The following is a 72,089-nucleotide window of genomic DNA, read 5'->3' on the forward strand; positions in this document are numbered from 1 at the left end:
TCGAACCCATGAACCGCAAAATCATGACCTGAGCCAAAGTCAGGTGCTCAACTGACTGAGCCACCCAGTGCCCCGCCAGAATTTTAATAAAGCAAAATCCATGATATCATCAGTGTTATATTTTGCCTTTTGATATACACAAAAATGTGATTTTTTTTTTTTTACTTTTTATTCTGAAAAAATTATTGATTCACTGAAAGTTGACAAAAGTAGTACAGAGAAGTCCCAGGTACACTTTACTCATTTGACTACTGGTTACACTTTATATAAAATGTATAAATTACTAAACTGGGAGATTGATTAATAATATCAATAATAATGATGATACCAAATGTATTCTTCTAATATATTCTTTCCTCATTTCATATGTGTCCCGAATGGTTTTGTACCATTTTCCTGTTTGGATTAATATAGAAAAACTGGTTGTTCTTCTGGACTTAATTTTTCAATAGCCATCTTTTATTGTTATTCTATTTTCTTTTACATACCTCTACAGATATAAAAGAGGTCTTTTTCTCTGGAGTGTAGAGTTCTTACACACATGATTGATTTAATTTTAATTTATAACCCAACATTTCTGGGGAAATAAGTATGTCCTACTCTGCCTCCCTTCCCAGTTCTGTAACTGAAAGGCTTTTTTTAAAAATAGCAGACAATTATCCACCTAGTCTCGAATTGTGGAGATGGATAATATAGCAATGTGATTTAAAAATTGATCTTAGCTCTACTCAGCTGAGCATAAAAGAAAATATATGACCTGCTAAAGAGACATGGTAAGCCTGCGGCATATAGTACATCACTGCCAAAGCTAGAAAAGGCTTTCCAAGACCTTTCTGCTAAGGATGTAGTTTGCTGTCTGCTGTATGATCCTAGCCAGACTTTTCCTTGACCTTGAAAATACTAAAAGCATAATCAATGATCATCTCATAGCAGTTACCCAGGCACTGTGTATGGTGTGTGCTTCCTGCTGAACCACAGATGATGTTTACTTCATCTGCAGAAGCCATACCGTCAGTCAGTAAACAAAGATGTTTCTCCCCGGAAATGCCACAGACTGTAAATACCAAACTGGTCACCTGTGGCTATTTCAGACTCTATTCCCATTAAAAACATCATATTCTAGAAATGCAATGTATTTATAAATCTGCAACTGTTAGCAGGATTGTGGTTTTTGAAAAAAAAAAAATCATTGATGATACGATTTGCCAGTAGAGGCATTTATGATCAGACCCCAAACAGTGGATGGCTGCCAATAAGGTGATTCTGAAGTGAAAATGCCAACTTCTATGGTTCCGAAAGAACCATTTGAATCAGTGTACAATGACCTTGCATCAGACGGAGCAGAATATTTATATGCATATTAATGATTAAGTTATGCGCAGTATCATGTATCAGACAAGTAGAAAAATAAATCCAAAAACATTGTCTGATCTAGCTATCTTCTGCCAGTTGGGTGATTTTGAAGCCCACAACATGGACAGGATATTTGTTGGTGATAAACTCATTCATCTACTCAACAAACTTTTACTGAATACCTATTACTTTCTAGACACTGCGTTAGGAGCTAGGGATACAATGAGAAGACCACCCGTACCTTGCTCTCAAAGAGTTCATAATCCAGGAAAGAAAGCAGGACGCGGGGGTAATCCGAGCCAATTATTTTTTTCTCCCTGAAAGAAAATTTTTCAAGTAGCACTTATCTAAGTAGTTGTCATTTTACCATGAGAAAACTGGATGTGTTGCTAAAAATTCACCACTATTGCAGAGAAAAAGTAAAAGATGTTAGAGGACAGAAAAAAGAAAAATTTAAGTTGCAAGCAAGTGACACAGTACAAAACAGTGAGAGGGAAGACAGGCTTCCATAAGCACTGTGAAAATCTGTCCAATAGGAAAAGTGCAAGAAAAGTAGCTAAAGTTCCAGAGATGCATTCGATGAAAACTTTGTATGTACAGTGCAAAATTTGCTAAATTACTGCCAGAAAGCGAGAGTCACAAAGTAAGTGCAAACGATACCCAGAGATGGTTACTCTAGCACAGATTAAGTCAGACTGTGGCCATAGAAAATAAAGCAGCAACACAGAAATAGATAAATGACACGGGACAGAAGGTCTCAGTTGAGGTCAGAACAGGCTTTGCTTCTGGTTAGGCTTCACCAACATATTCAGCAATTGAGAGGTTTGTTTTATACAGATTTTCCTAATTCATACTTAATGTTTACAAAAATAATTTCCTATGTTGAGCAATTCTAAAGACCGGAAGACTGTCAAGGCTTTTCCTTCTTTCCAAAAGTCGTCTTCTGCACAGCAAATAAGGAAGGAAAAGGTGGTGACAGATGATTACAAGCACTGGAGCTTTTCACAGACTTCACCATGTATCTGGATACTTTAATAATAAAGTACTGGAAGATACATTTGTACTAAAAAGCTCTATGGTAAAAACAGAAATAACTGAATCTTCTGATAGATAATATATCATAGTGAATAAGGTACCCAATGATACTGGCTCCATTGCATTGGAAAAGTCAGAGAATCACAGTGAAATCCTTCTCAAAGAAAGAAAAATTCTTGCTTTATTGTTCATGTGAAAATAAATATATTGATACTTATTCTGTACCAAGTAGAAAGTCAAGAGCAGTGAGCACAAGGACATAATTCAGTGTTTTTACAAAGTTCCCGAAGGTTAAAGGAGGAGATAGCATGTCAACAGATGAATAAAGCATCTTGGGTATGCTGTATTATAAGTACATGGCTTGAATTCTGTGAAATACCAAGGAGATAAATAACAGTGCCTGGTGGAGAGGATTGTGTTTAATGTTTATACTTTCTTTCACCCACACCACTAGGAAAACTTAGAAGATGGCAAATAATACTTGCAGATTTGTGAATTATATTTATAGGTTTTATTTTGTAAACATATTATACAAAAAAAGAAAATCTTCAAATCTTTTCCTCTCAGTAGAATAACTATACCTATAGGAAGCCTAATTGTATGGGTTACACAGTGTTTTAAAACACTGCAAAACTCCTAGGATTTACTATGTCAAACATAAAGATGAACCAAATCAGACTTTGTAAAATGCATGGCATTTATTCAGATTCATTTTCATCTGGTCTCCTCTAGCTTTCTTCTCCTTGGCAGAGGAAGACATTTAAGATGCTAATAAAGATGGGCTTTATTTGCTGAATTTAAAGTTCTGGTTGAAACCTTGAAGCATTCATAGAACTCAAGAACTGAACCATTGTATATCTACCTACAACTCTTCTCCAAATAATATTGCATTAGCTGGTACCATATTTTGTATATACAGTGCCATTAATCTCTATGCATCATAATCAAGGCCTTCATTAAAAAATAGATTACAGCAATAAAGGTATTTGCAGTACATATATATATGTATACACACATACATATATATGTGTGTATATATATATATATATATACATATACATATATATGTGTGTATATATATATATATTTAATCTTCTATTTATTTATTTTGAGAGAGAGAGAGAGAACACGAGTGGGGGGAGGAGTAGAGAGAGAGAGGTAGAGAGAGAGAATCCCAAGCTGGCTTAGCGCTGTCAGTGGAGAGGCCAATGTGGGACTCGAACTCACGAACCACGAGATCATGATCTGAGTTGAAGTGTGATGCTTAACCAACTGAGCCACCCAGGCTCCCCTGCAGCATGTATTTTTTAATGTCTTAACATGTATTTTATGAAATTTGGATCCTTATAGTGGGTGTGCTGTCAGTTCAGGGAGTTGCAAGTTTTGTGGATTGCAATTTTGCAAAGTGGAGAGCTAAGAAACAAAGAAACGAAGTAACTTGCCCAAGGATTACAATTATTGGGTACACAGTTTAAAAGTATATAACCCATTCTGGAGTGTTTTTTTCAAGTTAGAAGTCCTCTGAACATGAGTCCAGATGTTCCATATGCTTATTTTTTATACTGGATATGACTAACCTGTATCCTAGAAACAAACCATTGTTTTTCTCCTTCTCTTCAGATAATTGATTTTCTTCTTATACCCTTAATCTGGTAATTTATCCTGGTTGACTTTTAAATAGTAAGCTAACCTTGCATTCCTGAAGAAAGTTCAATTGAACCATGATATACTTTTTATATATCACTAGATTCAATTAACTAATACAGTAAAACGTTGGTTTGTGAGCATTATTGGTTCCGGAAACATGCTTATAATCCAAAACACTTGTACATCAAAGCAATTTCCCCATAGGAAATAATGGAAACTCAGATGATTTGTTCCACAACCCAAAAATATTCACATAAAAATTATTACAGTACTGTATTATAATACAAAATAAAAAATACCAAATATAAACAAAAATAAACCAATTAATCTGCACTTACCTTTGAAAACCTTTGTGGATGGTGTGAGGGAAACAAGCAAGAGAAGGGCCATTGTGTGGGAAGACCTAAATCCTCACTAACAGAATCACTGCTACCTATTGGCTCAATGGAATCTTTTCCTTTTTGTGCAACTTTAACAAGGAACCTATCTAATGACACTTGCTTTTGCCTCCTTTTGAGGATTTTGCGAAAATGGGACATTGCATTGACGATCACCCACAATCCTGCAGCAAGAGAGAAAGGGAGAGAGGGAGAGAGAGAAGAACCATTGGCTCAGTTGTGATCATGTGACATTTGGCCTCACGTACTACTAATATTCGTTTATGAAGCTAAAATTTATTAGAAATGTTTGCTCACCTTGCGGAACATTCACAGAATAAGTTACTTACAATCCAAGCTTTTACTCTACATTTTTATAAAAGATATTGATTTATATTATTTATTATAATAAATAATATATATTTATGTATTATATATTTATATACATTTATATATCATAATAAATAATAATATATTATAAAATATATATAATATATTGGTGAAACAATACATACATCAAGTTTCCTTTGTGAAAAGGTTTTTATTTATGTAGTCAATCACTTTAACAGATAAAGACTACTCAGATTATCTGTTTGTTCTTATATTAATTTCCAACTCACTTTTCTAGGAAATTATCCATTTCATCCAAGTTGACAAATTTATCATCATAAAGTTTCTCATGTTATTGTATTATTATCTTTTAGTATCTATAATAGCTGTAGAATTAGCCTTTTTTAAAATCATGATGCTGATATTTATATTTCTCTGCTTTTTCATCCATCTTTTAAGTCATGCATCAGCTTTATTATCTTCTTATAGAGCCAATATTATGTTTAAATTTTCAGCGTTACATTTTCCTTAGTTTTAAAACACCCAGACCTTGACACAAAGTGTCAGGTGCTGGCAGTTTATTTGAAAGAACTACCAGCACAGGAGTAGAAAAATGAAAAGAACATAGGAAAGGATCTCTTATCAAGCTGCGAGTGACGCAGATTAATTCCACTGGAAACACTTTGGGGAACTAGTGCAGAAACATTCCTTAGAGGTATTCCTGTCCTCTTATCAAGGAGTGAGGGAGATCTGTGCAGTCCATGCACAGATTCCTATCAGTTATCAGTCAAGAGCTTGTGAAAATAGTTTTATGTTTTTTATCCACAGGTACGTTGGTTTCAAAAACTTTTCAAAAGGTTAATAGCAGGCATTGCTGAGTAATGGGTTATAAGATTATTGTTTTCAAATTTCCATATAAGCCCAAATTTTCTTTAATAAATATGTATTTTGGTAAAGAGTAAGAGCATAATGTCTATCTCTTAAACCTATGGACTCAAGGAGTGTGAGTCTGTATTTCTGTTCATTCATCTATGTCAATCCACAGAAACGCAGACCTCATACACATTCCAACTTCCGTTTATCCATTGGGTTTTTAGGTGTCCTTTGGAGATCGCACGGACTTTTTGTGTGTCCAGATGCATAAGACAACTGAACTGCGATGTGTGGTAAGTGACAACGAACAGTAAACCAGGGGCAGCTACCATCTTCTGAATTTCTCCATTATGCTGTCAACATCGCCTAAAGAAACATCAGTGTCCCGTACCAGCACAGCGGTGGAAGATGGAGTGCCAAATCCCAAACCACACAACTTCAATCAAGCAAGCCATCTAATAGCTGTCATTGTCATTGGTGTAAGGGTTATTTATTCTATACTTTCCCTCCCGTCAGAATTCTATATGAATTATTTTTTTAGTCCACATTTGTTATTCCAATGCACAGCTGGCTAGAATTTCCATTTCCTTCCTTAGAATATTTTGCTTCTATTTACTTTATTGTTCTCCTTTCTTCACCGAGGTCACTATTAGAATGTGCATTATTATAAGAACAGGGAGTTAGTTTTTCCTCAGTGGATTAGAATTCGGTCTGTAGATAAAGACGATGAGGTTAGGGGTAAGATCACGGTCTTCCTGTGCACTGAATTATTGAATACATGTTTAGCTGTACTTTGTCTGCTTTGCAGTAGTTTTAAATACTGTTATTCAACTTGAATATCTAACACAAAAGCACTCTTTTTGACCAGATCTCTTTTGAGAATGAGAATACTTGCATAATACTAAGTTGTTAGTAGGATTTTTCTAACATTTTTGTTTTCCGTGAAAGATTGGAGTAAAAACTCAGGTCAAACAGATCAACATTAAATTGAAATAACATTGTTACCAGGAAAATCAGCACAAAAATACCACTTCTGATGTCTATGATCAACTTAAATGACAAGGCAGTTCTACTTGATATGGAGGTGGTAGATACAAAAAAAAAATCCAAATCCCCCAAGTTACAGGAGTCATATTATAACATTTTTATGGTTTTTCCTTATAGACAAGAATGCTTTTAAACATGGTTTCATCTTATTTGTTAGAAAGCAGTATGGGGATGGTTCTTCCAGATCTTCCTCTCTTTCACTCATTCTTAAATTAAGGTACAATTATTTTTGTCTTCCACCCAAGGAATTTCCCATGAGATCTAACCACAAGTATAGCTTAATATATTTTTATTCAGGTTTTGTAGAAGCCGCACTATTGAATTTCAAATGAAGTTTACTTTGTACTTAGATGATCAAAGTCTATGTGAACAAAACACTAAAAACTATTAGCCAGTATTTATTGGTATTCCCTATCACTCAGGATGCCACAAAAGGTCTGTTAAGGATACAGAAAAGAGTTGGTAGGTACACTGGACTTAGGAAGCTGATCTGTATTTATAACCCAGAAAGTTGTATGTGAATTTATTCATAACTCTTTGGACTTATCTTATGTTCGGCCATAGTTGCAAGAGAGGTAAAAAGCACCTAGCATCTGGCCCCTGGTTATTTTGAAGCAAAGATTTTGCCATTAGGGGCCAGGGTGGTATAGATAAATTTATCAAGAGCACATTAGTGTAATTATTGCAAAATTAAGTTTTACTTCTTTCATATAGTTAAGATTCTTTGAAGGAGTTAATAAAATGCATAGAGTGTATTTACAACAGGGATTATAATTAACTTAGATTTTGAGTGGATTTTTTTTAAGTCTCTCCTCATAGGCTACCAAAGAAACCTGATAAGTCTGGACTAAAATTCCCTAATAAATTATGAAAGTAATTCAGGGCTGGAAAACACAGAATATTTATAAATGAACAAATATGAGCATCTGGGAAAGCCAACACCAAGTATCATAAAATATCATGTGTACCAGGATTAAAGTTGTCTAATTTATTAAGATTGAGCAGAAGTGAGAAGTGTTCATAGGAAAATGGCAGCCATGGTGAGTGTATTGTACTTATTTTGGAAATGAAGAGAAAATCAGTATGTTTCATGAAATATTAATTGACTGGTGATCATGGCTCAGGCACAATAGAAGATAATGACACAAAGTCTCCGGACAAGGGTTTTTGACATCAAGGGGCTCAGAGTCTAACTTCAATAATAAGTTCTATGAGAAAAAGATCCACAGAGAGCACAGCAATTCAAGCTCAGAGGAATAGGACTTGACCCTACCTGAAGAATGCTTCCGGTGAGAAATGACACGTGAATTCCTTCTTGAAACGTGTATAAGGTGGTCAAGTGAAGACGTAGGAGATAGGGAGAGGGTAATTTAAACAGAGTTTTCAGAGTGAGCTCAGATATAGAGGAATGAAAGAGGAAGAGATAAGGCAGGCAGTGTTTTCCACGGTTGAAGTATGAAGCAGGGAGTACCGTGAAGGCCGAACATGCAGGCAGGGGTCACTTTACAGAAGATGTTTTATTCTAAACAAAGAGAATTGGATTTTATTTTGTAGATAATAAGGGTACACTGAAGATTTTAGCAAATGAACTCCAAGGTCAAAGTTTCTTACTTGAATGATCGTTTTGCCAATAACGTTGGACAGGGGGAGAAAAAGTTGATTTAGGATGACTATTTCAGTGGTTTGGGTGATAAATAAGGGCCTGACATAATTAAAGAGAGTAGAGGTGGAAGATATATCGATTTAAGAAATAGTTCGAAATTAGCATCATTAGACATTGATTTGGGTGTGGGAAGCGAGAGAATAAAAATAAGAAGTTAAGGGTATTTGTCAGGAGGAGAAATGCACATGTGGAGGTAACAGAGAGAGTTTTATTGCTCTAGCTATGGACCTTGAAGAATGGTTACTGAGCAATGTTTGGTGAGCTACCTTGGAAAATTCAGCCCCGTTCTTGAAAAAGTAGAGCAAGAAATAATGCCTGCCTTTGAAGACTATACTATATTGCTGGAACAATTGTTCTTGATGCCAGGATGTTTTGGCCCTACTAAAATACTTTCTTGCATTGAAAATAAGTAACTGATTCTGTAAGTTGACATTCTATCTTATTTTTGACACTCAAACGTAGTTCAAGACAAGATAAACTTCCTGTAAGAAAGGACATTGACTGGTTTTGAAAAACAAAATGGTAGGACATTTTGTCCTGTTTTATTTTCTCTACCTTTGCTCTAGTATGATGCCCAGTGGTACATAAAGTTACTGTAACCCATGGGTCCATGATGAGAAAGGTCCATGTGACTAGAGAGTAGGCTACTAAAATGTGTGGTCTTTGAGGGAATGGGGTCTCTGTTGTGCATATTTTATCTACAGCACCTCACCTAATGTCTAGTACATAGTAGGAGCATAAATAATGAAAGCTAGATTTAATTTAATTACATTAAAATAAAGTTGTTATACTAATTACTTTCACAGATTAAGCTCTGCAAATTGTGTTCCAAAACATTTTGGTGCAGTATCTTGATGGTTGAAATCATTACTTGAATTGCTCATAAGTGGGTTAGCAGGAAATTTTTTTTCAAATAGCACTATATTATAAAAATAGGAGGATAAGCTCATAAAAACAATTTTTATGTGCCAGCTTAGAAGGGCCATTGGCCCTAAGTATCAAGGAGATAGCTTCTGTGCTCTTTTCTCTCACAATTGTCTTAAGACCTAATGTTGTTCTATTCTGCTAAACCACTATTGGCTTTACCCTTAATGCAGTCCCTGACTCTTTTCCAATATTTATATATTCCTGCCCATCATGTTGAATCTCACTTTACTATAGAGCCCCTTAAGTTCTGCAGAATGCGAACATACTGCAAGTAGGTTTTCTACAAGAAGGAAAATTAACATTTATAACACCCCCAAAATTGTGCCAGATGTTTTACATAAATTTATTTACTACTCAAAATATCCCACAGGATAATACTTGGAGATATCAATACCAATACTTGGAGAGGTTAAGTAACTTCCCAACATCCCACAGATATAGAAGCACAGCTGGAAAAATCAACACAGGTCTCCAAGCTTCAAAAGCCACGGCTTTCCACTGAACCCTGTAACCCAACAAATGCATATTTGAGGAGCTTTATTAATTTCCACATGTTAGGCTCTAAACAAATTGATCACCCTGGTATAGTCTCCAGGTTTTCAGCTTTAGTTTTCTAAAATGGCATACTTCACCTACTCAGTATTTTATCTTTGTTTCACTTTCTCATACTCCTGAAGATTGACATCACTGTCCACCATATCATTATATTTTTCAACCACCTCTTCAACTTGGTTCACCTTCAGATCTCTCCTGGATTTTGTGTCCACTATCCTCCTAGCAGCATATTCTTCTGACCTACTGCACTCTCAAACTGCCCTCATGGTCCTTGAGTCTCTCATTTCCATATGCTGCCTTTACCTTCTCCCTGCTCCTTAGCCTCATTTCCTAGTGGGTCACCTCTGCCCCCTTCCTGCAGATCAGCCATTTTGAAATACATGCAGTTCCACAAATATACCACGTTATTTCATCTCACTGTAGTTTTGTTCATGGCTGCCATCTTGGCTTAGAGCTTCCAATCTGATACTATGAGGAACTCTCATCCATCATTCGACATTCACCTCAAGTGAAAAGTCCTTCATTTCTTTATTTTTTTTAATGTTTACTTATTTTTGAGAGAGACAGAGACACAGTGTGAGCGGGGGAGGAGCAGAGAGAGAGTGAGACATAGAATCCAAAGCAGGCTCCAGGCTCTGAGCTGTCAGCACAGAGCCTGATGCAGGGCTCAAACCCACCAACCATGAGATCATGACCCGAACCAAAGTCGGACGCTTAACCGGCTGAGCCACTCAGATGCCCCACGTGAAAAGTCCCTTAAAACATATCATGACACTTACAGAGGATAAAATACTATATTCAAGCCACTGATTATAAGACATATAAAGGCTTTGTTAAATATAAGGTACATGGTAGGCAAAGCTTGAAACCAGAGATAAAATAAAAAGATAGGGAAAGGACCTCTGCTTTTTCAAAAACATTGGTTCTGCTTTCATGCCACAGCTGATCAGGTAAGGGAGCTCTGTGGTGGTTCGTGTTTTCTTTACTCCATTAGGTTATTTGATGGTTAGTGTTTATCTCTCTCAGTACTACCTCTGCTGACCTGATCCCAAATAAATTAGAGAAGATTAATTTTAGGATCTTCTGTGCTTGTGTGTCTTCTGGTACACATTTCTATTTGCTTTAGTTTAATGAAAGTAGCATCGTGTAAAGACAAATATGTAAAATTGGTCTAAGTTATTCCTTTTTTAAAGAAAAATAAAATAAAAATACTGAAAATTCCCTGAGTATCCAGGAACCTGTGTGTCTGAAGGCTCAAGATGCTATGCTAGCAGTGACGAGCATGCTTTATCCAGGGCTATAGCTCCCTTTGAAAATCAAGCGCCCAGCTGATCCACTTGGTATCATTTTAGATGTAGCTGGGGTTCCTCTCGGTTTTAAATTCTGTTAAAAATCCTAGGCAGGGTGATAAACTGATTCCAATTTAGCTTCTTCTTTAAACAGAATCTAAGCCCAGAAATGAAGCCAGCCACACCTTTGAAGTGTTGTTGAACATGGCAACTGAGTGGGGGGTGGGAAGAAGCAGAGAGAGAGAGTTGAGAATTGAGCTGAGTTTAAAAAGAACCACAGGATCTGGGTTGCATTTGCTCAGCCTCTGGGTTGTTCAGGTAAAGGAGAAAATATCATTAAAAATAGTGGGGGACCAACAAAACAGTTTAAACAACATATACCCTGGGATTTTCCATTGCCGGGTGAAGCACTTTACATTCAGCTCAGCTTCTACATTGAAAATAGAAAGGTTCAGAAAGTATCTGTGCCTATGACTAATAAGGCTTTCAAACAGATGTTATTGCCATGGACCCAGTTTACTTCTGGTTTATTCTTTGAGATAACTTACTAGCAACTAGATCTATCTAAATGGCTAAGTGATTGTATGGTGTTGTCCAAAAGTTTCTAATACATCTTCCAGAAACACTTTCCCAACAGTGTAAAAGTTCAATATTGTCAATTATTTTAGAAAACTGAGACGTGGCATGTTCACGATTGTTTTTTAAATGGATGTATTTCGGGACGCCTGGGTGGCTCAGCCAGTTGAATCACCGACTTCAGCTGAGGTCATGATCTTGCGGTCCCAGAGTTCAAGCCCCACGTTAGGATCTGTGCTGACAGCTCAGAGCCTGGAGCCTGCTTCAGATTCTGTGCCTCACCCTGTCTCTGCCCCTCCCCTGCTTACACTCTGTCTCTCTCTCAGAAATAAATAAACATTAAAAGAAAATTAAAAAAATAAATAAAATGGATGGATTTCTGGAAGGAAGGCTAGTAACCCATTAGCACATTAGAATGACTTCATCAGAGATTGGAAAGCAATGATTTGACAAGAGGTTCAGAAGGACGAGGAAAGGGGGCAGGGAAGTTTTGATTCCTGAGGTGAGGGAAAGAAGATTGATGAGCTGAAGGACGTTGTAGCACTTCAGGAGTTTCATTAGGTAGAACAGGAGAAATCAGGAATACTACAGAGAAGGAGTCTGCATGCATGTGACTTCCTGTGACTAATTGCCCGGTCATAAAGACTAAAAAGAGATACAATGGGAAAATGGAAACAACAGCCCAAACAAATTACTTCTGACTCATGCAAAATTATTTGTGTGATGTGTCTGGGGACAAGGACTTTGCCATTGAACCCCTCAGGCTCTCGATTTCCCAATCTGTATAACCAGAGCATCAGACTATTGGACTAGATGATGTTTAAAGTACCTTTTGGAGTTAAGCTAAGTAATGCTGGTGTTAATTTTAAAGACAAGGAAATTCGTGCTTACCTGAGTTTAGTCGTTTGCCCAGGGTCATAGTGAGTCAAGACATGGATAGAATCTGGATTCAAGTTCAGGACTCTAGCTAGCACCTACATTAATCATTATTACACTGTAGTGGTGTGAGGCATGTGTTATCTTCTCTATTCATGAAGAAGGAAATCAAGCTACTTGTCCAAGGTTGAAGTGTCTTTCCCACTTGCTCATGGACTGCTTCGAGGCAAGGGCTCTGTCTTGGTCACTTTTGCATCCTTATCCTGACACATAATAATATCTTGTATGTACAGAGTGACTGGAGTTGACTGAGGTCAAGACTTTAGTCCACCTCAACTGCTTCTGAGATCTCTGTATTTCTCCTTCCAGTCAGAGTCTTCCCAGATCTAGCCCTTAATGTAATAAAATGTCACCTTGAACAATCGTAATTCGTCCAGTGGATCAGAATCCAACATTTTTAATATACTTGCTTTGCAAGCATGTTAAAGGAATTAATGAGTTTTGGGAAGAGGTTTTTCTGGGCAAATAAACTATGTTTTGAACACTTTAGTAACCACATTAACTCCTTGAGCCTGTGTGAATAGTACTTCAACTGAGCAAATGGTGCCCTAGTGGCCTTTATTTTAATGACTTTCCCAAAGATGGTTGACTCACCTCATCTGGTAAGATCATTTGGTGAAATGACTTGAGCCACTCAGTGGGAGAATTGATAAAAATGCCAAGTGATTGAAATGTAAGAAAAACATTCTGAACTAAAGGAAGTGATCTGCCATGAAGTTCAAGTTCTTCTCTAAGAAAACTCAGTTATTAATCTAAAATTGTTCTACACACGACTAAGAACAAAGCATTGGACTGTTGCATAGGGCATGCTACGCGGTTACCTTGAACATGAACTGAAGACTGGCCATTTTAGTTAGTAAGTTTTTTTTTTTTTAAGTATTCTCTGTTATCTCAGCTGGGATAGCTTATTCCTATTCAAGCAGAGAATTAAGGGACTCAATTTACTAGTAGTCAAAAGCAACATCCTAACATCGGATTTACAATGATAGACTTTTTTTTTTTAGCTTTCACACTCTGGCAGGCAGAACTAGCGAGATGTTTTTTTTTTCAAACTTTCAGCAAATCAAAAACATCCTCTTTCTTTTCAAGGTCCTGAAAACAGGGCATACCTGTCTTGTTAGAATTCCAGCACACATCCCAAACGCCGCCACAACTGCCTCAAGCCCTAACTCCGGCCCTCGCTCCAATTTACAGTAAGATTGAAACTATTTTGAGCTACTTTGTGCATCTTCCCTGGAAATTACTTTTTTGTGTGAAATCTAACCTAAATTAGCCAATGTTTTTTTGGTCTTGTCATACACGTGAAGCCCTCCAGCATGTAAGCTTCCTTCAAATTATAAGACACCGTTGTGACCACTTTTACCTGCTCTTTATAGTATTTTTCATTGGTGACTTAAACAAAATAGTGCATTATTAGTGCTAGTGAATAACATTCAGTGGAAATGAGGTGAGTCAGCATAATCATGTGCTATTTTACTGATGAGTAAGCCAAGGTAAAGAGAAGCAGTGACTTTCCCAATGTCAAACACATCAGCAAAAGGACAACTTGAAAACCCTGAGCCCATGAATCTCCATCCAGTTGCTTAATGTGCTGAGCCAGACTGCTTCTCTTTAATGTCTGAGATGAATTATTTCTACACGCCTCTAAATACAACAGTAGTTGAATTAGAACCTGCTGTGTTTTCATGACACACATTTTAATATAATTGTGATGCCAGGTAACTTTCTCATTAGGAGAAACACTTCATATTAACTGTCAAAGCTTACATTCTACAGCTGTTTTCTAACTCTAGGAACCATAAATTTTGGAGGAACCACACCAAATGGTGCAAGGGGAGGAAAAGCAAGAAAAAAAGAGGAGATGGGAATAAGAGATGAAAAGTCACGTGTCTTCTCAAATCCTTTCAATGAGAGAAAGCTTTAGACAGGAGAGTTTCCCATGGAATTCTGTCTGGTAGATCACTCCTATGCTCAGAAAATATTTGAAAACTCCACATTCATACTGAGGTATAATATCTTTTACATTTTATGCCCACATCCTAAAACTTGTATATCATATGTGTTGATCTGGAGACCTTAGGGATCAAAGGAGAATTCAATCTGTAGCTCATAATGCAAATGGGAAATGTCATAAGGGTGGGTTTCTTATGAAAATATACAGTCTTCCTTTTTAATTTGCCCTAACAGATATGCAGACGGTCTTTGCAAATTTTAAATTTGAGCAGCCAGTAGAAAATAACCCCCAAAGCCTTCTGCATGTTAGGGTCCAGCTAACTGTGGTTAGGGAAATCAATGTTATCAAAAGCAAACAGAGGTGATATCTATAAATTAAAGGCATCATGCTGAAATCTGAGCCTCAGGGAGAAGATTGTAGTCATTCATTCAATCAATTCATCAATACCTAAAGGAATATTTATTAAGTCTCAGTCTGGAACAAGGTGTCTTTCTATGCTCTAGGGACCAAGCATGAAAAAGTACGCAACTCCTGAATTCGTAGAGTTTTGACTGTGTGGGGAAAGAGGGCAGAGCCTTAGAAAGTGGGGAAGGCAGCATTTAACAGGCAGCCCTTTAATCAACTAGATATATCATCAATATTAGCTTCCTAATCAAGAACCATATATCAAGCACCCTTCATGGAGCTTACAACGTAACACAAATCTTACAAACATACAGAGGCAATACTTCAGAAACCAAATTAATGAGGATTGTAGGCCTGGGTTTTTCTCCCTCATCTGCTATGACTGTATCTTCACTTGCAATTACATTTTTTTTTCTTGCCCAAGCCATTAGTTTAATTCCTTACATGCAGTATATGGTCAATGAAGTTTTGTTAAATACATGAATAAATAAGTTAATGTAAAAAAATTTCAAAGCATATACCCGGTCCCTCTTGATAAGCTAAAACTTTTCCTATACTTGACTAATTAGAATAATGTGGTGCCTTTTTCATACAAGCTATCAGGGAGCTTACACTGGCATTTTGGTTCAATTGCTACAATTTGCCTAATAAGATTTTCTTTTAAGCTTTTTATTTTTCTCGCCCCATTTGCTTTTTGGCTTTTTTCTTTTTGTCTTATGTTAGATGATTTTGGCCTTATGCTTCCTGCATTTTTTTAAAGTTAGCAGAATTAAACAATTTTCAAAAGCAGACCCATTCCAATCAATAATATTATTTAGGAAACACAGAGAGTGGAGTGTAAAAATATTGAATTCGTTCATAGTGTTTAATCCCCAAGCATACTTTCTTTCTCCTTGCCAGGAAATAAGTGTGAATTTTAGTTTTGCCATCAGGGGAGGGTAGTAAAAGATACAAGTAAGTTGGGGCACCTTGGTGACACAGTTTAGTGTTTGCCTCTTGGTTTCAGCTCGGGTCATGATCTCACAGTTGTTGAGTTCGAGCCCCGCATCAGGCTCTGTGCTGACAGCATAGAGCCTGCTCGTGAACCTCTCTCTCCCTCTCTCTCTACCCCTCCCCCACTTGCACGTGCTCTCTCTCTCTCAAAAATAAAATAAAATAAACTTCAAAAAATACAAATAACTTTTACTTATACATAAGTTTTCTTTCCCTGATTAAAAAAAAAAGAGAAACCATTACTATGGAAAGCATAATAAAAAGGGAAGAAAATTAACACCACCTCTAATACTTTTGGTGTATTTTCTTTCAGTTATGAAAAGAAAGAGATGCATATCTTGAACTTACATCGTTAATAATAGTTTGAGTCCAGATTACTTTTCATTGAGATACATCACAAGCCTTCTTAAAAGTCTAGGAGACTTTTTTAATCACTACTTTTTTAATCACCTTATCCTAGCTTACTGAGACCTCTCCTACCACTATCCACTTACATTGTTTCATTTTAATTGTTTATTCCTAGGAATAAAAGGTATATACAGTGATCCTCTGAATTTTGGGCGAATCTTCTATTTCTTTTGGACTTTTCCTATAATTGTAGGGCCAACAAGAGGAGGAGATTTTCGAAGATGATATTCTAGATGAAATATCTTTTTACATATCATTTACTCTGCTGTTGACTCTTCTGTTCCAGAAACTGATTCCCATTTGTCAAAGCCAAAGCACATTGACCTCAGATATGATTGAGCTAATGAAAAGAAATATTGTGCTACCATTATCTTTTTCTGGAAGTCTGTGCTTTCTTTAAGGAAACCCCCAGACTATGCCAGCGTTAGTTCTTATAATAGCACATTGATAAATCCTATTTAGCATTAGGTTAACATCTCCCAATATGTAGCTCTTTCACATATAATTTGGACTGTTTCACATATAATACTCTGTGCAAGCTCCACTTACTGTGTTCTCTGTTTAGAAAGCTAAAGGATTTGAGCCTTTTTAAATGTTCAGTTTTGTACCATAGCACCATTTCTAAACTTGTTTCATACCCTTATTTAAGAATATTCCAATGTGTCACCAACCCATTTATTCACCCATTCAAGTTTTTAAAATCATTGAACTAATATTTCTTTACCTCCTAACTTGTCCTTGGAACGTTTCTATGTTTTGGGCATATAGCCATGAAAGAAAACCTTTGATTACATTAAAATGTTTGGAGGTTTTATATAAAAAGCTGCTCAAACAAGCAATTTAAAAAATTACTTAGAGAACATAGCAAATAATGCCCTTTGGAGGAGGATAATAAAAATAACATAATAGAATAATACAAATAATAATAAAATCGACGATCAAATATTACATCTCTTTGTGACTAGCAAAGCCAGCAACTGTTCTATTTTGAAACAAAAAAGATCGTCTGAAGTCTGTAAAGTCTAGCAGAAACCACCCAGGACCAATGTCTGGCAGAAACTACCCAGGATCATGAGACTCACGACATAGCGATAAAATACAACATTCACAGATGCCTCACTCAGACTCGTGGTAAATAGACACTATAATGTGGGAAAGACCCATAATTAGAATGAGGAAATACAATGTGAGACCTTTTTCAGAGTACTTTACAGAGTATGATTGCTGCTCTAATTTTCATGATGATTTGAACATCATGAACACCTCACATCACTCTACAAATAGAATTTTGTTTCTTCCAAATTTAGTTATTCTGATTGTTTAATCCTGGAAGTTAGACCAAGAGGTATTATGACGAGAATCTGTGGTAGACATGGAGATGTGCCATCAGATTTCATTTTCAAAAAGAACTTGCTGCCCAACGATGCGGAGGGCAGTCAGGAGATAGTGTCCATCTTTTCACTCCTCCAGATTCTGGCTCAACTGTAAGACCATTCAGCTCAAGGCCAAGCCCTTCCCAAGACAACTTGCCTCCAGTGGCTGAGTGAGAAAGGGTATTTCAGCCAGACATGAGATACTCTCCAGGGCTCTCTCTAGGGCTGGTTGAGGCAGTATTTAGTCTGCATTACACTTTGGCTTCTTCCTCTCACCATCCTGCTTTGAAGGGCCTTGATGGACTAGAATTGCATCACAAAGAAAATACCTATTGTAGGGGTGCCTGGGTGGTTCAGTCGGTTGAGCGTCAGACTTCGGCTCAGGTCATGATCTCACCATTTGTGAGTTTGAGCCCCACGTCGGGCTCTGTGCTGACAGCTCAGAGCCTGGAGCCTGCTTCAGATTCTGTGTCTCTCTCTTTCTGCCCCTACCCCACTCACACAGTCTCTCTCTCCCTCCCTCTCTCTCTCAAGAATAAATAAACATTAAAAACAATTTAAAAAAAAGAAAATACCCATTGCAAAGACATAAAAGAGTATTATAAGGGATCAAATACAGCTTTCTGAAATTTTATAAAAGTTTATAGGTTGGAATACAGTAATTTCTATTGAATTTCATAAAATAGCACATGTAGAGCCCTTAGCTGTGTCCTGAACATGGAAAGGACTTCAAATCACTCACTAAATAATTTTGGGCTTATAGGCCCTGCCCACAGTAGGTATTGAGAATGTAAAAAGGATAAAGTTCAGGCCCAGCAAAGAAGTACTACATAGACAGGTGACAAGAGTAAAGGGCCCCCAGGACGTTTTAATTAAAACTGAATAGCAATAAATAAATAAGTAAACAATCGAACAAACAACTAAATAAATAATGGAGGAGCAGAAAAACATGGGGGAGAATTTCATGTTCCCTAAGGTTTCAAGTCTGTGTTCAAAGACAGAGCCAGAGAGCACTACCCAGCCAAAGTCAAAAAAGATAATGAGAGCAGTACCTGGTGCCATCTCTGCAGATTGCTACGAACAGACTTCACGATTTCTTCAATTTTTACAATTCTCTTTCCCACGAGAGTTGTTCTCTTCAAACAGAAGCACATTACAAAATAATCATTTAAATAAGTCATTTTGGAGTCTTGCTGACACAGAAGAGGATTTGTGTACGTTTTCAAACTGTTCTTTTTTATTTTTGAGAGGGACAAGATAATGGGCCAGCATTGTGTCTTAACAAAGAAGTCTAAATCCATTCACAGGCATAAAAAAAAAAAAAAAAGTGAATGCCGGATCCAGATGAGACTTGTAGGGGAATCTGTAGACAGGCAAAGATTTAGAATGTACATCCCACAATCCAGGGCCAGCTATGTAACTTCCAGGGAAAATTAAGACTCCCCCAGTTCAAAAACAGTTTGATTTCAAGACGGTAAAGGAGAACATTAAGTCAAGTACAAGGTCTTTCTGAGCCTGGACCCTGTTCAAGGACACAGGTCACAAGCGCGTGAAGCTGGCATTGCCACTCTCCATCCCAGTCATGGGTGTAAAGGTCTATAATTGCTGTGATTGGTACAGAATGAGCACTCACAAATATTTGCTAAATAAATAAATACATACATGCTGACTACAGTTTATGGTTTACTTGTCATACTCCTTACTAGTGAAAGGGGGTCTCTTCGGATGGTATCATCAGCCTCATGATGCCTGAGTTTTCCATGAAGCTTCAGACAATGCTGGCGGCAGTTAAATTTCCCTAGTTTCAGTCTGCTCTGATCTTGCTTTTCTCCTTTCCCCATAATCAGAATGTATATATTTTATATCCCAAGGTATTTTGGCCAGCTTATGAAAATATGAACACTGCAATAAAAAAGAGACATTAATGATCTTAGAATATAGAGCAATATGCATGGAAACATGAGCTAAGACCAGACAAAAACTTAATATGTAGCCATATAGTCCTGAAAAGCCTGTATAGTAAAGAAACTAACCCACAACACTTGGTTGTGAGATTCCCAAAAAGCAAAACAAAAGTATGATTCGCTAAAAAATTCTCATTGTTTATAGGAACCAAGTTGTAATAAATCTGCTGAATAAGCAGGGCTTGCATATTCACTGTTAAGCAAAGGGTTCTTTTTTCCTGAGGGACAATTTCTTTCTCTTCCCCTGAATGGAATTGGGGGCAAATTTCCTTTATTTTGAATCACTACCAAATGATAAAAATCACTACCAAATTACTGACCTCCAGTCAGTAATTTAAATGTCTAATCTAGGAATTTGAATGCCTAAAAGAATACTTTGTAAAAGGTATAGCTACTACCCTCACCAGTTTGCACAATCCAAAGACCAGCCCCATGCAGGATGAGAAAGAGGGTATGGTTGGCCTCCACTCTCTTTCTCCACCTTGTGTTTCTTTTTATCTTCTTCATTATGCTAATAACGGTCATTGATTGTTCCAGACAGAATTACTCTTGGACCCAGGAACTGGAACTCTTACATTGGGTCTTATATCTTTAGAGAGTCCCATGTTGGCTGTCTTCTAGTTTTGCCCTGTCCCATGAGACAGAGAGACTCTCTAGATCAAGGAGAAAAACCTTTTCAGAACCAGCATCCTCTAGCCTCACTCTGCTTGGAGTATTTAGGACCCTGTCATTCTTCATCCAAATGATGCCAAGTCTGATTCTGTGGTCTGTGCTGGGCTCTTCCTTAGGGTTTGACTTCCTGAGGGAGGAAAGCTTTGCCAGGGTGAGCTTTCCTTAGACTGTAGGGTGGCCAGGGGCTAGCTGTCTGTGGCCATGTGGATGAAACTTGGACATTTGGTCTGGGTATTTGTTAGTATCTCTGTGAGATTGTCCATGATTCTGAAAGAAGGCGGGCTATAAACAGGAGGGAGAGAGGTAGAAGGTTCTCCCAAGATGTCAGAAGGCCAACAGCGGGCTCTCTTTATGCTGCTAATTTCCAGCAATAGACTAAAAGAATGTCAAGAATTCTAAATTCAACTTTGGTAACTCAGATATTTACAAAGGCATATTTTTTAGGTATATGAGTAGATCATATTTTATTTAAGAGTTTGTTGCTTTGATTTGTAGCTAACTTTTTAGACATATGATGTTACTTGGGTCCCTCAAATATTAGAGGTGAGTCTTGAAGCCAGATTGGCTTCAAGATCAGTTGAGATAGGGATGCTGGAGAAAAGGGGAGAAGGACAAAGAATTTTATATTTGACTAAAACTGTAATTCTCTGTCAGGCTCCCTGAATTTTTTTTTTCAACATCACAGACAATTATGATAACAAGCAAAGGGTGAACAGTTTATATGTCAGTGGAAAATGATGTGGTTGCTTTTGTATTTATATGTAGAAAAGGAGAGGAGATACTCAGGTGTTTCAAAAGGAAACACATTCTGTGGGTTCTCAGAACGCTTGCATCACTGGGGAAAGAACAGATATGTTATGGTCAATATATTTATTCTTCCTTTAAAGAAGTATCTGGGTTACCTGGTCCCTTGCCCTTTTCTGTGATCTTCTTAGTAAGTCTCTAGGACTCTAAGACAGCCCCATTCCATCTGTCTATTGGATGTGATTTGCATATAGCTCACAGAAGACTGGGGCCTAACATGGCCATCTCTCTGTTGTTCTACTGTGAGAATAATTAGCCTTCTAGTCTCATCTTTGAGATCTCCTAGGCTTGGTAGGACATCAGGTGACTTTTGCTTCCACATTTCATGGGAAACATAATTTCTCCAAGAGATCTCCTTAAAGTTTTCCTCTTTTGAGCTGAGATGAAGAGAGAAACCCACTTATGGGATGCCGTCTCACAAGCAACTCTCTTCAAAGAATCATCCTTTAACATCCCATTTCCTAGCCCCTTTCCATCCTTGTTACAATGGGGTTAAGAGTTACAGAACAGGTTTTCTATAAAGTTATTTTGCAGTTGTTCATGGTGGTCTCGGACTTCAATTTAGTATATGACATATATTGCTTTGGGGTTTCACTTCGAACTGAGAATAAAATAGTGCATTTAACACTTTTACAAGGGCATATTATTTGTTTTTCAAAAGAAACAAAGATTTTTTTTGGCCTGATCCTTAAATCTAAAGATATTTATAACTAAGCTCTTTATATAAGGGATCTTATGATAAATAAAAGTAACAATGATAATAATAGCAGCTCACATTTAACCAAGTATATATTGTAAAAGTACATATCAGAAGCAATTCTGAGAAGGCGAAATATGTAATCTAGAGTATAAAGAGGAGGGCTTATTTATCAGGGATGGTTCTGAGAAGTCAGTAAAATCCTGGGAATTTTTTTCGCAAGTGTTGTATGTAAATGTGTACATGTAATTTTCCGAGGAAAAGGTCATTTGCTTATTATGTTTCTCATAAAGTAAATCACACAAAAATGGTCGAAAACATTGACTAAGAGGGTGATTGTATCAGCATTGCTTATATAAATTATGGAACCTCATCATAACTCTCTTCAAATGAAGTGGTCATCAATAAAAATGGTCGAAAGATCAATTGATGTCAGAATTGTTTGAGGCTAAATTTCTGCCTTTTTTCCTGAAGTGATTTTGTACTTTCAAATTCACTTGTGGAAGTGATTAAACTCTGAAAGCTCAGGTACTATGCAGAACTACTGGATCAGGATTTGAAGTGTGCTGGGGATCTGTTATCTCTCTCTTTCTGTCTCTCCTCTGTCTCTCTCTCTCTCTCTTTAGGGTTTACTCATTGATTTTAGTACATAAATAAGTTTGAGAATAATTTCCAGTTCTCAACTGGCTAGGGTGGGTAAAAGGAAAAGCAAGCCAATTCTCAAGATACTTGGAGAACTTTATCAAACTACATGTAACAACCCCCTTCTCCCCACCAAAACATGAAAATGGCAATCCACAGAAATTGGTTAGGAAACAACAATAAAAATCTAAATCAGAGAGTATAGGGACATACATCAGGGCTATCAAAATGGGAAAGAAAAGATATGGATTCAAGACTTTTATCCATAGTGTTATTAACCATAAGGATTAATATCCCATGATCCATGATCCCATTTTTTGACCCTAATCCCACAGATAATAGCTTCTAACTGCATAGAGTATTTGAAGGTATACATTGACCTTGAAACCTTCTATATCTGTGAATTTAAAGGGGTATTTTTTTGCCTTTGAGTTTGTCTTTATTTCTTTTCTTTAACTTATATGTCTGTAAAAAGTCTCCAAAATTTCTTAAAAGTCTCTGAGAATTTTTGAGGATTTATTTATTTTTATTTTTTTCAATATATGAAATGTATTGTCAAATTGGTTTCCATACAGCACCCAGTGCTCATCCCAAAAGGTGCCCTCCTCAATACCCATCACCCACCCTCCGTTCCCTCCCACCCCCCATCAACCCTCAGTTTGTTCTCAGTTTTTAAGAGTCTCTTATGCTTTGGCTCTCTTAAAGGGATATTTTGAGTGGCATCAAAAATTTTGTGAGATCCTGGAGATTTTCCATTTTGAAATGTCTACTTAAAGATATATTTACTATATAAATTTCTAGCCTTACACATTAACTATTTAAGTTTTCACTATTTTGTACACTCATGATACCATATATCCATATTTCTGAACACTTTACATACTTTCAGAAAAATCTTCCCTTGCATTCAGAGACTCCCATAAAGACAGAAGATAGTTTCCCTACTAACAATTATTGGTGTTTTTACTCAATTCTACGCAATTTCAACCAATTTCTATTGGTCATAGATGTGGTATAATTTACTTGACTCTATTTAAAGTCTAATATGGCACAGTTAGAATAATATTGGAAACTCTCCCCCCCTTGATTTCAATAACTCCCACTCTATGTGAACTTGAGGTCTTTCAATGTTACAATAGCATCGAATCTACCAGTCATTGGATGCCTATTCAGGGGCTGCAAAGTGTACAAAAACCCCCTTGAAGAAGCTACTTCAGAATTTTGCTCCATAGGTCATGGACATCTATGCACTACTTTCTTTATATATATAATTATATATTTATATTTATAATGTAATTTATATAATATATATATTAAATATAACTTATTGTCAAATTGGTTTCCATACAACACCCAGTGCTCCTTCCAGCAGGTACCCTCCTCAATGCCCATCACCCACTTTCCCCTCTCCCCCCAACCCCCCATCAACCCTCAGTTTGTTCTCAGTAGTTAAGAGTCCCTTATGGTTTTGAACTGCATAGAAGAATCTGATTTATACAGGCATATCCTCATAAACACATATATGGAAGCATGGTCTTTCCTTGTTGTTTTATCACACAGGAAAAATTGCTTAAAATGGGTGATTGGAGGAATTGTGTCAATTCTCCTTAGGTGAGTAATTCAGTTGCCGTCAGAAACAGAGGACAAGTCAGATGAAAGTACATCTTGACAAAAGGGAAATTCTAGCCGTTCACTAGACGGACATTAAGTGGATATGGATGTTTCATAACAATATACACCCTGAAGTTCTACCAGCATTTTTTGCTCTTCCGTAGTCAGCCATGCTCACTCCCTAAGGACCTGATTTTTTCCTGGCTGGGGGAGAAGGCTACATTGTGTGATCTAAGATGTTATTCCTTCCTTGGATTTCTATAAACTCACATATATTTGGCAACTGCAGAGATACGTAGTGTGGTCCCTTGGTTGTTCTGCTTGTCTGGTGGGAATGATTGGCTTCACCCAGAGAACAGGTTGCTCAGACTAACTTTTCCAAATGATAACCCTGAAATCCTAGAATGGGGGGTGACTGAACCAAGAAATCATGGTTGTCTCTAGTTAAATATTTCATGCCTGATCTGCTGTGGCTCATTCTATGGAAAAAAAGAAAATAAACTTTATTTCTATGTCGAGCTTCTCTTATTTCTTGGAAAAGCATTGCAGGTACTTGCTCCTCGGCTTGCAATATTTGAAATATGAATTCTGAATTTGTGGCTTATCAATAAAAACACATTGACTTTCGCAGAGGTTGTCTGGTGAATTCCAGTACAGGAGTAGAAACATTTACTTACATTGTGTTCACAGCTGATAAACTGCAGTTGCTAACAGTTTGTTAATTAAATCTTAGTTAAGCTTTGTCCTTCCTGCTTAGAAACGGGGAACTCTTAACATTTGAGGCTGCAATTTGCATGCATCAGTCAACACAAATGCTGAACAAAGTGCTTGTTTAGGTAATAAGATAAGGAGGTGCCCTCTCCACATTTCAGCTCTAACCGCCTCAGAGGCAACATTTCCCAAGATTCCCAGCTGCTGCTTGTTCAGGCAGCTCTGTGGTTTGCGCTGCATATTAATTTCTGTTCGACACGGGAATTCAATTTGTACTGTACATTTCATTTCTTCACAGATTTAGATTTATTTCATGTTCTCTGCTTTTAATTAACTCTCTGGCACAGCTGCTGGACAGGATAGAAAAACTCATTGCTCTCCCTGTGTTATGAGTACACCACCAATCATTTGCCACTTAGATGGTGGTGCAAGAGCTATCAGTTTCTATGGCAACCAGAGCCGTGGTGATTGATTCCTTGCCAGTATGGCATCACCACAGGGAGTGCAGCTTGTGATTTTTTCTACGCTCACAACATCCATCTAATTAAAACAGGATTATGGAATCATCCCAGTATATGTTCAACAACTACACTGCAATCCATTTATGTAAATGTCAACACTATTAAATACAGTGGTCAGAGTGTTTATAAAGAAATACTTGTCTTAGTCTTTGGTTTGTGCTTTGGGAAGCGAGTGCCCAACCACCTGGTTTGGGCTCTAACATTCTCTTAAATGGTAGCCTTCAATCCAGCGCAGTCATTTTGTACTGAAAATCTTAGGAAGCAACACCAAATGACTCCATTTCGATTGGTGCAATGCTAGCTAACTCTAGAATGCAGTACTAAGACTGACTTGGAAATCGGTTCATTAATTTAGCGTGTATGAATTATTTATTCATCAAAAGCTCTTAATTCACGTGATTGATTTTCTCTCAGTGGCCTCCCTTGAGGGCAGAATATCCTTCTGCTCTCATGATTTTCTTCTCACGGAGCATTCCTCAAGTCCTCTAACACTTACCTGGGGTTTGGGGAAGGCTTGCCTATCAGGTGAGATGAAAGATGTCGTATTCACAGTTCTGCATCGAAGCTTCCGAAGAAAAAGGCAGCTCAGGGACTTCCTGAAGGGCTACTCCTGAAGGGAGGCAAGCCCTTTAGAGAATTGCGAGATGTATATGCAAAGTAAAAAGGAAGGACAGCGGGTGACAGATCTATTAGCTATGTTGTTTTATACAGCAGAGTTGTTACTGGATAAGACTGACAAAATACTCTGTTAACACGAAAAATGACAGTCTGTACTACCTAATAGCTGCATGTTCCTGTGTTTCATTTTCCAATGCGTTTGTATGTTATAGAAGCTTCTACTATGACATGTATCACTATGTCCTATATACTATGTATATTTGCTGTCAAAACTACTCATTTTACAGATTTTTCCCCGTTGCCTTCCTATATGTTGTATGAAGAAATCGCATAACCAAATGATACTGCCAAAAGTACTTCGGGTTAAATAGCAATTGTTAGTACTATACTTTCCAAAAGTTCCGTGACATTTCAAAGTTCTCATGAATTGACAGTAAAATTATTCCCAAAGCAGGAAATTCACAAAATGACAAAAATATATAAAACATTTTGACTAGAGAAAGAAAAAGGATTATAATATCAGCACAGCTATCCACAGAATGTGATGATAGGTTGAGATAAAAATTGGTGGAAATAGGAGTGCTTCGCTGAAGGTAACTTTTAAAATACATACCGTTCTGTTGTGTAACTAGAGAGTGTGTAACTAGAGAGTGGGTGTGATTTGATGTCTTTCCTTTGTCTTGGCCGCACAGTTCATTCATATGTATAAATCTATACTAGGCAATAGTATGGATATAGTAATCACAATATGTATTATTCATTCCTAATTCATTAGTGTGAAGCGGGTGAACATCCATGTTAATCATGACCAGTAATGGCATCACTCTCCCTATTGTAAAGTCTATTGTACTTTGAAGATGTTTGTGGCATTACCAATGTTTCCCTTGTATCCCAAGGAAACTTCTATTAATGCATAAATCAAAAATATATTTTGAGGGTTTCTTTTTGAAAGGGAAAATGTACATGTTGCAAATGCAAACCATTTCAGAATAATTTTGAGGTTTATTTGCTTCAAGTAACGTGACCAATAAATTAACCTCATTTTTAGCTAATTAGTTTTTCTCAAAGAATGTAAACCTATGCTTTTTTAAAGTTTCCTCTGTTACATTTTCCTCTGTAGTAGTATGCTCTGTCCTATAAAAACAGCAAGAGTAAATCATAAATTTGTATGGCTTAATTCGTATATAAATGCTGGGTATCCTCAATGAATGCTCGACTAATGAAATTATAATTACACAAGCTAGAAATAGCAAAGGTTTAAGAACATTATCTCTGCTCCCTGTCCTCAAAAAATATATTTTATGATGGTTTTTAAATAATAAATATCTGTTCTGTTCATCCATAGAAACTTGACATTTTCTTGAGAAGTCAAAAAGTTTATCTAAAGTACAACTGGACATGTTTCATGAAATTAAAGAAAAATTATGCAAAGAGATAAGAAAATATATTTCAGAACCTAGAAAACCCTTGACAAATACATTTACTCTCTGAAAACAGTCACACGTATTATTTAGATAGCTATTATTTCGTACATTTTTAAAAGTTTATTTATTTATTTTGAGAGAGACAGAGACAGCAAGAGAAGGAGAGGGGCAGAGAGAGAGAGAGGGAGAGAGGGAAGCCCAAGCAAGCTCTGCATTGTCACAAAGAGCCTGATGTGGGGCTCGAACTCACCAACTGCGAGATCATGACCTGAGCCGAAACCGAGTCGGGAGCTTAACTAAGTGAGTTACTCAGGCTCCCCTTTTGCAAATTTTTAAATGCGTAATGACATCTTTGATGGCATCCCATAATTTCTAAAAATGAAAATATGTACTGCTTTTAGAGTCTCTTTTGAGAGTTTATTTTTTAATTCCCTTACGGCCAACCGGGGTAAGGGAAATATTGAGTCAAGGACTTGGTTATGGTGCATTCCAGATGTCTGGAGACATATTTGATAGAGCAGGTGCCAGGTTAATCTGACAGCATTTTTTTTAGGTGTGTTCTAGGTTGATGGAACCCAGAGTGTCGTTGCTCCATAATCCACATGCAGGGAACGGCTGACCAAAACCAGGATCTATACCAGTGAGTTGCACAAACTTTATTCAAGTTTTGGTGGTCTTGAAAAAGTAAGAGATACATTCTTTCCCTTTTTCTTTCCAACGATTGAGTCAAAAAGAACAAAACATTTTTGCTGCTAAAGTGATTGTTGTCAATGCACACTTCACTTGGAATACAGTTCGTTTGTATTGGACCAAAGGAAATGTTTCCAAACTAAACGTTTTCATTAGTTCTCTGGCCTCCTTTCCTCTCCTGTCCTTATTCTACGTATATGGGCATTAAGCTGGATGGGCTTGGAAATATGAGTTGAGAATAGTCAGTGTTATCTCTTAGGAGTCTGATAAGGGCAGGATGAGACATGTATAGATATCAACTTGAGTTGAATAAGCAAATGGCAAATAAATGAATGGACAAACAATAGAAAATTAAAAACACATAGAGACGAAGATGATAGATGATAGACAGATAGATAGATAAACATAGGTGTATAATGTAAAATGTAGTTTTAGCAGAATACTCCAAAAATGTTAGACTCCTTCCCATACAGAAAAATAGGAAAGGATGGACTCATAGGCTGAGTATACCAGCCATAACTTGACCAAACACGTAATAGCTACTGCTTCTTGGCTACTTATTATGTTAGACACTGTGTCAACCAGTTTTATAAAATTCTCACATTTAACTGTTAACAACATCCATGTGAGATAGATAATCTTTCTCCATTTTGCAGATGAGGAAACTGAGACTCAGGAAAGTAATATGTGCATGGTCACCTAGGTAGCCCAGGGCAGAGCAGGAATTTAAACTCAGAAGCACTAAGTGCAAACTTTGCTTGCTTGTTGCACTGTAGAACACATGAATGCCTAGTCTGTGGCGTGAAATACGATGGGAAGCATTATAAAAGGCTCTGGAAGAAGCTAAGAGCAGTCAGCATGGTTGCAGGAAACTCTGTGACCTGAGAAAACCTAAATGTTTCTAGCATATCCCTTAAGTTTGCTAACTTGTGCTGAGCCCCGAAGATAACTCATCCTTTGCAGCACTGTCCCAGACTTCAGGGTCACAGAAGGATGGTGCTGGCCCTTTGGATAGAATTCTGTCATCTAGATCAAACAGTCAAGGTCTAGAGATGAAGGTAGTATCTCCTCAGGAAACAATAAATAGTGTCACAGACATCCACTAATCCTCTTTCTGATCAGCTTAATTTGATCTGGGTGCACCTCCTACCATGCGGTTTGGTAGACCTCGGCTAAGAGTTACCTAAATTTATGGACTGTAATATTGGGGGATGTTCAGGAAACATGTAGTTATTTTAATTAGATATGGACATAGCACTTTGGAGTTTTCTGATGCCGGGAAGAGAGAAAATTACATATGTGCGTAGTATTTAAACATTTTTAATAGCACAGTAACTCAAGTACTGTCTGGGAATCCCCTGGCCTTTAGAGATCTGGTTAAACTTGATGTGAATCGACATCCCACAATCTTGTAAATTCTGTGAATTTCAGGATCATTTCTAACTTTTTCTCTCTTGGTGCTCTTGTTATCAGTATGCATTCGGTGCCTCCATTCTACCCCGAATCAATCTGGATGTAAATTCTGGCCCTATCATCAATTCCCTCAAGGAAATTAATTTGATAATTTTGCTGAACGTTTCTTTGCCCCTTGGCAACGTGACTTCGAATGTGATTGTGTCATATAACTTCTAGTCTTTCACGTCTCACTAATTCAATCTCCGTCTCCCCTCCTTCTATTTTCCTCCCTGAATTTCTGTAGAAACAGGGAAATTCTTCATCTCAGATATCGAAATAACTGGTGTCCAAGCTTCTACCACACATTTAGACTGGTATCCCCCTTTCTACACCTGGAGAAACTCTATTCCTTTCCTAAAAGAAATTTGAGTGAATAGAATGATTTCCAACTTATTCTCATGTTATTCTCCCTTATATCTTTATATATATAAATATTTCTCTATCTTATCTAAAGTGTTTCAATGAAAAATCTAGAATTTCCATCGGAATATAAATTTATGTGATTGTTTATAGTATTGTTATTATTACTAGCCCAAATGAATAATTAAATTATGAATTTATAGATCTAAAGCAAACTGTATTATGAAAAGACTTTAAATCATTGGGATTTTTCCTTCCTCAGATTTAAGCCTCTTTCCTTTACCAAAATAATTTAGGGAAAAATGATAATATGTCAAAAGCTTTATTTTTTTAATAAGAAAATTGGGGACCTCTTTTGCTTGTTTAATCTAATTATCCATATACGTGTACAAATACTGGTGGAGAGTGAAGGCACCCACCTCCTGGGCCTGATACAGACCTCTGACAAAGTTGTTAAATACGTCCCAACACTCAAGAAAAATGTTGGTTCACTTTTTCAAAGTTTCCACTAAGCAAAACTGTCTTGAATTTTTTTGCTAAGGAACCAAACCTAGTAAATGAGGTGAATTTGGTAAATGATATGGTTTTCGTGAAATGTCATTCGATCTCAAGTGGTCAGAAAAGAAAAATACTGTTTCTAATTCAGTATTCCTAGTTGCCATCGGTTTTTGCAATTTCTTTTCCTTATAATGCTAATTTATGGGTATTCTTTTGAATCGGCAAGTAATATATACCCCTTGTAAAAAGTTCTAATGAGATTTAAGTCATTGAGAAGAATGGGAATGTCCCTCTTTTCCCCACTTTGTCAATCTTTTCCTCATAGATAACAGCTGTTAAAAGTTTGATGTGGGGAGTGCCTGGGAGGTTCAGTCGGTTGAGTATCTGACTCTTCATTGCAGCTCAGATCATAATCTTACAGTTCATGAGATCAAGACGCCCGTCAGGCTCTGTGTTGACAGTGTGGAGCCTTTGGGATGTTCTCTCTACCTCTCTCTGTCTGCCTGCCCCCCCCCACTCTCTCTTAAAAACATATTTGATGTAGGGGCACCTGGGTGGCTCAGTCAGTTATGCGGCCGACTTAGCTCAGGTCACGATCTCATGGTCTGTGGGTTTGAGCCCCGTGTCAGGCTCTGTGCTGACAACTCAGAGCCTGGAGCCTGCTTCCAATTCTGTGTCTCCCTCTCTATCTGCCCCTCCCCTGCTTGCTCTCTGTCTCTCTGTCTCTCCAAAATTATGAACATTAAAAAATTTAAAAAAACCATTTGATGCAGATTTTTCTAGTTAATTTTTCTGTATATGCCTAAATAAAAAAGCATAGGACAACATAATTCACATTTTGGACTTTGTTATTTAATAATACACTTTGGATACTGTTTTATATACTAATAATTTCTTGATTTTATGTATCACTAATTTTCATCTTGAAGGATGTATGATTCGATGATTATCATATATCTATTACAAATAATGTCATTGTATTATACTTTTCTGTACATATGCAAATATTTTTTATAATAGACTCCTAGGAACAAGTGTGCTGTATCGAGTGATGTACCCTTTATTTTATTTTTTAAAAAATTTTTCACAGTTTATTCACTTTTGAAAGAGAGAAAGAGAGAGACAGAGTGTGAGTGGGGAAGGGGCAGAGAGAGAAGGAGACACAGAATCCAAAGCAGGCTCCAGGCTCTGAGCTGTCAGCACAGAGCCTGACGTAGGGCTCGAACTCACGAACTGTGAGATCATGACATGGGCCAAAGTTGGACGTTCAACCAACTGAGCCACCCAGGCACCCCTGAAAGTAATACACATTTTTAAATTTAATTGACACTACTGAATTGTGTTTAAAATGGGAGGGGCGAGATTTACCAATTTAGGATCTAATTTACCAATTTAAAGATTCTGCTTTGCCTCAGGCTTCAATATGGCCAGTCATGCCACTGCATAATCTGCTTATGTCTCTATTAAAATTTTTGATATTTTGTTTATCAAGTTTTTTACACTGATATTTATGTATGTATGTATGTATGTATTTATTTATTTATATTTTTAATTCAAGACAGAGAGAGAGAGAGCACGTGAGCTGGGAAGAGGGCAGAGGGAGAAAGAGAGAGACTCTTAAGCAGGCACCATGTCAGCTTGAGTCTTGATCCCATGACCCGGGGATCATGACCTGAGCTGAAGTCAAGAGTGAGATGCTCAAACAACTGAACCACCCAGGTGCCCCTGATTCTTGTTTTTTTTTTTTTAATTTTGCATTAAAATATTATTTATCTTGGTTATTAAGGTTTTTAACAATATGTTCCTTCATTTTGCTTGTATTTTAACTTTATAAAATTAATAGCATACTATGTAGTCTTCTGGGCCTAACTTCATTTTTCTCAATTTTATATTCATCCTACCATAATACTAATATTCCTCCATTTACTACTATAGTAATTTCGTTGTGGGAAAGAATATATCACAAATCATTCATCCATTTTTAATTAGCATTCAGTTTTTCCCAAGGTCCTTGCTATTATGGACAAGGCCCTATTAACATTCTTGAACATATCTTCTAATTATTAATGTACAAGTGTCTTTGAAGGTGTATACCTTAGTAAAGAATTTCTGCATTATAGGATATGTATGTGGGAAGGTTCACATTTTCAAGAAAGTAACAAATTATTTTCTCATTTGAAGATAATAAATTATTTTCTAACATGATTGTACCATAATGAACATAAAGCTTTCATTTTAATATAATTACATATATTCTTTTATGGTGAGTACTTTTGTTTTATCTAAGTGAAGGACTCCTCTCTATCAGTGGCATATTGCATTTTCCAAAGATGAGCACAAGTCTTATCCCACATACTCTTCTGTAATGTGATGTCATTCTTCTCCAGTCAAGAAATGGAATATATTGGTGCCTGGGTGGCTCAGTCAGTTGGGCATCTGACTCTTGGTTTCAGCTCAGGTCATGATATCATGATTTGTGGGATTGAGCCGTGTGTCAGGCTATGTGCTGGCAGCAAGGAGCCTGCTTGGGATTCTCTCTCTCTCTCTCTCTCTCTCTCTCTGTCTCTCTCTGCCACTCCCCTGCTCATCCTTTCTCTCTCAAAATAAAAACATAAAATTTAAAAAAAATGGAATATAATTCCCCAGACCTTTAATCTCTGCTGGCTTTAGGGCTTTCTGAGTAGAAGTGACCTTCCAGAATTTCTGTGGCTAGGACACAGAATGAGTCTCTTGGAATGTTACCTCTTGGGATACTTAACTTCCAGATATCGGCCACTAGGCTCTGAGAAGCCCAAGCCACAAGGAGCAGCCATCTATAGGCACTCTGGGGGATAGCATATACAGAGCTCCTTTCCAAACTCAAAATTGGTTGCTGTCCAGATCAGTGAGTCACCTTAGACGTCTTACCAAGTGAAGGATTCAGAAAACTCCAGCCCATCCACTATCTATCCATCCACTATAACCACAATAAGAGATCTCAAGAACTACGTAGCTATAGACATAATAATAAATTGCTGTTTTAAACCACTAAGTTTTAGAATAGTTTGTTATATAGCAATAACTGCACTATTACAAAAAATGTTTTATATTCTTCTAAAAGTTGACACTTAAAATTTTTTGAATACCCAAATCCTTCATCTACCTGCAGTTGATTTTGTGTGTATAATGAAATTACAGACCCAATTTTATATCCTTCATAAGATTAACAATATAAAACCAACTTCCTTGGGGCGCCTGGGTGGCTCAGTTGGTAAAGCATCTGACTTTGGCTCAGGTCATGATCTCACGGTTTGTGAGTTCGAGTCCCATGTCGGGCCCTGTGCTGACAGCTTGGAGCCTGGAGTCTGCTTCAGATTCTGTGTCTCCCTCTCTCTTTCTCTCTGCCCCTTCCGTGCCCATGCTCTGTCTCTCTCCCTGTCTCTCAATAATAAATAAATTTAAAAAAATTCTTTAAAAACCAACTTTCTTATAGAACTTATTTTTATTTTTAAATGGTGAGTATGTCTAGAATCTCTTAACATTGTAGTAGGATTCTCGTGCACAGAGTGGTGACCCCGAGGCTTTTCCTTCCAGGAAGCAACTTTATTCCTGCTGGCACAGTTCAGTTGGGTTTGTACCCAAAGAACTGAGCCCCGAACGCCGTGTGGCATAGTTTTGTTTTTTTTTTTAATTTTTGTCTGCATATATGGTAACAAACACAAACATGCAGTCTGATTAAGTGGTCTCATGTTACAAGGTCCTGAGAGATGTTGTCACATATACGTATAGCCAGGTTGCCTTGAGGTTTTTTTTTCCCTCTCCTTAGGGAGGGGACCCTACCACAATGTGATGTGGGTATGCAGCTTTATCGACTTTCAGATTTGTGCAAACATAAGTTTAACTCATGACAGGTTCCAAATAATGTAGTTTGTTGAACATGAAACAGATTAGCCATTATTAATTGAATAAGCAAATTACTAAAGAGTCAGGGAATAATGGTTACATATACCCTTTTTCTTTTCATATACTTTTTAAAGGTCAAATAAATTAGATTTAAATCTCATGCTCACATGTTCACTGAGCTTTTTCATCTTCTTTTAAAATTTTTTTTAACGTTTTATTTATTTTTGAGACAGAGAGAGACAGAGCGTGAACAGGGGAGGGGCAGAGAGAGAGGGAGACACAGAATCTGAAACAGGCTCCAGGCTCAGAGCTGTCAGCACGGAGCCTGACGCGGGGCTCGAACTCACAGACCGTGAGATCATGACTTGAGCCGAAGTCGGACGCTTAACCGACTGAGCCACCCAGGCGCCCCTCATCTTCTTAAAAGAAACAACTTAACTCATATTTCAGCATTTTTGTGATAGTGAAATAAAATAATCATATTAAATTGTATAGCATTAGGGACTGGCATAAATTATATTCTCTGTAAATATCATCTCTCTTAGTCCACAAAAGGTAGAAAAGAAACTAACTTGTGAGAACATGTGCTGAATTTGAATCTATAGCCTGTTACCTGATTCTTCTTTAGAATAGACTCCTACATTGTCATGAAAGATTTGGGGGTGGAAATGTTTGTCTTACTTTATGAGACTAAATGTGCTTCTTAATACTTTTCTATACACCACATGTGATATTTTAATTACATTTTTTCATTTAAAAAATTATCACACCAAACATGTTCCGAAAAAATATTTTACCCTAAGGAATAGCAATAATGTAAAAATATTGTGATGCATATTTTTAAAAGCTGTGACCTTTTCTTCTGTATCCACAATATCAAGCTTTTACTTCATTAGCAGTAATTGATTTACAGTTATGCTTAATCTGTTTATGTATGTAATGATATTATATGAAAAGATAGTATCTTCCTCAGGATCTCATAAACAATGAACTCTGGTATGAATAATCAAGCGCTTGCTGGGGTATAATCCTTAACTTCATATATAATGTGAAATTTAAGCTACTACACTTTTTTATAGACTTGACTTTTTAGAGCCATTTTAAGTTTGTAGAAAAATTGACCACAAAGTAGAGTGAATTTACAAACATTTCCTCACCCCTTCCCCAATACACGATTTCTTCTGTTATTAACATCTTGCATTAGTGTGATACATATGCTAAAATTGATGAGGCAATATTGGTCCATTATTATTGAAGAAAGTCCACAGTTTATATTAGGATTCCCTTTGTATCATGAAAAATAGTTCCACTGCCCTAAAACTCCCCTGTGCTGTCCTTTCTCATCTCCCCTTCTACCCAAACCACAAGCAACCACTGATCTTTTTACTGTCTCCATTGTTTTTCCTTTTCCAAAATGTCATATAGTTGGAATCATACAGCATGTGTCCTTTCAAAAGCACTTTCTTTCACTTAGCAATATACATTTAAGGTTCCTGCACATTTTTCATAGCTTGATAGCTCATTTCTTTTTATCACTAGATAATATTCCATTGTATGGATGTACCAGTTTGTTTATCCATTCCTATCGAAGCATATCGTGGTTGCTTCCAAGTTTGGCAATCCTGAACAAAGCCACTATAAATACTCCTGTGCAGCTTTTTGTGGGATCTTACGTTTTCAACTCATTTGGGTAAATACCAAGAAGTTTAATTCTTGATCATATGGTAAGAGTACCTTTAGTTGTATAAAAAACTGCCAAACTGCCATCCAAAGGGGTTCATGCCACTAGCAGTGAATGCAAGTTCCTGCTGCCTCAAACCCTTACCAGCATTTTCTGTTGTCAGAGTTTTGGATTTTAGCTGTTCTAATAGGTGTATAGAAGTCTATCGTTGGTATTTTATTTTGTAATTCCCTAATGACATATGATTTTGAGTATCTTTTTACATGCTTATTTGCTATCTGTCCATTTTTTGATGAGGTATCTCTTTAGGTCTTTTGCTCATTTATTAATTGGGTTGTTTGTTCTTATTGCTAAGATAAAGAGTTCTTTGTGTATTTTCGATACCGGTCCTTTATCAGATATGTGTTTGGCAAAGATTTTTTTTTCCCAGTCTGTGAGTTGCACTTTCATTGTCCTAGCAGTGTCTCCTAGAGCAAAAATTTTTAATTTTTATGAAGTCCAAATTATCCATTTTTTCTTTCATAAATTATGCTTTTAGTATTTCATCTAAAACCTCGTGAACTTAAAGTCAACTAGATTTTCTTCCACATTATCTTCTAAGAGTTTCATAGTTTCATGCTGCATATTTAGATCTCTGATCCATTTTGAATTAACTTTTATGAAATGTGTAAAATCTATGTCTAAATTATTTTTTTTTTCTGTGTGGAAGTCCAGTTGTTTCAGTCATTTGTTGAAAAGACTGTTCTTTCTTCATCAAATTTCCTTTGATCCTTTGTTATCATCAGTTGACTACGTTTGGCTGGGTCAATTTCTAGGCTTTCTATTCTGTTCCATTCCACTCTTTGTTCTTTCACCAGTGTCATGCTCTCTTGATTACTGTTGTTGTAAGTAGGTATTCAAGTTTAGTAATGTCAGTCTTTTAACTTTTTTCTTGCCCTTCAATATTTTGTTGGCTGTTCTGAAATGTTTGTCTTTCCATATGAACTTCAGAAACAGTTTGTCAATATCCATACATTAACTTACTGGGATTCAAATTGACAGTACATTGAAATTATAGATCAAGTTGGGGTAAACTAATATCTTAATGTTGAGTCTGATGATTCTTGGATATTTTGCTGAAATCTTTTCATCCTGGTTTTTTTGTTTTGTTTTGTTTTGTTTGCATTTCTGTTATAGATGCTTCTCTTGATATTTCTTCAAGTTCACTGATTCTTTTCTCAATCATGCCCAGTTTATTGATGAGCTAATCAAATTTCTGTTACAGTGTTTTTGATTTCTACCATTTCATTTTGATTTTCTTAGAGTTTTCGTCTCTCTGCTTACATTGTGCATGCTCTTTTATGTTCTTTACTTTTTCTGTTAGAACCCTTTCCTTATTAATCACAGTTGTTTTAAATTACCAGTCTGAGAATTCCAAAATCTCTGTCTTACCTGGATCGGGTACTGATTAGTTTGCCTTTTCAATTTGTACATTTTGTCTTTTCATTGTGCCTTGTAATTTTCTGTTGAAAGCCAGATGTAATGTATCAGGTAAAAGGAACTGAGGTAAATAGGTCTTTAGTGTGAAGTTTTACGCTTATCTGACTAGGAATTAAGTTTTGTTCACTGTTTGTTTTAGCTGTGGTGTCAGAGGCACCTCAGGGATCCTTGTTTTTGTATCCTCTGTTGTATTTGGATTTCCCTAGAGATTTCTTCCTTTTTTAAATGTTTTATTTATTTTTGAGAGAGAGAGAGAGAACGTGAGCAGGGGGCGGTGGGGAGAGAGGATCTGAAGAGGGCGATATGGGGCTTGAACTCATGAACCATGAGATCATGACCTGAACTGAAGTCGGATGTTCAACCGACTGAGCCACGTAAGCACCCCTTTCCCTAGAGATTTCTTAACTGATGCCCAAGATGTTCAGTTTCTTTAGTTGTCTTACCTTTTTATTATCCAAGAGCATCATCAACATGATGGTAAGGTATGGGAGAGGAGAAAGGTTTTATAGACTTATTATTATGTCTCATTCCTTTAGTGAGTCTGTGTTCTTGGGTTGTGACCTTCTTAAGTGTGTCTGAACTTAGTTTTATTTTATTTGCCCCTGTAGGTGAGACAAGAGGGCCTAAGACAGCTGGCATTGGATATTTCCTTTCCCCACCTGGAAGACTAGAAGCTGCTAGAATTGCATATTTTCCTTTACATAGGTCAGTTAGGCTCTGGTTAGACACTAGTCGGTTAGGGTTTGGCAAAATAGTGTGTAGGACTTGTTAAGGAGTACATAATGTTCTGGACATAGTTCAAAATGGCGACTTTTGTCCTTTCCCTACTGGAAGTATAAGAACATTTTCCACTGATCTTCACTGTGAAAACCTAGTAGGGTTCCTAAAAGTGAACTTCAATAACGCGTGGGGTCCCTATGACTGTCCCTCCTCAGAATTTTAATTTTCAAGCTTTTCCACATGGAACCTCCAGCAATTCATCAATTTCAGGTTAAATTTCTTAACCCTGTACTGGCCCCAGCAATGGTTTCTGTCCCTGGACTCCAATTCTTTCCCTGGCTCTGTTTCTTTGTATCTGCCTGTCTATCTCAACAATGTGGGAGCAGAAGTTGGCCGTGTGATCTCTATTTACTAAAGGATCTCAAGAGAGATGTTGATTTTGTTTACTCAGCTTTTCTCATTGTGCAATGGAAGGGAGGCCAAGCTCCTCACCTCCTGGACCAAAAGCAAGAACACTTCTATATTCTTAAAACTTTTCATTTTAGGATTTTGCAGATTCACATGTAGTTGTAATATATAATGCAGAGATTTCTGAATACTTTTCTGCTGGTGTCCTTCAATAATCATATCTTGCCGATCTGTAGTACAGTATCACTACCAGGATATCGATATTAATACAATCCACTGATCTTGTTCAGATTTCCTCACTTTTACTTGTAGTGATTTGTATTTGTGTGTATTTATGTGGGGGTATGTATGTATGTATTTAGCTCTATACAGTTTTATCTCATGTGTAGGTTAGTGTATGCACCACCCCAGCCAAGATAAAGAACAGTACTTCCAATACCCTAAGAATCTCTCTTATTGCACATTTTAGTACCTACATCCACTTTCTTCCTGAGACATGATCATCTCCTGAGACATGATTCCGGAGTTGAAAGTCACTTATGCCATTTGTTGTCATGGAATTCCTTCTCCCGTCGGTGAATATAGAATTCTAATGGTCAGAGAAGATAGTGGCTAATGTCAAGATGCCCTCTCCCTATGTGGTTAACAGCAGAATGCCCCTATTATCGGTCTGCCTCAAACAGGAGGCTACTTTCTCACTTTAACAATGAATCAAGGCGAGAGTGCTTTCAGATGAGTAGCCCTGCGAAGGATTCAGAGAACACCAGGTTAGAAGTAGAATATGGTGGGAGCTTATATATGGGACTGGTATTTTCTTTATTGGAATTCCAATTTATTAGTATACATATAATTGAATATTACTACATAAAATTATTGCTTTTTAATTTCGCATAAGAGTGTGTTATTCTTCCTCTGATTTCTCTTCTATTATATATTTATACTTCCTTATATATTATTAAAAGCTATTTTAATAAATTACCTTAATTGGAGACACTAAACTAGTTTTCTGCAGCGTTTTTCCAAGAAAACTTTAGTGATCTCATGCATGGATTAGTGCTGAATTGATCTTTGTATTGATTACCCATCTCACTTTTAAATTATGCAAAGCTTCAATTAAAATATAAAAATAAAATGTGAAAGCAGGGAAGAATCGGGTCTTTCAAAATATGCACATCAGATGAATACACTTTATTTAGGACATCTCTCCTTTTTGCATCTGTATTTTGAACATATCCGGTTATATGTTCCAAGAATAGGCCTAGATATTACAGGGAAAAATCTGCTTTTAAAATGTACTCAGTAACTATTCACTAATCCTTTCCTCAGAGAGCTTAGTCTGCTAAATATGATACAACATATTCTTTTGCATGCATTGATTGAATGCCAGAACAAGACTGCAAAGATAGCGTAATCTAAATACCCAAGGGTCCTCAAAGAGAAGATGGTTTAATCGATACCTTTTACACAAAGGTTTAGCAAAAGGAAAAGTATTTGAATGTTGTAATGTCAGTGTGGAGGGTTTAAGTTTATACAGTTATATTGATTCCAAAATAGTATATCCAAATCAATTTATCTCTCTACCTATTATCTTTCTATTAATGCATACATTAGAGAAAGAGAGAGGGAAAGAATTTACTTACACCCAAATTAGATCAAATCCAATAATAAGGATAGAACGGTGTCATGAGGAGCTCCTTGTTCATGGGACATATTATCCTGTGGGGAAAAAATGTATTTTCAAAACTTAGGAATATGACATTCATTACGGCCTGAATAATCCACTTAGGGAAAAAATGTCAATATCAAAGTTATATGTGTATATTTGCTTTGTGGAAAAGATTGAGTTACTGGTGAGGCTACTTTTCTTATCTGATACCCATCATTCCCACTGCAATTTTTTTTTTCTTTTTCTTTCTTCTTCTTTTTTTTTTTTTTTTGGAAATTTCCCTTTTGAGGACTCAGGTGAATCTACATGGGCTAGCTCAGGCAGGCATTTAAAATGAATAATGAAGTCTGTGTAAAAGGTAAACATGTGATGAGTCTCATATCCCCTGCCCTTATGTGGGTGATAGAAATAATTACTTCCAGACGTATCACTGCACTGGGCACAGTTGGCATACGGGAGTCAGCCAGGTGTTAGACGTGATAGGAAATGTGCCGCCTGATTACACGGACTGCAGTCCAAGTGCAACAACATTCTCTCTTAAATGAGATGAGGGGCGGGAATTTAAAAATGCCATTTAATTTTTCATCTGTGGCCAACGCATGCCAGTGTTTCAGGATGATTTTGTTAATCACATGGGACTATTCACTGCATGTGGTAATAAAAGGATAGGAAAATGTTTTTCTCAAACAAGGCAAACACGGTCCAACTCAGTTCCATTGCAATCAGTGCAGTTGAGAATTTTTTTCCCATTCTCTTGGTTTAGTTCCTCATATAACTACATAAACATATTTTGCTTTGTTTTGTTTCTATTTAAGGCAAAACCTTCTTTGCAGGCATTCTAAGATTTTTATTTCACTGAGCCTTTTTTATTGTGACAATTCAGTCCTACTCTGGGCCATACAGATGCTCTGGAAACTTTATTACTCCCAACGATGCCCTGGAGTTTTTAGCCAAGATGGAAACCTTTTTCCAAAATACAGATCACAGGGGTGTCTGGGTGGCTCAGTCAGTTAAGAGGCGGACTTCGGCTCACATCACTATCTCGCAGTTTGTGGGTTCGACCCCCATGTCAGGCTCTGTGCTGACAGCTCAGAGCCTGGAGCCTGCTTCAGAATCTGTGTCTCCTTCTCTCCCTGCCCCTCCCGTTTGTGCGCGCTCTCTCTCTCTCTCTCAAAAATAAATAAACATTAAAAAAATTAAAACCAAAATATAGGTCATATACATATGATCATTCAGCTTACATTCTTATTCAATTTTCGATCATTTACTGATTTTTGATCCCCATTACATATTAAGAATTCACTAGTAATAGTCATGGTTAACATTTACTCTGACTTTATAATATAGCAAGCACAGTAGCAAAACATTTTGTATGCATTATCTCATCGTTAAAGAACATGATAACCTTTCAAAATTAACATCATTATTATCCTTACTATTTGAGAAGGAGGAGGTCTTGCCTTGACAGGTTGCATAAAATGCTCCGGGCCATGCAGTGTATAAGTGACGAACAGGGCTTTTCCTGAAATTGAAGTCTGCGGTCTCAATCATTCCTATGGATGCGTCAGTTTATTTTCTATTTCCTATATGGTGGTTCTCAAGGCCCTTTGAGGCAGTTCCTCAGGGAAAAAATATTTTCATAATAATATTGACCTTCTTCATCTATTACACTATCACTTTTGCACACAAAGTTCATTTATATGATTTCAGTTTCTAACCTTTAAGAAACTATTAAGTTTTGATGGAGTATTAAGGAGAAATGTTAGGTAAGGCTGTTAGAATACGTCTTCCTTTTCCAACTATATATCTGTGTGAGGCCAGATTTTCTTAATATACTTCAACCAAGACAATATATCTCAACAGACTGAATGCAGAAGCAGACACGACTGTGGCCTATTAAGCCAGACATTTTACAGATCTGGAAAAAAGTCACTCTTCTCTTTATTTGTTTTAATTTGGGGGGAAAATACAGTTAAATTTCATAGAAATGTTATTTACATTAACATGGAATGGATTTATTATTGTTATTTTTAAATGAATTAATATCTAAATAGTTTAAGTATCTTTTGGTATTAATTTTGAATAATTTAAATATTGGTAGATATAGCCAACATAAACAAAATATCTCAATAACTTGTAAGAGTCCAAAAGGATTCTGACCACAAAATTTTAGAATCATGTCCCTAGCACATTCCCCAGAGGAAATACCACTCCTGATAATGTAATGTGATGTAAGAATGTAATCAGATAATAATGTGATAATGTAATAATGCCGATAGCACAGTGACTTCCAGGTAGGGTGAATTTTCTTCACCCACCTAAGGATTTTGAGCTGTATCTTGAAGGAAATTAAGAAACACTGATGCTTTCTAAATTAGGGAACAACATAATTAAGGGTAAGTATTAAGAATGTTCTTCAGGTTATGGCGTGCAGGATCAACTGTCGAGGAGACCAGTTGGAATGTTATTAGATTAGTATAGGATAGAAACAGCAAGAATGGGAAAGAAGAGTTGAGACCATGAACAGTGACTGGCACAAGACTGAAGCACTATAACTAGTTTCAGGAGGAAGAAATATTTCAGTGTTATGATGATATGACTTAAAAGCAGGTATCAGACTGAGATGTAGGGCAGCGAGAAGGAGAAGACACAGGCAGACCGCCCTGAGGTTGGGAGACATATTGCTGTGTGTATCAAATGTTATTATCATAGTTGCCATGAAAACTACTATGATAAAAATTGGAAGTATGGTGCAAACAAAAATGGAAAATAATTTTGTACATATGGAACTTAATACAATATTTTCAAAAACGAAAATCATTACTAACTACAAGAAAATAAGTAGGGTATTTTTCACAACTGCAACTTATGCACCATTGGAAGAGAAGTATCTTCTGTATGTTCAGTTTTATCCCTAGACCCTAGAAGAATACTTGACATATAGTACATGCTCAGTTAATATTTAATGAATTGGTGGTTCTCTTGGCGCAAATAAACAGACTGTGTTCAATCAAGAAAGAAACTTAGAAATCAGGTCATTCAAATTGACTATTTTTTGAGAGATTAGATTCAGAAGTCCTACGTGGAATGTTCTATATCCATCACTTGTGATGAACAGAACCCAGAACCCAACACCTGAATCCCTGAGAAGGGTAAGAAGTTCCTCATTCTCAATGATTACAGTTTTAGTGGAGATGTAAACAGGATCCCTTCCAAAATAAAACAATATAATTTAGATTTCAGCCACAGCACATACAGTCAATTTGCTTCACTTTATTTTTTTTAGAATCAGCAAATAAAACCCAGTTATGCCTCAGGATTTTGAGGAGGTTACAGGAGGAGGAGTCATAGTTATCCACTTAAGAACTGGGGCTGCAAATAGGTTGAAGAAGAAGAAGGAGAAGAAGAAGAAGCAGGAGGAGAGTGAGGAGGAGGAGGAGGAGGAGGAGAAGGGGAAGGGGAAGGGGTAGGGGAAGGGGAAGGGGAAGAGGAAGAAAGGAGGAGAAGAAGAAGAAGAAGAAGAAGAAGAAGAAGAAGGAGAAGGAGAAGAAGGAGAAGAAGGAGAAGAAAGCAGAAAGCATTGGGGCTGAAGCTTTTCCTGCTCCAGAACTATATTAAGATTCAGTGACGTTTTGGGCACCTGGGTGGCTCAGTCAGTTGAGCGTCCAACCCGACGTCAGCTCAGGTCATGATCTCATGGTTAGTGAGTTCAAGCCTGGCATCGGGCTCTGTACTGACAGCTCAGAGCCTGGAGCCTGCTTGGGATTCTGTGTCTCCCTGTCTCTCTGCTCCTCCCCCCACCCCCGCCACCACCTCTCTCTCTCTCAAAAATAAATAAATATTAAAAAAATTTTTTTTAAGATTCAGCGACTTTTTATCTATACTAAATCATTTTATTGTTTTGAACAATTCCTTATTTGATGAACAGAACCATTCAGAACCTCCACATTCAGTATCTCAGAATATTTTTTACTTTTTGCATAGAGGATCTAAAAAAAGAAGGTCCATGTAGAACCCAGATGGGTGAGTGAACTGTTCTCTAATCAGTGCTATAATATGTCACTTATGTTTTAGAATAAATAATTTAATAGAAAATATGCTTCAAGATAATAGTGTATTAATTTGTCTCTTTAAAAGGTATCAGTTGAGAGTCAGTCACCCTAACCATATTTTCAGCCTCAATTGCTGAACATTAACTTTTTTTTTTTCATTTCAAGAAGACTGGCTTGATTTTCATTGATCAGTATTTTTAAGATCTTGTGACTTGATCTGAGTTTATTTGGCTCTTTGACAAATATCTTTAATAGTTTTCTTTTTAAATTTATGTCACCTTTACTCTTTCATAATCTTTGAACTACTCCCTTTCAGTGAGATTAATAACTATCATTCTGTTCTCCTTTTAAAATTCTATAAAGCAGGAGAAAATGGGCCAATCATCGATCCAGCAACTCCACGAATAAAGTACATGTCTTTTCATCCAATCCCTTGAGCAATTAATTTTGATATTTTGCTTCTTGGATCTAGTGTGCTCATGTCTCCAAAATATAAAATGTTTAGAATAGGACTTTTGTTACTTGTGATTGTTTTAACTACTAAAACTTGTATAAATATAGAGCATAATTTCAAAGCACCACAATTGTAAACAAATCCTTTTATCCAGTGACTAGATCTTCTTTCAAATAAAAATGAGACATTTTATCATACTGCATGAAGATAATCCCCTGCACCCTAGGTGGAAGCATTTTGTCATTCTTTACAGCTCTTAACTTCTGAATAAAATTATAACAGTAAGATTTTGAAGCTATTATTTCATAATAACTATAGAGCTCTATTTCAGTGTTGAGATATGTCAAATTCTCTCATTTTATCACATTTTTTCAAAGGGGTAAAAGAAATATGACTGATTCCAAGGACTGTACCACCTATTTTGTTTAGTAATATTCATAAATATCTAGTTTATCTCCCTAATGCTATAATCATGTGATCCACCCCAAGCATATTGGAATAAAGGGAAGAAAGAAAGAAAGAAAGAAAGAAAGAAAGAAAGAAAAGGGAGGGAAGAGGGGAGGAAGGAAGGAAAAAAGGAGGGAAAGAAGGAAGGAAGGAAGGAAGGAAGGGAGAAAGGAAGGAAAAGAAGAAAGGAAGGGTGGGAGGGAAGGAGGGAGGGAGAAAGGAATCATACAATTATAAAAACACTGTAAGAAACTGATCTGTTTGGTTTGTTATAATTGTATAAATTAGTGAAATAAACTGGGAATTGAGAATTTTAGGAGAACAGTATAGTTCTCTTTGACTACAATTAAAATAGATTTCAAACATAACTCCCAAAAGAAGTGAGGAACACAGAATTTCGTGAGGACGTAGGTGTGCAGGGATATAAGAGAATTACCAAACTGATAGATTAGCAGAAAGACACAGGCATGACACACATTGATTCCAGAAAGCAAACAAGAATTCCTTCAAGAAAACACTTGTGGACAAAATAGTACCATGATGGTAAGACTCTAATGAATATTTCCACCACTTTTTAACAACCTTTTCATGTTGTGGTAGTTTCCCTTTCCCTTACGAGTTCTACCTTCCCAGTGTAGGAACTAGGTAACTCTTTGTCCCAGCCATTCTTGCCCTGAGGGCATTGCATTGCACTAGATCTTAATCAGATTCAGTCAGAATAGACATTGATTTGGAAGATATCAGTGTGAAAAATCTCTTCTGTTATATGGGTGGCAGAGTATGGAAAAAACAACTGAAGCTTTCAAAACCAGCCATGGCAGGGATTGTGCTATAACTTGTGCTGTGTTTGGGTTCTTGTGCTCAGTGACCACTGTGCGAGCTGCAGTTCCAACACTCAGTGGCAGTGCTATTGTGTCTGAAAATTTTTCGGCGGTGTAATATTTGTGTACCCTACCTGACTGTATAATCTCTGATGGTAATTCTCTGGTGCCATATTCCCAGAGAACCTGTAAAACACTTAACACCTCTAATAAATTCATTTCATACGTTTATAAGTTAGAGAGGATCTCGCGGTCTAAGATCTATGATCTCTGAATGAAACAAGGGTCCCACCTTGTTTCACACGAACCATGTAGAGAACTTCCTCCTCACATGAACCGGTGCTACAAAGGTTTATTCATTTCCAACTAGTCTTACTTCTCCCTCTTGTGTCAATAATGCCTAAGGCTCAATAATTTCCTCCCATACTCCGCTTTCTCTTCCTCATTCCTACTCTCCACACTAAAGCATTTTCCATTTTCAAACCTGGGATAGTTTGGGTGCAGTCTGGGTTAAGAAGTTGTTCTCTAAAGCCAGATTATGGAGAGGAAAGCCAATAGTCACCCAAGTTCTTACAGAAAAAGAAAAACAGAAACTATAATAATTATTAGCTATATCATTTAGAGACAAATACATTAAGAATTATATTGAACAAAGCAGCATTTATGGAATACAATCAGGGAAGTGAACCCACACATTTTTTCCCCCAATCTCAAAACAAAACAAACAAAAGGAACAGTAAACAAATGCTGAAATCTAATTAATGATATACATGCTAAAGTATTTAAGGGCAAAATGTTGTAGGAGAGGAAAAAAGTCTCCTCCACCTTCTTTGGGTCTCTGGTTGAGCCAAAGAATTAAACTGACATCAGACAGATTAACAGAAGAAAAGCATACAAATTTTATTGAACTGTTAACGTGTACATGAGGGACTTCACAAGAGAATGAAGACCCCAAGAAGTAACCAGAGCAGGAACTTTTATGTTTTTTAGAGAAATAATAAATATGTGAAGAATTGACAAAACAAGGGTGTTGGGGCCACGGGTGGAATAACAAGGATTGTTTCTGTAACCTTCTCGGTCCTAAAGTCCCTGTCTCTGGTGATCAGGATGCTCTCTCTGTTCCTCTTGCTACAGGGAAGGTAACTTTCACATGGGACATTTATCTCAGTTTTCAGGAAAGAAGGGCAAGAGAGGGAAGTGTCGGAGCCACCTTCCTGCTTCTGCCATTTTGATAAACTCCTTCAGCTTAAGATATTTAATCTGCCAGGGGCACCTGGGTGGCTCAGTCGGTTAAGCGTCTGACTCTTAAAGCCCCACATCTGGCTCTGTGCTCGCCATGGGGAGCCTGCTTAGGATTCTCTGTCTCCCTCTCTCTCTCTCTGCCTCTCCCCCACTCACTATTTCTCTCTCCAAAATAAATACACATTAAAATATATATATTTAATATGCCAAGGTGCATACTTTGGGATACATGCCCCAAACCCCATCAGTATATCAATGACTACATATCACTTAAACATATTCATCAAAACTACACAACAAATATTGACAGAGGATGAATTGAATAAGTGGAGAACTTTTTAATAAAATAATATAATAAAAATTAATTGTAGGATATAGGCAGTAGTATATGAACGTTTGTTGTACAACTCTTTCACTTTGTGAATGTTTGAAATTTTTAATAGTACACTTTGGGGGAAGATGGCATTTAAGAAGCAATTGAAACAACTCTGTATAATATAAAAATAAATGTCCAACGTCATGTCCTAGACATAATGCTGCAAGAAAATTTTTACTTGAGTTAATTTTTGAGTTTAAGACATTAGACAAATATATAAACACGTGGTTGGAAAAAAATTAAAAAATGTTTTAAAAGATTTAAATGAATAATCTCAATAGAGTGTGATATCTGTAATTAGTTTTCTTGCACATTTAACAATTCTTTGTTGTCATCGAATTGTATTTTCTTACTATGCTAAAATAGTCACCCTGCCTCTCTCAATTGGAAATCAAAATTAGAACGAAAGACTCCTCACTTTTAAACTGGTTTGAGCCTTAGAAGTCATTAATTAGAAGTTTCTTAATTTTATACAAGAACATTTAAAATGATTTGCCTAATGTCATTTTCCTGAGTCATAGGGTGAGAAAAGGACCCATTTTTCCTGACTTCTAACATAGTGTGCTTCCTAATACACTGCACTGTCTTTTATTGAACAGCAAGTTTAAAATTTGTGTTAAAAATAATATAAAACTCCATATAAAGCCTTCAGTCATTATAGGATTTATCAAATTTCTGTCCTATAATTAAAGCCTAAATCCAGGGACCGCTGGGTGGCTCCACTTGTTGAGTGTCTGACTTTTGATTTCGGCTCAGGTGGTGATCCCAGGGTTGTGGGATCAAGTTCTGCTTCAGGCTCCGCGCTGAATGTGGAGCCTGCTTAAGATTGTCTCTCTCTCAATCTCTCTCTCTCTCCTTCCCTCTACCCCCTCCCCTGCTCGTGCTCTCTCTAAAAACAACAACAACTAAATTCAGAAACAAAAGATATTTAATTTTGCTTTAATTTTCCTATATCATTCTGAGAATATTATCAATTATTCTTACACTATTATATAATGTATAACATACAAGATAGTGTGTATTCATACCTAGGTACATGTATGTATATCTTTTGGAATCAGGGTGCTAAAACACACCCTTTGGTTTCCAGTGTGATTGTTGGTGAACACAAAAGCTACAGAAATCCAGTTGACGCTTGAACGGCATGGCGTTAGAGGTACTAACCTATCTGCACAGTCAAAAATCCACATAAAACTTTTGACTCCCCAAAACTACTACTAACCTACTGTTGACCAGAAGCCTTACTGATAACCTAAACAATATATTAGCACATATTTTGTATATTGTATGTATTATATGTTGTATTTTTATAATAAATTAAACTAGGGAAAATAACATATTAAGAAATTGATCAGGAAGAGAAAATACATTTACAGTACTGTACTGCATTTACCTTTAAAAAATCCACATATAAGTGGACCCATGCAGTTCAAATCAATGTTGTTGTTCAAGAGTCAACAGTACATAACCCTGTTTTGAGATGTGGAAAACAAACAAAACCAAAACAAATGTGGAAAATATTCTAGAATAGGGTTTTATATTCACATCATTTATAAGAGAAAGACACTGTAAAACAAAGGTGGTTTAAGACACAATATGTAATTGCATTTCCCTACAAAAGTCATCTACTTAAGGATGCTTTTAAGATTCTACTAGGTCAGTTTTTAAACTGAAGATCTTAGTTGCTTTTCATTGTTTCAATGATAAATGAATATAGTAAAAGTAATTAACAACCCTTTTAACTCTCCCCATTTTCTCTTGTTTACCTGGAAAGCTGAAGGAATCATTAAGAGAAGTGAGGTCTTGCGAGTAAAGTCAGAGAATTTTATTTCTACAAATGATTATTAGTAGCAAATGAATAAGACTCCATTTTAGGTGCCAAACACTATGTTTTCATACTTCACAACATTTTACTATAAACTTTTCCCATTGAGATTAACTGGAGAATAGAAGAGTAAGAATTTATATAATCTTTTTCCTGTAAATCTCATAAACATTGGAAAAAATTTTGTAATATCTCCAGAAAAAGAAAATTCAGTATATTCCATGTTCTTATAGGATATTTTTCTTCCTCAGATCTCAGTGTGCAATAGAATTACTTGGGGTAACTTCAAAATATTTTTTATCCCACTCCAGAATACTCTGACTCAGTGGAAATATCTCCTCAGATGATACTGAAGCCAGGCTTTCAAGGTCTAGAATTTGAGAATCATTGCTTTAAGAATCTCTGTCATTTTTAGAATTGAGGGTATAGAATCAATCACAGATTACCCTCACAGTCCATATGACTCCAACCACAGTGATTCAAGAACATTCTGCTCTCAACTCTCAGCGGAAAATTCTGTTGAAAATCAAGTGTCTCAAATCCAACAGACTAAAAGCTCTGGATCACGTGTCATAGTCCTCAATCCCAACTCCAGGCAAAATGCTATTGATGATCCTTGCCTGGCTGACCGGCTTTGAGCTTTATGTCATTATTTGGAGGCTGGATCACCGTGACTCTCCTCCTGCCTTCAAGCTTTCCCGTTAATTATAGAATTAACCTTAACATGTACTTTTAAAATACCTCTAGTAGCCCTAACCTTCCACCCAACATTAGCACTGAGAGCTTATACTGTCACAAAGTATCACCAAAAACAGGATTGTAGACCCATGTCCCTGAGAGCCTATTTTTACCAAGCAAGCTTGAGTGAACAAAAGAAACAAAATCTAGCAGCCATCATGAATAAGTTCAGCATTGTAAAAATGCAAAGACAGCAGAAAAATAAGTGGCATCTTTTTAGTAACAGTTGTGGAGAGCAAGATTTTAGAGGAGAAAAAAAAAAAAAAGCTGCCGTCTATTCCCTGGCAAAGGAAAAAGAACACTGATTCCTTAAAATAAAAACCAATAGAGGGGCACCTGCGTGGCTCAGGTCATGATCTCACGATTCGTGAGATGGAGCCCTGCATCAGGCTCTGTGCCTATGGCAAGGAGCTTGCTTGGGATTCTCTCTCTCCCTTTCTCTCTGCCCCTCCCCCACCCACATGCATGCCCTCTCTCTCTTGCTTTCAAAATAAATAAATAAACTCCAAAAAACAAAAACAAACAGAAATTGTTCATTAATGGAAGAAATATGATCATCAGTGGAAACACTAGATAATGAAACCAACCCTGATGACATCTAGATCAGTAAAACAAATAATAGACTCAAGGCATACATGCATATATACACAATGTGTACATATCCACACTAACTGAAGAAGGACAAGGTGATGGTAAAATATACACTTACAACCGAGAACCCAGTCTATGAGGTCAGCTAGACTGTAGATTGAGTTGCCGCACTTAGAACCATTTAACATCAGCAAGTTACTTAATGTGTCCAAGACCCAAAATTTCCTTCTCAGAAAAATGGAAATTACATGTACTTGACTTGACCATTGAAAAAATATAGGGGCATCTGGGTGGCTCAGTCGGTTAAGTGTCTGACTTTAGCTCAGGTCATGATCTAGCAGTCTGTGAGTTCGAGCCCTGCATCAGGCTCTCTGCTGATGGGTCAGAGCCTGGAGCCTGCTTTGGATTCTGTGTATGTGTCTTTTTCTACCCCTCCCCCACTCACACTTTGTCTCTGTCTCTCTCAAAAATAAATAAACGTTAAAAAACATTTTTTTTAACGTTTATTTATTTTTGAGACAGAGAGAGAGCAAGCATGAACAGGGGAGGGTCAGAGGAAGAGGGAGACATAGAATCCGATGCAGGCTCCAGGCTCTGAGCTGTCAGCACAGAGCTGGACCTGGGCCTCGAACTCACAAACCGCGAGATCATGACCTGAGCCGAAGTCGGACGCTTAACCAACTGAGCCACCCAGGCACCCCTAAAAAATTTTTTTTAAAAGAAAAAATACAGATTAAAACCTACACAAAGTGTCTAAGGATCTGGTTTATGGGCATCTCCATAAATGGAGACAATAAGATGACAAACACTAACAGAGAGCATTAATATTCACTCTGCATTTAGGGTAAGTTGCTAAAAAAAAAAGTCAGAAAACAGTTTAAAAAAGAGTTAAATTGCTCACCATTCTAAATTCTTTACATATATTAACTCACAAAATAACCTATGAGACAAGTGTGGTGTCATTTTTCAGATGAGACTATTGAGGCACAGAAGAAATCAGAACTTAGAGAACCGTAATTGGATATTTTGGAGACAGATTATAATTTTTCAGGCAAAATTAATAATTTATGGCATATAGGGAAAAATCTGGTGAAATTCTATAATCCAAGAAAATAATAGTTATTTAAGTATCTAAATAGGAAAGAAGAAATACCATCACCAAAAATAACAACAAAACATAGTTTTATAGCTGCTGAAATCAGAGTGGCTTTGGAAATTTGCATAACAAACATTGTTGCAAATAATCAGGCTATAATCAGCTGAAAAGTTAAAAGAGAGACATCAGTGCACTTCCAAACAATTAAAAAAATATAGACTTTCTGTAGAGAGCATCGGAGTAACCCAGGGATAAAATTCATGATTGATATAATTTACAAAATCAAGTACTCATAGAAATAAACGAAAATGACCATCAAAAATAAAAGATTTTCGATGAAAATTAATTATATAGGCAATCATTATATGGAACCACTGGGGTCTGGCATGCAAGCACGTCTTCACCAACATTATTTAAAAAGTATTCTATTTGCTTCTGCATAGATAATGCAAAACTCCACAGTGGCAATGAAATTTATTTATTTCTAGTTTTCCTTGGGAGAACGTAGAATAGTGCTCCCCTCTTGAAAATGTGTACCTACCGTACGGATCCCTTTGTAAACCAAACATCCATTGTCGTGGTCTCGTTTTCTTGCATTTTTATATACTTTGTGCTGTGAATGGTCCGGTGTTAATGGTTTGGTTCAAAGTCGAGGAGCTCCCAGAACTACTTTCCAATCCTTGAAAGAAATCGGTAGGCTCTAGTCAGGCTGCAGGAAGAGTCAGTAGGCTACCGTTACGCTTTCGTGGTATTTGTCAGGCACTCTAGAAGACTTGGTGGCAGCCTTACCTATTTTTCAATGAAAATGCATCATCTCACGTTACTTTGACATCCTTTACAAACACACAATTATCTTCGTTTCCGCAAGGTTAGATTCCATTCAGGTAGATGATGATGATGTGTTCCTAATTTAAATGTGCAAATGAATTAGCACAGTAAGATTTATGATGCAGGACCCTGGGTATTTAGGGGTTCACATTTAACGCAGTGTGTAGGAAGACGATGAGTGGTGCAAAGATTAACTCTGACATAATAACTGTTTTTAGATCCGCTGGGTAACAGTTTTCATTTTATTTATGAGCCTCATATTTTAAATTGACGTTTGTGCTGGGCAATGTGTGAAATTATTTGACTGTGACCAGACTTATTTATAAATTCAATGTGAAGACTGACACATTTCATATGCTGTTTGTATTTTGAATATATTGCAAATGGTACAATTAAAAGATCTGAGCTTCAAGAGTGGAGGGGAGCGATATGGATCCAGTTAAAAAATGTTTGAGTGCACACATATTTAAAAAGTTATAAAAGGAAAAGAAGCAATATGAACTACTTATCTCAGTGCCTGAAAATATGCAGGAAGTAAAAATAAGACCTGCTAAGGCTGGCATATGAAAAGGACTTCATGAAATGTTAACTTAACACATTTGAAATCATATTATAATTAGTACCGGGTGAGCCATAAATGTTCCTAAAAACACCTAGAAGTTAATACGGTTCTTCTCTCTCCTTCCCTCCCTTTCTCCCTCTTGCTCTTGCACATATTATCTTGTAGGAAGGTCTTAAGTGAAGATCATGTTCCTAGAGAGTGTGCGTCTTGTCAAATGGCAAAATATCACAACTGCAAATGAGTTCTCTTCAGGTATTTCAGCTCTGAGTGGTCTCTGAAAATTTAAGGGTCTAGGGTCCGGTTTGTGCATGACTTCCTGCCGTTTACCCCGATCTCTTCAATTTACCTGGCTAGCAACAGGGAAAAGACTCTATGGCCGAGAGGTTCTAACAGGTGCATCTTGTTGCTTCTGAGACAGCTAGGAAAAGGAATGATACTATAATTACTAGCAAGGAAAATTCTAACAAGGCGCATTGAATTTGTTCCTTTTTTGTGACTCAAAATTTCTGACTCACGTTTAGCATAATTCATTTCCTTTTAGTGAGAGTGTCAGTACCATCCTTTGCAAAATATTCCTTCTTCAGAATTCCCCTCTGCATTCAGACATGACATACAATAGCAATAATAGCAATAATTATCGTAATAACAATACCATGTATTTAGCGATTCAGGATAGAGTGATTGACACTGGAGACAATTATTGCTAACATATAGTAAAGAAAAACTGGTTTGTTGGTAGGTAGACACTTGGCAACTAGTGAAATGATGAAATCTGTTACCAAACACATGGCTCATTAGAATCAAGGAGTCTGTCATGCTGAGGGCGGCAGTAGAATACCGTAAACTCTTTCGTGTATATATATATATATATATATATATATATATATCCTTTATCTCATTACTGGGCACACAGTAGGTACTTAATCAACGTAGTTTATTTTATCAGTGGTGACTGCAGAGTAAGATTTGGGGAAAAGAAAAGTTGAGAAATTCTTGAGGAATGAGGGAGAATTTAATTTCTAAGGGGGAGGTGAAAAAAAAAAAAAAAGCTCTGAATCAGAAGCAAGAAGGGAAGCCAGAATCAAAGGATATATTTAAAAAATCAGGGGAGGTTAAAGCGGCAGATCCCAAACTGTGTTAGACCAGCAAAAACGAAAGGATGCTTATACCAGGAACAAAGCTGTAAGTGCAAAGTCCAGTCACACAGTCAGAGATTTACTATCAGCAGATGCTGAAAAAAGGGAAGGGAAGGGATGGGAGATGCCAGCCCCAAAGCAAAACTGTGACAAATGGTCTGAGAGTCATTCCAGTGGAGTATTTAAATGAACCCTTGGAAGGAGGCACACAATGACAAAGTCCGAGCTGAGGTGTTAATCATAGTAGATGGCAATGACAATAATAAATACCAGCCATTCCACAGAACCAAAACGTCTAAAAATTAACAATTGGGTTATAGAATTTATTGTTATATATTTTTTTAATTTTTTTAATGTATTCATTTTTGAGAGAGAGAAACAGAGGATGAGCGGGGGAGGGGTAGAGAGTGAGGGAGACACAGAATCCGAAACAGGCTCCAGGCTCCGAGCTGTCAGCACAGAGTCCGATGTGGGGCTCGAACTCACAAACCGCAAGATCATAAACGGAGCCGGTGGGATGCCCAACTGACTGAGCCACCCAGGCACCCCTGTTATTATAATTTTTAAATGTAAAGTTTACCCAATACATTTGGTTAAGTTCCTAATTATTAGCGTACTGAATAAATTATATGAATTATAAGAAGTTTTAGTAATTAAATGTACGGTTTCTCTCGTTTGTAGTCCAATGTCTATAATTACCATTGATTCGATCAGATATCGCTGAAATGATCATAACGGTTTCTATCATGTTTATCTTACAAACACTCTAGATCCTTAGAATTAACTACTAGTCGTTCCCACCAGAAAAGGAAATGTCCCCCAGAATATGAACTCCAGTCCCTTCGAATGATGGAAACTGGGACAGAGGGAGAGGAGAAGAAAGCAAGGGTAACAGAAAAATGAAGAAGTGTGAGGAAGGGGGTGCTCTCCGGACGTATCCATATCTTCCGGCAGGGCCGCAAAAGTAACAAAAGCAGGTTTACCATAGAAGATGATTTCAGGGGTGGCGATGATCCTGCTTCCCCAGTTCTTTCATTAAAGTAAAGAAGACCCAGACACTTTTACCTGGGGGACAAATCTTTTTAAAAGATCACGGAACATTTAATTCCAACCAGAAAGATAAGAGGCTTAGACTACAATGTTTCTTAAATCCTCGCTCTCCATCTTGCCCCTTACCAGAATCCCCTGGCCCTCACTCCTGTTGACATGGTCCCCGAATGTCACTGTAGCACTCGAACAGTCCTGCTTCTTTTCCTCAGGCTGTGTACTACACTTAAGAGAAACACCGTTGGCCAAAATATTTCAGCAACACAAGCCATGTACCGGTAAAAAATGAAGCTACCTGCTATCCCTCAGGCATGCTCTCTGTGAGCATCATATGAGCAAGAATAAAGAAGTTCCTAGTTACAAGGAGCTGATGCGAGAGCCAGAAAGATTAGGAATAACAGTCATTGTTGTTGTCATTGTACTCACATATTCAAATATGCTAAGTTCCAAACATTTAAAATTAAAAAAAGTTTTTATCATGTTTATTTTTGAGAGACAAAGAGAGAGTGTGAGCGGGGGAGGGGCAGAGAGAGAGGGAGACACAGAATCCGAAGCAGGCTCCAGGCTCCGAACTGTCAGCACAGAGCTGAAGCGGGACTCAAACTCACAAACCATGAGATCGTGACCTGAGCAGAAGTCAGACGCTTAACTTACTGATCCACCCAGGCGCCCCTCAAAAAAATTTTTGACCAACTTTATCTCCATATAAGATGAAAGAGCTCAATCTATATTCTGTTTCTTGTTTCTTTTTTGCTTGGTTTTATTTTCACAATAATAATTATGGTCATCAAAACTTAAAATACTGTTGCCCTGTGCTTGTTTTTAATTATTGTTTTATGCTTTAAAGTGTATGCCTTGTTTCCGCTCCTGATATGCAGGGGTGAGTTCCTTACAAACTGATTCTCCTAAAAAATAACAGCGATGAATTCTATATAAAATGCAACATAAGAATAAGAATAAAAATAATAGTAATAATAATCTACCTAGGGCCCTAGAGAGTGGGGGAAGAAAAAACCCAGAGCAGATTATGGAAGGAGACCATAATGTAGCAAGTAACAATCAGAGTAAGTTGTTCCTGTCCCGGTGACTTTATCCTGAAGACAGCTGGTGGCGGTGAGAGAAAGGCATGTCAGCTACAGGCAAACTTTGACCTCTTTTGCATGAGTCTCTCCTGATACCTTACCTACATGTGTGCAGGACAAATTGAAAGCAACTTGCAACAAAATCTTAAAGAATTGCACTGAGATCTGAGCCTCTGACCACCACAGATGTGATAGTCTACATATTGAGCCCAGTGCATTCAGATCTCCTGAAACAAAAACATCAATGCATGTTGGAGGCATATAACAGAATTGAGAATATCTATATCGTAAGTCACATCTACGATAAAATACAAAAAAAAAAAAATTATGTGGCATACTCAACAAAAAAAAGGAAGCAGGGGTGCCTGGGTAGCTTAGTTGGTTAAGCGTACAACTTAGGCTCAGGTGGTGATCTCGTGGTTCCTGAGTTCCAGCCCCACATCTGGCTCGCTGCTCTCAGCCTGTCAGTGCAGAGCCCGCTTTGGATCCTCTGTCCCCCGCCCCTGCACCTCCCCTACTTATGCTGTCTCTCAAAAAATAAACAAAGCAGAACCATAAAAAGGAAGAAAGTATTAAGTCATTATACAGCATGGGTGAGCTTTAAAAAGCATTATGCTGTGAGGAAAGAATTACAATACAAAGGACTGTGTATTACCTGATTCTGCATCTAGAAAATTAATATTAAATTTATTATTATTTATTATAATAATATTTAATTTATTAAAATAAATAAATTAAATTGATATTTAACTGTGAAAATTGTGTCGAGAAAGTTTATACATAGAATAACTCATTCCATAGCGAGGGGATAAAGAAGGTGTTTCTGTAAATAAGCAACACTTGGCAAAAGGCATCAATCAATGAGCTATTTTAAAACATTACAAAATATTTCACGGAGGCTGAATCCTCTCCACTTCAAAAATATAAACGATTACCACAAATTAAGATTTCTTAAAGGCAAAATATACACATTAAAGTATTATTATACAGTGTATTCAATTAAATGTACTTAGCAGTTTGGGAAAATACAGTGTCTAATGGTGTATTTTCACCACATATAAAAATAATTTTGGAATGTTTTAATATCAAAGCAGTTTTGGTTTTTATTCTGAAAAGAAAATATGCAGCCTCACAAATTAATCCCTAATGGTGATCATTACAAAACTCAGATTCTTATCGAAACATAAAGTAATGACAATGAAAAAAACCAGAGGTCAAATGAAACAAGAATTAAAACAGTAAGATTTATCATTTATTTCCTATCTTTCCTATCTTCTTAGTTCTGGTGAAACAAAGCATTAAAGGCCCATTAATTTAATATTACTGGAGTTTTAAATAACTTTAATGAACGTGTATCCTATTACTTAAAATTCACATATACCATTCTATAATTAAGTATGCTTTGAATTTAAATCTACTAATTTTTTTCATTTCATGGTTTGAATCACTTTTTTACAATCTCTCCATATTCTCATAGCATTTTAGGGGACAATGAATAATTCAATTTCTTTCTATCTTTCAAATACCCATTTTGTGCTACACTAAGTGAAAAATCATCAAAGAGAAAAAAAGCTTGCATATTCTAAATAATTGCCACTAATCTCTTTGCTAACATAGGAATTTAGGGCACCATAAAAAATAATGTGCTCAAATTTCTTCAAACTCATAAAACTCTAATTTCACCTTAATTACTTAGTACACACAGAAGTATAATGATATATTTAAGGTAGTATATAAATATAAATATAAATGTAGTATAGATGTATAATGTATAATGTAATATATAAATATAAATATATTTAATATTTAATGCAGTATTTTAAAACTATATAACCTTTAATTTGGCTTTCTGCGAAGTTCTACCTTGCTCATTGTTTTATGTCATGTTTATTATTTTTTAATCAGAGAATGTAGATGTATATATAGAGGTCCACTCTTTTCTCTGTTTGAGACAATAGTCTACTTAGAGCTTCATTTTTCCCAAATCCAACTGATGACTAGCTTATCTGACAGTAAAAGAATTTTTCCTTTCTATTTTCTTCTTTATGTAAAAAACACATAACATAAAATTTACCATCTGTGTTATTTTCAAGTGTACAGTAATGTTAAGTGTGTACATCGTACTGTGCAAGAGATCTCTAAAACTCTCTCATCTTGCAAAACTGAAACTTTGTACCCATGGAACAACTCCCCTTTTCTTACCTTCCCTCAGCTACTGGCAACTGAGATTCTACCTTCTGTTTCTAAGAATTTTACCTTTAGATAACTCACACAAATGGCATCATGTAGTATTTTTTCTTTTTGTGACTTGCTTATTTCACTTAGCATGGTGTCCTCAAGTTTCACCCAAAATGTATCCTATGACATGTTAGCAATGTTTTTAGCTGAATAATTTTCCTTGATTCTAAAGTTTGTACATTTTGTAGGTTCACAGTTGTGTAGTGGGAATAGAATAAAATAAAGGCATGTAAAATTTTTAAAAATGAATAATGTTCCGTTGCATGCATATCCTACTACTTTCTTTATCCACTCACCTCAATGGTCATTTAAGTTGCTTCCATCTCTTAGCTATTGCAAACAATGCCTCAGGGAACAAGGGGGTGAAAATCTCTCTTCAGCATCTTTAGTTTTTATGAATATATACCAGAAATGGGATTGCTGGATCATATGGTAGTTCTATTGTTAAATCTTGAAGGAACTCTCGTACTGTATTCCATAATGACTGGACCAATTTACGTTCCCACCAACAGTCCACAAGGGTTCCAGTTTCCCATATTCTGCCCAACACTTATTATTTCTCCCCCTCTTTTAAAACAGTGGTCATCCGAATAGATACAAGTGACAGACATCCTACAGTGGTATTGATTTTCATTTCTCAAATGATTAGTGATATTGAACGTCTTTTTATGTATTTCTTGGCCATCTGTATATAGTCTTTGGAGAAATGTCTATTTCTTTTGCCTATTTTTTAAATTTGATTATTTGAGGTTCTCTGTTGTTGGGTTATAGAAGATCTTTATTTATATATTCTGAATATTAACTCCTCATCAGATATCTTATCAAATGTTTCCACACATTCTGTAGGTTGCCTTTTCACTCTATTGATGGTTTCTTCTATGGAGCAAAAAGTTTTAAGTAAGATGTAGACCCATTTATCTATTTTTCATTTTGTTGCCTGTGTTATTGGCATCATATCTAAGAAATCATGCCGAATCCAATAACATGATTTTCCTCTACATTTTCTTTTAGAAGTTTATAGTTTCAGGCCTTATGTTTCGATCTTTAATGCAGTGTGAGTTAATTTTTATATAGGTATAAAGTAAACATTCAACCTAATTTTTTTTGTATATGAATATCCAGTTTTCCCAGCATCATTTGTTGAAGAGATGATCCTTTCCCCATTGTATAACCTTGACATTGTTGTCAAAGAAATCTCTTTTATACCCCTGGGAGATTCTCCTAGTTCTAGAGCACACAATTTCTGCTTTAAACATCTGCCAGTGAAGCAGTGCTGAATATGAAGTTTGAATGGTCACTTCTATATCTGGGAAAATGCAGGGTCAACTGGGATCAGATACCCTCAACCTAACTGAGCATGCGACTTTAGCTGGTATTGTAAATATTTGAATCCGAAAAAATTGTAACAAATCAACCAGTTAACATATAGAAATATATTCAAATTACCTCAATAATATAAGCATTATAAGATAATATAAGCAATATATATGTAATAATATAAGTAATACATGATTTTTTAATAACTTTTTTAAATGTTTATTTATATTTGAGAGAGAGAGAGACAGTGGCCAAGTAGGGGAGAGGCAGAGATAGAGAGACAGAGACAGAATTTAAAACAAGCTCCCAGCTCTGAGCTCTCACCACAGAGCCTGATGGCGGGGCGGGGGGCTTGAACTCACAAGCCATGAGATCATGAGATCATGACTTGAGCAGAAGTCGGGTGCTCAGCTAACTGAGCCACTCAGGTGCCCAGTAGTGAGATATGATTTTTAAATATATTGTTTATATTTAGTTGATTTAATTATTCTGTTTAGGGCACCTGGGTGGCTCAATTGTTAAGCATCAACTCTTGATTATAGCTCAGGTCATGATCTCAAGTTTTGTGGAATTCTCTCTCTCTTCCTCTCTTTGCCCCTCCCGTGCTCTCTCTCTCTCAAAATAAATAAATAAACTTAAAAAAATAATTCTATTTGTACATAATTTAGAGACTTGCAGAACCAAGGAGTTTCAATTTTGCAATCCAGCAAATAGGGGTTTTACTTAATTTGTACCACGAAAGCTCTACATCTCTTATCAAAGACTTCCACATGTATTAATAGGATGAATGCTATGATGTTCTTTATACTTAAAGTCTTATATAAAACATGAAACAAGCAATGGATATATAAAGATACGAATTTTGGTAAAAATAAACAAAACCTACATTTTTCATGAAATGAAAGAATGGACACCATACCTGCAATGTTTATGTTACCAGAGTCTCTTCCATTGTAAAACCTTAAGAAAAAGATATGAGTATTGCCTTACCCCTTTTAAATCAGAAAAAGCATAGAGTTAGCTTGCAAAACTTGAATGTCGGGTTTCCTCCATTTTGTCATGGTAAAGAACAGCAGAGAAATTTATGCTATCCTAAATGCGAAGCTCAGTTCCTCCTTTAGGGATTGATCACGGACACCAGCATTTTAATACTCTATATTTGCTGGGAGAGAGAATACAAACATTAGAAAGCTCCATGTGCATATGTTATGAATATCAGCTAATTTCCTCAGTGGAGAACAACTGGCAAGTTCGTGACTTATTCTTCTGCATATGTGTTTACACAAAGAGCTAAATGCTACTTTATTGGCCTTTATGCCTTGATCACAGGTGTTAGCATAAGAAAATAGTGAATAATCTTGACTCTCTCCTGTGAAATGCAACTTGAGAAATTCAAACCTACTTGTGAAATTCAAGAACTGTTTCATAGATTAGTGATCACTAATGGCCTGTTTGGTCACAACCTGTTAGTTAAACAAAGAACGTGTCTATGGTTGAAATATGAAGAGAAAATGTATTAATTTGTCTGCTATTTTCCTTATTGCATACTTTAGCTGGTCTTATGGACTCGATTATGGTATCTGTTGACTGGTTAACTCTCTAGGACATCACCAATCAGTCCAGAGATATCCATAGCTCCATAAAACTTAATACTTAACATGCCAATATCATAATTAATTTCACAACTTTGCATCGGATTCATTTTCTCAACTTTTTTTCTTTTACAATTTGTTTAATGATATTTTGCATCTGTTTTGCAAACCTAACCAGAATCAGCTGAGAATTCTGAAATGTAATTAAATTTTGGAACTATTTCCTTTTTGATCATTAATGTTCTATCCCATATTGAAAGACAGAATTTACTGCATTGCAGAAGAATTACCTTAAGAGAACTTCATAAAGAAGCAATATTATGGGGTGCCTGGGTGGTTCAGTCGGTTGAGCGCCCAACTTCGGCTCTGGTCATGATCTCATGGTTCGTGAGTTTGAGACCCGCGTCAGGCTCTGTGCTGACAGCTGGAAGCCTGGAGCCTGTTTCAGATTCTGTGTCTCCCTCTCTCCCTGCCCCTCCCTCGCTCGCACTCGGTCTCTATCTCTCTCAAAAATAAATAAACATTAAAAAAATTAAATTAAAAAAATAAAAAGAAGCAATATTTGCTGGCCAGAAGTTAGTCACTTTTTTGCTTAATACAATAATTAGGAACAACATGTCGAGGGCAAGATTCTGTAGTATAAGCAAATTTTATGTGGAATCATGATACAATTCTAGTTAAAGGAATACTCTTATGTCAAGTTTTTTAGGTTCCTTTTTATATTTGCTCAATTCTGCCCAAATAGTATTAGAAGAGAAAATTTTAATATAGGAGCCTCTCAATATAACTCTAAGTTTCACTGTTTTTGCAACTCATGCTAACGATACTAAATGTAAAGCTCTCCCTAGATTCTTGCTCTGCAAAATGATATTCATGGACAAACAGCATCTGTACACCCTAAAAGCTTGTTTAAACACAGAATTTCAAGTCTGACTCCAGAGATACTGACTCAGAATCAGCTGTTTAACATTATCCCAGTTTATTAAATGACAAACACCAAACAGATATATATCATCTGCCCCTGATTCCTGCTCCCGAGAAGTTTTCAATATAAACATTAAATAGAGTGAGAAATGTGATAACCAAAGAGACAAGAAAGAATGTGCCTGTCGATGCCTTCTGGCATTTAGAGGTCTTGATCTGGAATGAAGGTACGTGATTTGAAGCTGTCCATATGGAGTCATCTGCTGTTTGATCCAAGGTTCTTGGGAAAGCTGTCTCCTTCATGACACTGTCAGCTTCTGGACAATCTTGAGAAGTCAAAGAGATAGCACATGATGCTTTTCAACTAGAGTCATAAATGTAAAGTTTAATTCCCTAGCATTTTTACCTTAAAAGGGCTTTACGTCTCCACACTCTGGACTTTCATCTTTCATAGACCACTGAAAGAATGGAACTTAAGTAGGACTTCAATAACACCACGCAAAAACTATTTTGTAACGGTAATTGAAGAAAATATGTTATTATTTTCATGAATTTTCTGTTATTTGTATTGGAAGCAGATTTACACAGCTCAACAGCCATGGTATACCTAATATGAACAGATACAATAAACTATTTGGAGGTTCTGAGAATGTATGAAAACAATAGTTAAAACAATGTGTGAAGTACATCTTTTGCAAATGCTTTCTCTGGTTCAAAAGCTAGACTTTCTAGCTCAGAAATAATATAGTTGCCTCTTATGTTCTTCTTTTAAAAAGATTTTTTTAATGTTTATTTCTTTATTTTGAGAGAGAGAGAGAGAGAGAGAGAGCATGAGCAGGGAAGGGCAGAGAGTGAGAGAGGGAGAGAAAGAATCCCAAGCAGGATCCACTCTCAGCCCAGAGCCCCACACAGGGCTTGATCTCGAGACCACAAGATCAGGACCTGAGCCGACATCAAGAGTCGGAGGCATAACCAACTGAGCTCCCTAGTTCTTTTTAAAATTGTTCATAAGTAAGACTTCTAAAACTTGAGAACTATACGTATCTTCTAGATTTGTTGATTTGATGAAGACAAACCACTGAGGCCATGTTTCCTTCTCATTGCAAAGAGTAAAGTAGCAAATGCTTTATTTGAGTAGCCTCCAAATAAAACTATTTTTGTGACCTTAAATTTACAAAACATTCCACTGGAAAATCTACAGCTCTGCCAAGAAGGAAGAATATGGAAAAAATACAAAATTCAATCAGGCTATAAAGAGATTGATGAAAACTTAGCTACAGCCTTAGTGACATGTGCAGCGGAGTGAGGACCCTTGTTTATTCAAAATAGAAAAAAGTAGTGATTTAAGGGTCTGAATGCAGGCATTAAGCCGTCTCAGAGCCAAATAGAAATATATTAACATGTCTTGAGAGAAACAAAGAAATACAAAACGCAACCAAGTAGTAAAATAAAATAGTTGAGATTTTAGTGGTTTCAGGACTCTGTCTACCCAATCAAAGAATTATATAGCCATATATAAACAAAAACTGTGAAAATCAGCTCTTTACAAACAGAATGGAACGTACTGCTCTGATGTCATAGCAACCACAAAAATGGCTTATTGTGTCCATCAGTGATAGAATCATCCTGACACGCACATTACATTTGAACTGGAAACAAGCATAAGGTCCGTCAGTAGGAAAATGTTTGATTACATTGTACAACTTTCTTACAAAGTAGAATTTTGCAGATACATACGAAAAAATACTATAGCTCTAATCCCTTGACTTGCAGAAATAGTCATGTTGTATTTTTCAGTGACAAAAGCAAATTCAGTTGTGATGTGATTAACATGAAGCTAGTCATGTAAGAAGAAAGGTAATGGAGATTGAATATATAGTAGTCTAAACTGGTATGAGAAGGGACATCAGAGATTTTTTACATTATGATCAATGTTGGTTTTTGGCAGTAGGGGTGAATGTTCTACAAAACCTTCTGTTTGCCCCCATGTTTAATGGATCATGGAAAATGTATATTACTTCTGAAATGTTTTATAGGAAATATAAAAATTGTCCTTAAAATTAAGGTAGTAAAATTTAACTTGACGATAAGTAAGCTTTTGGATAAAACTACTAATTTGTAGAGATACATGGGACGGAGCAAGTAATTATAAAAAGAATACTCCCAAGCAGAATTAAAAGAAATAACTAAGTAAGCAAATATACAGGTTTATGTATTGAGAGAATTGGTATTGTTAAAATATCATACAAACAGTAAACTGTAGTGGATCATAGACACAAATAAAAAAAGTAAAAGGGTAAAGCAATTAAAATTACTTTAAAACAATAGGAGATTTTCATGACCACTGGTTAATGCAAGACTCAAACAACACATGAAAAACAATCCATTAAATCTATTGAAAAGTGAAAAGATGAATCAGATGAGAAAAAGATATTTGCAATAGATATATTGAATACTGCTCTACAGAATAAAGATATCCTATAAATCAATGAGAAAAAAAGTGTATAATGTAATGAAAATGCTTGGTTTTCAGTTTCTCATCAAGATGGAATAACAGAGAAAGATTTACTCTCTTACTTTAAAAATTAGTAATATATGAAACAACTAGAATGTAAAGTACTCAACTTCATGGGGATGGGAAAAAAAGAAAGAAGATACATAAATTATTATCCTTTTTTTTTTTTAATTAAAGTTTGAAGTATTCCTAGGTCACTTTCTCTGTTATCGCTTTGCTGAGAATCTAATCATATAACCACATCAAGCCTGAATGTAGATTTGAAATTCTAGTATTAAACTATACACTGGTGGGAAGAGACAGAACTTTTATTACCATAGAGGGAAAGGGAAAAGATATGGAAGGGGGAAGAAGCAGTCTCTGGAAAAGGCAATGTTTTAGATCTTTAGCTGAGTATTGGGTTTATGGGTATTTGTTTATCATTAACATTTATTGAGCCACATGTTTGATTTATATGTTAATTATTATATCAGATCCTAACAGAAAAACAACCAACTTTATATAGACTAAGATCTATGACTCTAATGGAACAAAATTAGAAATCAGTAACAGAAACATAGGTAAAAAGATACTAAATTTTAGGATCGACAATAACTATTCTGTTAAATAAAAAGTGAGTTACAGAGGAAATCATAAGGGCAATTGCAAAATCTATAACCTTGAATGAAAATTAACCACTATATATGACAAATTTTATAGAGCATATATGAATATTTAATTAGAAGTGATTTTATTATTATTTATCAGAAAATAAGAAATATTAGGGAAAGTGATCTAAATATTTAAATCAAGAAGTAGGGGAAAAAAAGAAGTAGGACAAACCTAAGGACACAGGAAGAGATCACTAATAAATATAATGGCTAAATTAATGTAATAAAGAACAAAAATAAGAAAATAATGTAGAAAATTAAATCTTGCTCTTCTAAAGTTTATTAAAATAGTTAAAATTTTGGTGAGTTTGATGATGAAAACAAATATTTGCATAAACAAAATTAAAAAAAAGATTTCTATGGCTCGAAATATATATATAAGGGAATATTGACATGAATAGAAAAAAAAATCTCTGAATCAAGCAATCACTCTTAATGTAATCATAATTAAAGAACTTTTTCTTTTAAAAGCCCCAGGATACAGATAGTTTTAACGTGAGTGCTATCAAAATTTAGAGATGAACCTGTACTTATTGTATAAGTTATGGCATAAAATAAGTGGGAAAAAAGAAAATTTCTGAAGCATGTGAAATTATTCTAAGCTATATTGACAGTGTTACAAGACGGGGCATACTCATGAATCACGACACAGACATGTGCACATAAAAAACTAACATTACAAATCAGTGAAAAAATGATGAACTATCCAATAATGCTTAAGTAAATGGTGCTCCAAATGGAAAAATTAAATTATATTCCTCATCTGAACATATATAAAAATCAATTCCATATGACATAAAAATATAAATATTAAAACTGAAGGGTGCCTGGGTGGCTCACCTAGTAAAGCATCCAACTCTTGATTTTGGCTCAGGTCATGACCGCAGAGCCATGGGATGAAGCCCTGCCCTGGGATCAATCTCATGATGGGCTCCATGCTGAGTGTGGAGCCCGCATAAGATTCTCTCTCTCCTTCTGCCCCTCTGCCCAGCTCATGTTCTCTCTCTCTAAAAACAAAACAAAACAAAACAAAACTGAAAACTATTAGAAGAAAATTTGGAAGAATTCTTTATAAGAGTAACATATAATGGGGCGCCTGGGTGGCTTAGTCAGTTGAGTGTCCGACTTCAGCTCAGGTCATGATCTCACGGTTCATGAGTTCAAGCCCTGCTTCAGGCTCTGTGCTGACAGCTCGGAGCCTGGAGCCTGCTTCTGATTCTGTATCTCCCTCTCTCTGTCCCTCTGCCCCTCTCACTCTGTCTCTTTCTCTCAAAAAAAATAAACATTTAAAAATTAAAAAAAGAGAGTAACATATAATATAAATATATCTTAAAACACATTATAAATATTTTTAAAATCATGTGTATAAATATTACATATATAATTATAAATTAGATAGTGGATTCACAAAAATGTAAAATCTGCCCACATATTGGACAAAAGAAATGTAAAATAAGTGTAACACCATAGTTGACAATAGATTAATATTTATACTATATTAAGAAATTTGTTCTGGGACACCTGGGTGGCTCAGTCAGCTAAGCGTCTTACTCTTAATCTCAACTCAGGTCATGATCTCACAGTTCCTGGGATCAAGCCCCATATCAGACTCCTCCTCACTGAGAGCACAGAGCCTCCTTAGGATTGAGATTGTCTCTCTCCCTCTCTCTTTGCCCCTCCCCCACTCATGCTTGCTCTCTCCCTCAAAAATATATAAATAACTTTAAGAAAAGTAATTTGTTCCAATCAATAATAAAAGACGAGCAACCCAATTTTTAAAGTGGGAGAAAAGTTTCAATACTCCATTCACAGAGAATGAGCTCTAAATGATCATAAACATATGAAAAACACTCAGTCTTGCTAATAATTAAGAAATACAATTTAAAATGATAATTTACTGCCATATTTAGTAGACTCACATAATTATAAAAGACTGATAATATGAAATATCAATGGATGTGATGAACTGGGAACAATAATACTGTTAGTAGTCATGTGTAAGTTGGTAAGAATTTTATATAAAAACCTGGTGATACGTAGTAAAGGGAAGAGGCAAATTTCTTTATGATCCAGCAATTCCATATGTAGTTGTGCATCAAAGGAATTTCTTGTTAATGAGAAAGGGAAAATACAAGAAAGAAATAAAGTTAATTGCATTATTTTGATATGTATGTGTGTATATATGTATGTATATGTGTATGAATGCATATATGTATATATATATAATGTATTATCTTATATAGGTCATTTATATATTCATAAATAGGGAAATTTGGTAAAAAAAAGTCACGTTCAGGTATCAAAATAGAAGACTGTAGTTGAAGTGAATGGTCCCACGTACACAAGTAAATAATGGATACATTGTAAAACTTAATGTTACAACTTATACAATAATGAATAGCCTGTAATAACATTTATGCATGTTTTCATAAAGCTACAATAACAAACCCCAGTATTACATATTATTAATGTCTATGTAACTTTAGTAAAATTGAAATCATATGTTATAGTGAAATATATAAAAGCCATAAAATAGTGGCTATTTCTAGAGTGCAAATAAAGCAAATGAGTTCAGGCAGACCTCCAACCTTAACTTTGATGTTTTATATTATTTTAAAATATCAATCTGAAGCAAATATGGGTAATGGTAAGATTTGGTATATCAGTAGATAAAAATTTGTTTACTATTATGTAATTTTTTTAATAGTTGGAACATGCTGTATTTATGAGGAAAACTGAAAGTTTTATTTCTCTTTGTTTGAAATACTTTATCACTAAAACAGGAGCGAAAAAAAAGTTAAGTGAGTTAATGAGTTGGATTTCCTTTGTTAAATTCTCCTTGGAGAAAAGCTATCAAAAGTTACAGGCTTTAGAAGACAATTATATAATTGCTATTGATTTGTAACTTTGTAAACACCTGGAGTCCTCTGCTTTTTGTCCTGTTCCCCATACTCGTTTCGTTTGCTGAGTTAGCCAGTTTGGTTATATAAGTTTTTAACAACTTTTCTTTTTGCTCATTTCTTTTTGTTTCTTCCTTTTTTTTCTTTTTTTAAGAACTACCTTTTTTTTAAGGTTTATTTTATATTTATTTTGAGGGGGGTAGGGGGCAGAGAGAGGGGGAAAGAGAGAATCCCAAGCATGTTCTGTGCTGTCAGAGCAGAGCCCGACATGGGGCTCGAATTCATGAGCCGTGAGATCATGACCTGAGCTGAAACTAAGAGTCGGGCGCTTAAAGGACTTGGCCACCCAGGCACCCCTTGCCCATTTCTTTTTATACTGTTCTTTGTCTTAGATGATATCAACCTATTTTATCGGTTTTATTTCTGTTGTTTTTGGTTATTTTATCTTCCTTCTCAACTTAGATTTCCCCCACCATCTGTACCATTGTAGTTGATGTATACTGAAGTTTTATTTCACCATTTTACTCTTTAGATGACTGGCTCAATATTTTATATTCAATGATATTCCCATTGCTACTTTTATTTACCTTTTATAAAGTTTTTTGGTCATCTGTCTTTGTTATTACCAAATATGAAAACCATTTTGAAGTAGGAGCACTTTTGTCCTAAGGGATATTGGATGACTTTGCTTTCTAGATACACCTGTGCAGAATCTGCAAACATCCTACCATTGATTTCTACACTCCCCTCCAAAATGAGTCATCTGATTGTAAAGTCCTTAAAATGAGTCATCTAGTAGAGGAGACATAATCCTGCTTCTGGTACAGCATTAGAATGGTATTTTCTTTTTACATAAAACATCCCCCAAACATTTTAGGAATTATATATATATATATAACTATATATATATATTTATTATATATTTATATATATAATTATATATTTATTCATTATTATACAGTATATTTAGTATATATTATATATATATTATATCATATCATATCATATCATATCATATTTATGCAATATATTACTTTATTTTATATTATATTATATTCGATATATTTATATATATTTATATGGTTATATATTATTATTACATTTATATAGTGTATTGTATGTTATATATAATATATATAATTGCATATGTATTTCTAATAGATAGTATATAAATATAATAATATAATATATAACATTATATATTATGTACATTTGTATTATATCATAGTCATTATCTCATGTTTTCTTCTCCAAGTAAATCCTGGAAAGCAGCTAACATATAGACAAACAGTGTCATACCCAGAGAGTGGAGCATACAAGACAGAATCATTTTGAGGAGACTGGGATTGAGGACATATTCTCAACGGGTAACCTGATCTAAGAAACTCAGACTTCTACCAAAATTCAGTGAGCTGCTATAGTAAGGGGCCTATGTGTTGGTCATCCCTGTCTTTGTAGTGCTTGGCTTCACATAACAAAAATTCAATAAATGTTGAATACATTAATGAGCAAGTAGGACGTCGTCCATTTAGTATGTCAGAACTAGGCTTGTCCTACCTCAGGAGTGGGAATGAGTCAAAGTCATACAACCTTAAACTGCAAAAAGCAAATGGCTTGACCTTCTCTGGCCTTACAGACTCCCTGGAATAGAACTTTCAGTGCCTTCCACCCTCTTCTGAAATGAGCAGCTAGAGTTCAAGATGCAAAAGATTTAACTTTCCCACAAAATGCTTTTTTATGCTATTAACCTGTAAGAGGTCAGTCCTTTATATTTCAGAAATGTATTATGAAATTTCTCCACATAATGCTCAAATTAAATTACATATATTCTTATTATGGTTGTGCTTTCAAGTGGAATAGAATCATATTTTATGGAAAAGATAAAGGGACTAGCCATTAAAAAAAATTTTTTTTTTTACCAGATTCCAGCACAAGTGCTTAAAAATAGTTTATTTTCCAGGGATCTTAGTCCTCTATCTGTAAAATAAACAGATTAATTAGTTTATACTTTAATTTTTTTAATGTTTATTTTTGAGAGACAGAGACAGAGTGTGTGTGTGCGGGGGGGGGGGGGGGTGGCACGGGGAAGGGCTGAGAGAGAAAGAGAGGGAGACACAGAATCTGAAACAGGCTCCAGGCTCTAAGCCGTCAGCACAGAGCCTGACGTGGGGCTTGGGGCTCAAATGCAGAAACAGCAAGATCATGACCTGAGCCGAAGTCAGACATTTAACTGACTGAGCCATCCAAGCACCCCCAAAAACAGATTAATTTAGATTAGCGGTTTCTAAAACTGATTTATTAAGGATTTTTAGAAGATCATAAAACCAATTAGGTGATTAAAATCAGCATTTACACATTTTAAAAATAAAATGGAATAGAAAAAGGATTTTTATAGGGTATTATATATATAAGAATAAGTAAGTATTATGAAAATTACTAATTCATGTATGTGTGTTTGTCAGTGTACATACTTGATCCTGATAAAATATGTCTTTTCTGTATATAGATTGTGTTTTTTTAAAAGAGGTACTTGACCAGCTATTTTCCAAACTTGACCAATTCTGATTTGAATATTCTAGTCATTTTAATTAACCAAATTCATTCTCGGCTCATTTATTTTATAAAAAACTTAAAAGGAATCTAGTGTGAAAATCATGTTATGTTTTTAATTAACTTACGACAGAAAATAAAATTTGAAGTGACTCTAGTACCTGGTTGCTTTCCTATTTATTACATATCATGTAATGTTATATAAGCCTCTCTGCCTATGCATCTATTTGTTTCATCATTATTTTAAACGTATACATACAAAAAATAACACACAAAAGAGGAAAACAGAAAGTGATAAAATGAATCACTGAGAAAAGTCCTGTTTTGTAGAAACCCAAAGCATTTTCATTTCATTTCAGCTCTTTGGAGCTGGAATTTTATGTTACAGACTCCCTTTCAGGTCTCTTCCTTTCTAGAGATCCAGGGCGAAACTTTAGTGCCCACATACTAGGGTCCACATCTACATCCAAAACTCCTGCAGGCCATTGGCCTTACCAGCTCTCACTTTCTGGACTGATTTTGATTTTGCTCTTTGTCTCTAGCACTTACAATTTCACTTTACTTTAGAGATGCTATTTCTTTTGAAAATTGTATCTTATCCAGAATTTCTTTTTTTTAATGTTTGTTTATTTTTAAGAGAGAGAAAGCAAGCAGGGGTCGGGGGTGGGGTGCGCAGAGAGAGGAAGACAGAGGATCTGATGGAGCCTCCAGCTGAAAGTGGGAAGCTTGCCACAGGGCTGAACCCAGGAGCCACGAGATCATGACCTGAGCTGAAGTTGGACACTTAACCAACTGAGCCACTCAGGCACCCCTTTATCCAGAATTTCTGTTTGTATCAGTGGGCTGCCTTGCCATATCAGCT

The sequence above is a fragment of the Panthera tigris genome, chromosome D4, assembly GCF_018350195.1.
Source record: "Panthera tigris isolate Pti1 chromosome D4, P.tigris_Pti1_mat1.1, whole genome shotgun sequence".
In the NCBI taxonomy this organism is placed as follows: domain Eukaryota; kingdom Metazoa; phylum Chordata; class Mammalia; order Carnivora; family Felidae; genus Panthera; species Panthera tigris.